The 69324-nt window shown below is 42.9% G+C and overlaps 3 protein-coding genes across 6 annotated transcripts in view; all 3 read right to left on the bottom strand.

Moving 5' to 3' along the window:
* Positions 1–9254: 9254 nt before the first annotated feature.
* On the bottom strand, positions 9255–12320 carry LOC133971765 (nuclear factor 7, ovary-like). The gene is made up of 2 exons (XM_062409088.1): positions 12030–12320; positions 9255–11097 (listed from the first exon to the last, which is right to left on the bottom strand). The coding sequence occupies exon 2, from the start codon at positions 11078–11080 to the stop codon at positions 9704–9706; it is 1377 nt and encodes a 458-aa protein (XP_062265072.1). The 5' UTR covers positions 11081–11097; positions 12030–12320; the 3' UTR covers positions 9255–9703.
* Positions 12321–13732: 1412 nt separating this feature from the next.
* Positions 13733–57115, bottom strand: mtss1 (MTSS I-BAR domain containing 1). 2 transcript variants are annotated; one of them, XM_062409080.1, is made up of 13 exons: positions 56283–57115; positions 43810–43871; positions 39931–40004; positions 32293–32377; positions 30962–31053; positions 30796–30870; positions 22701–22858; positions 22376–22581; positions 21837–21915; positions 19718–19840; positions 18873–19023; positions 18730–18756; positions 13733–17776 (listed from the first exon to the last, which is right to left on the bottom strand). In XM_062409080.1, exons 1-13 carry the CDS (start codon positions 56352–56354, stop codon positions 16569–16571), a joined length of 2412 nt encoding a protein of 803 aa, XP_062265064.1. In that variant the 5' UTR covers positions 56355–57115; the 3' UTR covers positions 13733–16568. The 2 variants fall into 2 exon arrangements, with proteins under 2 accessions (XP_062265064.1, XP_062265065.1); XM_062409081.1 differs by lacking the exon at positions 18730–18756 and having other exon boundaries at positions 56283–57113.
* A 3288-nt stretch (positions 57116–60403) lies between these two features.
* osgn1 (oxidative stress induced growth inhibitor 1) overlaps positions 60404–69324 on the bottom strand; it is an 11743-nt gene continuing 2822 nt past the window's right edge. For all 3 annotated transcript variants that reach the window (XM_062409082.1, XM_062409084.1, XM_062409083.1), the window contains exons 2-8: positions 67387–67449; positions 66109–66245; positions 65819–66010; positions 64920–65011; positions 64279–64478; positions 63843–64186; positions 60404–63516 (exon numbers count right to left, since the gene is read on the bottom strand). In XM_062409082.1, coding sequence (XP_062265066.1) covers positions 62947–63516; positions 63843–64186; positions 64279–64478; positions 64920–65011; positions 65819–66010; positions 66109–66245; positions 67387–67444 — 1593 coding nt within the window. In that variant the 5' untranslated portion in view covers positions 67445–67449 and the 3' untranslated portion in view covers positions 60404–62946. The remainder of the gene's footprint in view (positions 63517–63842; positions 64187–64278; positions 64479–64919; positions 65012–65818; positions 66011–66108; positions 66246–67386; positions 67450–69324) is intronic.

Raw genomic sequence — 69324 nt, 5'->3', positions numbered from 1 at the left:
AGGGTTTGATTTATCTGCTGAAATCTCCCAGAGCCTGAGCTGGAGTCGAGCAGGACACGGGTCCTCTTGACTGTCAGCAGCAGCCGGAGTTCCACTGAGAAAAATTACACATTTCCAATACATGTGTCAGAAGGCTCATGAAATCAGATCATGTCAGTGGGGTCGACTGACAGAGGATTGGAGCTTCTCAAAATACAGAAAGATCTGAGGATTCTGAGTATGAAGTTGTGATTTAAAGAGAAGAAAATCTAAAAAAAAGAGTTTTAAATGTACAATAAAAAAATTGTAATTTTACGGGAAATTGTTTCTTAAGTGGAGGAGGAATGTTTGTTGTTGGTTGACTGGTTCAAGATTATGTATCAGGAGGATTGAAACTTCTTCTTGCTGCTGTTTATTTCTAGATTTTCCTTTTTTGTACTCCCATAATACTACAACTGTTTTAAAATGTATATTTATAAAATACTGACCTTTTTATCATTATATTACACATTTATTCTTGCATATTAACAGAAACACCACGTTGTCAGCTCGGCTCTGCTTCTTGTTCATATCAATTTCACCAAGAATTAAACTTTGGTAAAGTTTTCTGCTCTAACAACAGACATGATTGAGCGTCACACTGGAGTAACAGACCACAGGTTTCACCACCAGCCTTCAGGGTGATTTCTCAAATCTTCTGCTGGAGATGCAACAAATGTGTGAAAATTGCTCCTGTGGTGCAAGAGCCTGCAACTTGTGGATTCCTCTCCAAACCCCAACTTGAGTCTTTGCCCTTTTCCCCAACCACAACCTGAGAGTGAGTTTCAAAACAGATGCACAGCTGCCAGAAGAAAATCCAACTGGTGCAGCTCGAACTGGAATTATCCGACATAATCAGGGATATAAACCCAGTATCATCTGTATCATCTCCAGACCACAGGCAGTTGTGTCTCAAACAATACGCTTTCCAGTTTAGTGTAATCCTCCTCCAGAGACTTCATGTGCCTGCTGAGCAGCGCTGTGTAATTATGAGCTCAACCAGACTCAAGTTGTCAATTGGGAAACACACATGATGAAATCTACAGTTATCTGAAGCAGAGGAATAAAATACACACGTTCCTCAATAGTTCATCTGAGGTTCCTTCACAACGTCAGAGGATGTGTTCTGTAGCAGGACTGGTCAAGTTCCCACATGACAGCTCTCCTTGATCATGACTGAACAGACCAGTAACATCAAAGACCAAATAACATCAGAAGCGCAGGATAGCAGTGCTCATGTGCAGGATATCTAAGTTGTTTGTATGAAAAGCGTTTGTGAATCAGATTTCAAAGGAAGTCGGTTCGGCAAGTTTTGCATAATCCAGCTAAAAAATAAACAAACACACAAAAACACACACAGGTGAAAATGTCCTTGGGCAGAAGGGATATATTCGTTGTGTTATGTAACCCGTGTTTGTAAATGTGTTGACTGTTGAGAGAGTTGTGTTGTGGAATCCTGCTGTGTGTCCGTCTGTGGCCTCACAGACAGATTCAGTGTCAGTGCTGCCGCCACAGGTTCGACCTTTGACCTCCCAGAGAGGGTGATGATCCTGAAGCCTCCTCCGTAACCAGAGATCACTATCAGCTGATCTCAGTGAGTTCACTGCTCAGCTCTTTTATGAAAGCATTGATTTCACATTTCATAGATTTATAGAATTGTTTTGTTGTGTCTTGCTTTGATGGTTTTTATTCTGGAGCCCCCCCCCCCCCCAAACACACACACACTCCCACACCCACAATGCACTGCTGCGACAAAAAAACTGAGTTGCAGTTAAGTCGTAAAGTTCTGGGAAACAGAAACAGACGTGCAGAAATAAAAAAGATTAATATATTTAAAGGTAAAGTTTGACACTATTGATCAATATTTACATCTGTAACGTGTGTTTAAGTTAGATGGAAATGTAATGTGAGTGTAGCTTTAAGCCAATTCATTGTATTGTACTTTGCAGTGTGTGTGTGCATGTGTGTGTGTGTGTGTGTGTGTATGTATGTGTGTGTGTGTGTGCGTGTGAACATGTGACGGATCAGCATGTGTCAGTGCTGAGAACACACCAGAGGTATTCTGTGTGTGGTGTAACTTTACAAGGACACACTCACACACACACACACACTGAGGGAAGGAAGGGGGGGGGGTGGTATGTACTTAAATGTTTAACATTTACCTTGTTTACAACGTTAACGTCAGTTTTTCCACTTTGATGATGTGGCTTTATTATATTTTTCTGTTTGAGGTTTTTCTCTGCCTGGTTTAACGTCAGCGTTCATTAGTGTGTGAGAGCGATGTGTGTGTGTGGGGGGGGGGGGGGGGGGGGGGTTGCAGGGGGCCGCGGCGTTTCTAGGAAAACTGTGTGTGACATGTGAAGTCCAAGTCACACCTCAGCTACAAGTAGGCTGAAACCTGAACTCACTCCACCCCCCTCCTACACACACACACACACACACACACACACACACACACACACCTGAGCCATGTGATACGATAGGATAATGCATTAGTGGTGTATTTAGTTGAAGTGTGTGTCGTTAAACGCTCCACACACATGAACTCAGTACATAAGTCACGATGGTGACGACAACATGAGTTTTATCTGTTTGTCATGTGATGACGATTCATTTACTCACTAGTTTTCTTCCTGTGGTGTAAAAATATCATAATTTCAGCCGCTTTCATTTTGCCACAAATGTCTGTGTATGTGGTGCACGTGATGTGAAGATGGACACACACACACACACACACACACATTTGTGACTGAAAGACTTTCTTTCTCTCTATCGCTCTCTAAGATGAATGTATTCCTGGCCGGATGCCAGAATTTTCTCAGTGGCGGGAAAAAAACACACACACACACACACACACTACCACACTAGAAAAAGTGGTGAGTGTACACAGCCTCAGTCTTCATGGTAAATTAAACCACCAGCAAAACATCGTCCAAAACAAAACCATCAAACCAGAGAGTTGATGGTTTTTATGAAACCAGGACAGAGGAGGGAGAGAAGCTTCTGGAATCTGTCAACAACAACAAGAAGTCAATATATCTAAAGAGGTTTTATCTCCTCTGCTTATGAAGCTTAATGTTGATCAACACACGAGATCTGAGTTATTCAGTCTTTTAGGAGAGAAGTGATGTTTGTTCAATGGGATATTCATGATTTTAGGAAAGAAATAATAAGAAAATGTGAATACAAATAAATACTAATACAGCAAAGAGGGAGAGTGAAATAAACAGAACTGTCATGTGTCCAGGTTACTGTGTGTTACAGTATAAGGCTACTGACAACTGAGAATTGTTTTTGTGTTAAAGAAAGTGTGTCATTTTTTGCAGTGTTTGACCACCCACACCCACACACACACACACACACACACACACAAACACACCCTCACTCCTGGCTGCTGTGTATTCCTGCTGTACACTCGGCCCCTCCCACCTCAGCTCCTGATTGGCTGCTGAGCCTTGGCGGGCCGGAGTCAACCAGGAACAAAAGTTCAGCAGGGTGGTCGTCCCGGCAACGCTTCCCAGAACACAACATGCTCCAGAACACTGGGAACCAGCAGCACCAGTAAGAGAGGCAGGAAGTTTATCTGAACACATGTTTGGAGAATCAGTCGTTGGTTTATTTCAAACATCTCCATGAGTCCAGTTCTGTGCACGTCTGTCTACACATCTCTTATTATAGCAGTAAAATGTATTTATAAAGTATGTGAATGAAAACAAACAAGAGTGTTGTCACTTTTAGCAATGAAACAAGAAAGATCATATTTATATATATATATTTGTTCGTCTGTACTTTCATCATGTCCATCTTTCAACTTTCATACTTTAATTCATAAAACTTTTTGATTTGAATGTCTTTTCGAACTTTAGCCTTGATGAGAGAAATGTTATGGTATCAGTTATCTGCTACGAGGCTGCAATTCACCTAGAGGGCAGTAGCGAGACAGAGCCCAATGAATTAAATAGCAAAAATAATATTTTTTATTACATTACTTCCTCCGCATAAGAAAGCTACGTTTTATTTTAATCTTGGTAAATTTAGGATAAAAATTTATCAGAATGGAATTGAATAATGTATAATGTCTCGTATCAAGTGATTTAGCTCGTATCAAGCTAGCATTCTGCTAATTCTAAATGCTAACGCTAGATGAATGCTGATTGTTCAGTTCAGGATTCACAACGGACGCTCTGAACGAAGTGAACGTGCGTCTGAATCAGAACCAGGAGGATCTCAATATGAATCAGGTGAATGTAGCAGATGCTAACTGTCATGGTGGCGTTAACAACTTTATTCTACTCGCTCACACAAAGACAAATTTAAAACATAAACGTATCTCATTCAAGTTACCTTCAGGGACTTTAGCTCCAAAGGATCCTGTCTATTCTGGACTACCTCAAGAGCGCCCCCTACACGAACTGGAGGTAAAGAGGGTTGAAGTTCCCCTTATGTTTTAAATTCCTTGATTTATGCCTTTTATAACTTCGCTACCATCAAACGTTTTTTTTCAACATGTAAAACCATCCCATAATAACAAGGGACGGCTCGTTGTTTAACTGGTCGCAATGCTAGCAGCTCTCTCTCTCTCTCTCCGAGGCTAACATGAGGCTAATGCTAACATCGGTGTACTGACATTTAGCACACGTAAAGTTAAGCTACTTTGCTCGCGATCTCATTGGCTGCATTTAGCTCTAAACACAACGTGGGCTCTAGCGGACGTTAATCACTTTGGTTCACGTTCTAATTTTCACCCGATAAATAAAACTTTTTCGGGTTTCGGAACTCTCTCCGGGGTCACAAAGGTTGTTTCACAGCCGACATTATTATTGTCTGTTAAAGTGCAGCATCATGATGTGAGCAGGTTATTTCAGAAGCAGGTCAGTCGAGACGCGGAATCAGATTCCACATCTATTAATACCTTGACCCAGAATCATCAGATACCACACAAAGCTTTAATATCAAATATCACTCGGCTCTTAGGTTTCTCTGAGCGAGAGGTCAGTCCTCCTCACATCTGGTCTTTTCTTTTTCAACTACAAGATGAATATTAAATAGGTTGGTGTTTAATTTAATGATTGTTGTGAATTGAAAACAAAATGCTGAAATATCAAAGTGAAATTCTGTCTCATCGGACTTTCTGCATAAAAACGGAATATTTACAGAATGGGGGGGTAGTGTAAGTTGTTTGGAGTTAAATAAAACAGTGAAGCTCTATGGTTCAGATCAATAACATCTGGATTTCACACATTGGATGCATCACACAATCTAATTTGAGGCCTTATTGATTGATTTCTGTTTATCTAACGAGATGTTGTTGTTTAAAAACCTGATGGCAGACGCTCATCAGGTTTGTCCTGGTTCCAAGTCAAACCAGCAGCTGGACGGGACCAACGCTCGGGGACATTTGTTCCCTGTGTCCTCCTGAAAGGACAGAAGAAGAAAAGAGGAGAAGAGGAACAGAAGCGTCAGATCACAGAGAGCAAACAGAGGGAGGTGAAACCTGGCAGAAAGTTTGGAACAGAATGACGTCTGTTTACTGGACGGATCAGAGGTTTTGTTTTCGGTCAACGGATCGGAGAGAGAGAGAGAGAGAGAGAGAAAAAGTGATAGAGAGGGATGGAGGGAGGGAGAGAGAGAGGGAGAGAAGAGGAGAGAGAGAGGGAGAGACAGAGAGAGAGAGAGGGAGAGAAGAGGAGAGAGAGAGTGAGGGAAAGAGCGATAAACGGAAAGAGAGATAGACGGGGGTGGAAAGAGAGAGAGAGAGAGAGCGAGAGAGAGAGAGAGAACCCTCCAAACTGACCCACTGAGGACCTCTAGTGGTGAAATGTGACTCTTCCTGACTCTACAGCTTTAATCTTCATATTTTGCTCGTTTGTTATTTGTACTGAACTGTTTTTATGTTTTTCTTTTAGTTTTTCATTTTCTCCTTTGAAGGTAACACGTTACTTTGATTACAACATGTGATAAACACTTCATTAAACAACAATAATTTTGAATATATAAGGTTCATGTGTTTCACCTCATAATAATCAACCAGAATGTTTATGAGAAAAGAAGTGTGTGTGTGTGTGTGTCCGGTGTGTGTGTGTGTGTGTGTGTGTGTGTGTGTGTGGGTGTGGGTTCAGCTGTGTTTTGGGTTTGTAGAGCGTCATCTGTCACGTGGCTTCATGAGACAATGATATTTCATCTCCATGGTAAGAGATGAAAGAGTTGATACTTTCTCCCGGGCATCACCGAGCTGAACGACAGGTTTGGTGGGAAATGTGTGTGTGTGTGTGTCTGTGTGTGTGTGTGTGTGTGTGTGTGTGTTTGGGAAAATGAGAAGTACCTGACAAAAAAACTGAAAAGTAAGTAAAGTACATGTACATGAAACACGTACTTAAGGACAGTGATGAATTAAATGTGCTGGAGCAGCCTTCTAGTTGGCAGGCACTTGTTTCACAGACAGACAGACAGACAGACAGACAGACAGACAGACACAGAGGGAGACAGACTATAAAGTAAGTAGGTAGATAAATGTTGTTTCTAACATTTGACAGAGACACTGGAGCCTCATGTTATCTTTAGATAAACAGTCCCTATCTGAGCCTTGACCTTCCTCTTGTTTCACTGTGACTCAGCAGCTCGTTCCTCAGGTGACCTCAGGTGACCTTTAGGTGACCTTTAGGGGACCTCAGGTAAGTCATCATTTGACCTGTTGAGTCGAAAAACACAAACAAACACTCATAAACACACACTCAGGGACTAACTCACCAGTTTCCTCTCTCTGGGGCGTTAACAGATGAAAAGTGGCTGAACAGAGAGAAGAAGAAGTTTCCATCATGAGTCTGTGCTGCAGGAGACGTCCGGAGGTCGAGTTGTCCACAGACAGGGAGACGGACGTTAGCCTCACGTTACTGAGACGGGAGGAAAAAGACACAGTAGAAGAAAAAACAGAAGAAGAATGAAAAGCATTTGAGGAGCGACACAAATCCTGTTCTGGATATTCACAACGTTTTATATTGAAGTGAAGCAGTAAAGCATCAATATTCTGTCAAAGTATTTTAGAATCTCTTTAAGCTGTAGAGGTCGTGTCTGAAGTATAAGATGCAGAAATACCTCGAAAAATATAAATGAATAATACATTATGATATTTTCTGACATCGTCCTGACGTCACTCATATAAATCATTTTCTGAGCTTTGTGATATTTGTGAGAATATCTTGACTGTTCATCTCTTTTCACTCTAACATTAAAAGCTCCGCCTCCGAACGTCAGCCTCAGTTATTTCAAAGTGAATGAGATTTATAAAAGAAATATATATAAATAAATACAAATATTAATAGTAAATAATAAAAACACTAAAAAGTAATACTCAACGAATGAAGACCTTTAAGTATTTAACCTTGTTGTATCGTTGCACAACATCTGAGTTCTTATGGTGAAGTAAATGATCTGAGAGCTTCTTCCTCTGCTGCAGATGAAACTAACAAACCATTACACTGACTTTTTCATTTCAGAAAATATCTTTTGTTTCTTCTGTTTGTTTTAATAAAGTCAAAGTTCACCCGTAAAGGGCAAAAAAAATAAAACTGTAAATTGGTCAAGACCAGAAGAGCTCTTTATAAATACAGAGTCCGATGGAGAACCAAGAAATAAACTGAAAGAGTTCATAAGAGTTTTCATGCAGTTCAAGTTCACTGACCAGTGGTGAAGCTGTGAGCTGCTGTTTCCCCCTGGGGGCGTTGAGTGGAACTGCAGCTGGTGCAACACTGGCGCAACACTGGTGCAACACTGGTGCAACAGACCTGAATCACTAACACACAAACAGATTTGTGCAGAGTCACTGTGAGTCGTTGAGCAGCTGATAAACAAATACAAACACACACACACACACTCTCTCCGTCTCTGAGAGAAAGTGGTAGAAAGAGAGAGAGAGAGAGAGAGAGAGAGAGAGAGAGAGAGACTCACCTAGAGGGTCAGTCTGACTCACTGTGACATGATCAGTGTGTTTGTAACAGTGACTAAGATCCTTTGATACCATCTCTCTGTGTGTTTGTGTTTGTGTGTGTGTGTGTGTGTGTGTGTGTGTGTGTTTGTGTTTGTGTGTGAATGAAACTGTGACAGATTACACTGAACATGAACCAATTTTATTTAAAGAAAGAAAAAAAAATAACACAATGTCATGTGATTTACCAGATGGAGGTGTGTGTTACTGTGTGTGTGTGTGTGTGTGTGTGTGTGTGTTTGTGTGTTTGTTTGTCCCTCGGCTCCCAGCTGCTGCCCCTGAGCGTCATGTGTCAAACAGCAGGTGATGCAAAGAAAGAACAGAGGATGAAAGAAGAGAAAGAAGATGCTCAATGAAAAGAAAGTCTGAGTCACTGAGGCGATGAAATGGAGAGACAGAATGAGAAAGAGAGAGAGATAAAAGAAACAAAGAGAAAGAGAGAGAGCGATAAAGAGATGAGTCACTGCTTCCTTCGTTCTGATATTGAATTTGTTCAACTTCCACCTTAATCCTGGAAAAACATTTTATTACCCGTTGCTCTTTAATATGATTATTATTATTATTTCCATCAAGGCAGGAAGACTTGGGAAATGAAAGACTGGGTATAAAAAACGTGTTCATGGGAAATAAAAATGACGGTTTCAATTCCATGACATTATTATTAGGCCCTATCTTATTTTGAAGGATTTTTGTTTCGGTTTCAGGGCAGAGACCAAATCCTCACCAAAGTTTGCAGGAAATATAAAACCCTAAAAGATATTTGTATTCAGGAGTTATTTGAAATGGGCATTGCAAACTGGCTCAACAGTGCCATCTAACGAAAAGCCCCTCAGTTAGCATTACACATGTGTATCATGAGCACACCCACAAAAAAGCCTGGAGGTCCATTGTGACAAATACAACAGGAAACCCGCCATCTTGGATTTTCCACATTTTCCACATTTGGTGTGACTGTTGCGTCAAAGTCAAAACACGAGGTTGTGTATCTCTGACATATTTTTTCTAATCTACTCCAAACTAGACAAGTAAGACAAAAGTCCCGAAATCAGGACTTAAATTCACAGCGCCCCCTGGTGGCAACAGGAAATGTCTGTTTTTTTGCATGACTTACACTTGGATGTCTTCCTCCTCATCCACTGACCTCCACCATGTCAAACTGTGTCAAGAGGATGTAATACAACATAGCCCTAGTGTTATATTTACATTTCAACTTAAAAAAAGGTCAAAACTCTTGTTTCTGTTTTATAGATTTTATTATTTTTTATCACATTATTTAAATCAGGTCATTCACTAGGCTGCTGATGAATAAACACTTTTACAAACAGAATCATTTTGGCTTCATCACATCAAACAGACAAATCTTCATATATGTTTGATTATTTCACAAGTGAACAGACTTTATGTGATTAAGTATGAATCATGTCTCATGTGTGAGTTTTAATAAAGTTTGTTGAATGTGAACACTGATCAGCTGTTATTGATAAATGTGTTTTTATGTGGATCATCATCAGTTTGCTCGACTTCATGGATCAACACAAAATCTGATCAGAAAATAATGAATCTTTTTACACACGTAGAAAAAACGACAAAAAAATGAATGAGAAGTAAAAGGAGAAATAAACAAAGCTTTAGAATAACGAGTTTAACATTAGATTCAGCAGATTTCTCTTGAAGAAATAAACATGATAAATAAAATCTTTATCTCTAACGGCTCTGATCCAGCGTCACAGAGACATTCACAGGTAACAGCTTCAAGTGATCTATATCGCTGAAGAATGGAAACATCTTCTGAGTGAAAGTGTGTGTGAAGGTTCGAATATGTGTGTTAGTATCAGGATCAGAGAACAACAGTTCTCCTCTGTTCCAGTCCAGTTTCACTCTGATCTTCTGGATCTTCTGCACAGAGGGAACAGATGATGCTGATAGTGACAATGGTTTGTATCTAATGAAGAATTTCCCCAAAACGTCCAACTTATTGATACCCTTCCTCTGGACAGACTCTGTTCTCACACCCAGTTTCCAGTTTGTACTGCCTCCAACCAGGACGTCCCAGCTGTGAGTCCCTGAGTTAAAACCCTCAGATCCCAGGACTGAGACTTGTTTATCAAACCTCTCTGGATTGTCAGGAAGCTTCTGTTTCTCTCCTCGTCTTAAACTGGCCAGATCTTCAGACAGGACGAGTTCTGGATGAGCAGAGTTTGGGTCCAGAACCACAGGACTGTAGGAGACCAGGTCCTTCATATTGTTCCAGATGTTGAAGCTCAGGTTGCCCAGATGTTTGGCCTCGTCTATCAAAGCTCCTGAGGCCAGCTGTGGATCATCCAGCAGGGGGCGCTGCTGGACTCGTTCCACTGCAGCCTTGTATTTGAGCAGGAACGAGACGTCTTCAGCTCTCAGCTCGTCCTCTGTGGTTCTGATTGTGTCTGAAAGAGACGTCATGTCTCTGCTCAGAGACTCAATCTTCTCCTTCATCATCCGACTTTTCTGCTCCTCTTCCTCTCTCAGGGCAGCCATCCTGGCCTCCTCTTCCTCCTCCAGAAACTGATGAAGCTTTTGAAACTGCTGCTTGATCTGTGTCCCTGTGCGTCCGGCCTGGACCTTAATGTGTTCTGCTGTTTGTTCACACTTTACTTTAACACGTTTAAAACACTTTAACTTCTTCTTCAAGGGCTCCAGAGTTTCCTGAAGCTGCTTCTTGTGTTGTTGTGCAGCTTCATCGATGGGTCTGATTGTGTGGTCAGTGTGTTTCTCTGAATCTCTGCAGACGAGACACACTGGCTGCTGATGGTCCAGACAGAAGAGTCTGAGTTTCTTTGAGTGCAGACTGCAGAGAGCAGGTGAAGAGCTCTGATCTCTCTCCTGTAAGAAGCTCTCACACAGGTTCTTCAACACCAGGTTACAAGGTGGTTCTGACTTTGAAGATCTTCTCTTACAAAGTGGACACTCTTTCACTACTTTGTCTTTCCACCAGCTCTTCACACAGTCTCTACAGAAGCTGTGGCTACATGACAGAAGAACAGGATCTCTGAAGACATCTTGGCAGACGGGACAGCAGAGATCTTCTTCTAATCTGGAAGCCATTGAGTCTCCAGGTGAAGCTGAAAAGAGACAGTCAGTCAGTCACAGCTCCAAGAACTTGTTGGGATTTAAATCAATGTTTGTTTGTGTTTGTGTGTCTGTGAAGATGTCAATGAAACATAACTCTAAAGAGATGCAGGAGGGTGGGCGCAGGAGCAGATTGGGCCAGATATATGGCCTTCACACAATAACTTATAATAACTTTGGCAGCTTGGTGTTAATCTTGAAGTTAGTTAGAGTGTGTCACAGTGCTGGTCAGTCTCACACCTGTCTTGATAAGAGGTCTGATAAGAGTGGCTGTCTGTTGTGGGAACTGTGACTCTGTGGCAGACGATACACTGTACTTTAACTTGTTCTTATACCTAACCTTTACTGTATGAAAGCATAACTCCTTTAGCTGTAGTCAACATCACACAGAGTTCAAGCAGCTGCCCAAGGTTCTGATGGTCAGATAGAAAGCGGTTGTGTTGTTTGGAGGATGCGCATGTTTACACAAACAGAGCATACAGCTGAGAGAGCAGGAACACAATATTCTTTACTCCAATAAACAACAACACTGACCCACAAGGCGTCAGCTGAGTCATGTCTTGTTTATGCGAGACTGGGAGTGGCTCCTCATCACTTCCGGATTCCATTGTCAAGAGGCTGGTATTACGCCTGCGTACCCCCCCTCCCCCCTGTTATCGATCAATCCTGTTTACCTACTGTAATAAATACTATAACCGTCATCCGTGCGGTGCGACTCTTTACTGCCTGGTGCTCCTAGAGGGCTGGGGCTGTTCTTTGGGTGCCCATTGCTTTGCTGTAACTTTTCATACCTTTTCATTGCTTCTTAATATATGCTTGATTGAACCAAACCGTGACCGGCTCTTCTCATATTTGGGATAAAAGAACACAACAAACTTCACTGAGGTTCACTTCCTCTCTGAGTCAAGGTGTTTGTTAAACTCACGGTCAGTGTGTGGAGCGTCGGCAGGTTGTAGCTTCACTCTTCTCTCCTGTAGCTGGACTCACTCAGGACGTTTGGTCTGGTTTGGTTCAGTTTGGTTTGGAAGGTGAATGTGATCGTCTGGTTTCCAGCCTGCGTCTCTTCAGGGAGGAACAGATGCTTCCTGGTTTCTCACGTGCATCAGGACACGATTGTAAAAAGTAATTCAAGCCTTGGATTTGATAACTGGTCAAAAGTCCTTTGGCAGCAACGAGCTCACACAGAGAAGAGACCTGGTTGTAAAATAGCTGCTTGAATATGATCGTGATCTGCTGAGTGAAAGTGAAAGTAAAATGTTATCAAGAAGTGCGGTGGAGGGGGGGGGGGGGTCTGTGACGTAACTGCAGAGCTGAAGCTTATTAAAGAGAAAGAATCAAAGTGCAAACAAATGGAAACGTCAGAAATTAAAAAAGGGTTTTATAAATTCGAATCAGCTCAAGTCTGCTCATTAATTTGTGTGAGTGAAGTAAAAAGTATGACATCATCAAATGATTATATGTGTTTTACATAAAATTAAAAGCACACACCTTTGTTGGTTTACAGCGAAGTCTCTGAATATCTTCAGCTCCTTCAAAGTAAAGGAATATAATCAGGCTCAAATAAAATTTCACTAAGTGACATTAAAAACGTCAAATCAAGTTTTTGATCGGTTTAAAAATCCCAAAACCCGCCTGTGAGTGTCAGCGAGGTCGTGAGTGTGTGAGTCATCGTCTCCCGGCTGCAGCAGCATGAGAGTCTCAGATGGGAAGTAACTCACTGAAATGATCATGAAGTGACAACACATGATAACAGAGGGGACAAATTACAGCTCTGAGTGTGTGTGTGTGTGTGTACGCCCCACCCTGACCTAAATTGCACCCTGAGGATGATGGGTAATCGCTGGGGACGTCCACCCACAGACTGTGACTCAGCTCTGAATCTGATGGGACATTCTGCAGGGACACATGACAGCATTTACAAGATGAGACAAAAATATAGAAAATGATCTTCTCGAATCGACATGAACTGATCTTTAATAATAAGAAAACAACGTGACAGTGAGACGAGTCGGTCCAGAAGTTCTCCGAGATTTTACTTGAGTAAAATTAGCAGCATCTTGAAGAAATACTTGAATGTTGGATTACTGATGCAGCACTTATGTAAAGCAGCGTGAGAAAGTACATGTATGTCAAACCTGTACCTGTTGCATGTTCAGCACCTGAGTAATTGTACTTCCACCACAAGGTCACCGTCTAAAATGAAAAGATGAAGAAACTGGAGTTTTCCAGACTCGTATTAAGTCACCATGACCTCTGGAGTATTCCAGACTCGTTTGAAGTCACCGTGACCTTTGACCTTTGTCCAACTGCAATCTAATCAGTTGGTCTTTGAGTCCACTCGTCAATATTTGAAAAGATTCCTGAAACATGATGTTCAAGAGGCCACTGTGACCTTTGACCTCCCAAATTTAACCAGTTGATCCTTAAGTCCAAGTGAATGTTTGACATTTGAAGATATTCTTGAGAAATCACAGTCACACAAAAATTCCATCTGCAGTTTTCGACCGTTTTAAATCTTCAAAATTCAAGAAGAAACTTACAATTTAAATTTTCTGCTTAAAAATAAAGATTCAAACAGGAAACAGGATCAGTTCCAGCAGTGGACACAGAGAAGAAAACCACCAGAAGTGATGAATCAGTTGTAATTATTATTATTGATCCCACAGTGAACGTGAAAAGATGAAGAACAACACATTTCTACATTCTGTTGGTTGTCGTCGTTTCTCCAGTCAATCGTCCAATCAGGCTTCAGATCCTCGAACCTCAGGAAGTTCACAGAGTTTCCTCCTTTAAAGCTTTTCTACAAAAATACGAACGATTAAGTCGTCAGATCATTAAATCAATAAAAATACAATCAGGATATGTTCACATACATTTTATATTTAGAATTCGGGCTCTGCCAGGAATGAAGCATTGATATATACACAACTGACGGTTCAATCAATCAATCAATCAATCAATAATCAGTCAAATGATTATCAGAAGCTCTGACTCTGATCAGAAGGCAACTTTCATAAAACTTACAACAAAATAAAACATTGGATTAAGCTGCAAAAAAAACATCCAAAAATAAACAGAAACCTTTCCTCTGAAGTCCGACCAGGACCAGAGACCGGACTGCATTTCCCAGCATGCAGCTGGTCTCTGGCAGGCAGCGTCCCAGCAGGGCCGGAGACGGGGTCACGGAGGTCAAACACTGACATTTCATTTCCATAACTGACTCATGTTGCTTGTAAATTAAATTTTCCAACATTATGGACTTTAAACCCGAAGGTATTTAACTCAGGAGGAAAATATGTTAGGTTTTCTGGTTAAAGAAATATCAGAAAATCAGAAACAGATCATGTGTCATGGTTTTTAAATCTGTAACAGAGCTGCAACAAATAGGCAAATATCTAAATAAGTTTTAATAAATAATTACTATATTCTTCTTTAGAAAAATGAAGCCAATTTTATTATTTGATTGTATTTCTTTGTGTTGCAACTTTCGCTAAAACCTTCAGATATTTAAATCTTTTGAATAGTTTTATAAGCTTTCGACTTAATAACATATTGACGTAAAAAAACATCAGAAAAACAGAAACAGACTTGAAACATGTTTTTTGAAAATGAAAAGTAGAGTTGAATCGAATAACCGACAAAAATAACTTGGCCACCGTTTTGATATTGTATTTATTGTTATATTAAGACAATTTTAAGGTGATTTTATGATTATTAACTGAAGATCAGACAAATAGTTTGAACATTTGAAGATGACACCTTTGGCTCTCTGGGGGCGGTCAGGCATTTCTTATTAATTTATCTTATATTACACACTAAATGATTTTAAGGAATAAAAAAATATGTTCATATTAATCCAATAGAAAACAATGACTCAGCAACTCTACTCAAACTCCTGCTAATGTGATTTAACCACCGAGTCGATCCAGTGACCGATGTCCTGACCCCGGTGCTTCATGGGATCTACGGCCTAGTTCTCCTGCTCAAACTGGTCCCAACGCCAGGTCCACGCTCCATAAGCAACTTGTAGAGGCAACGGATCAGATCTACAGGCCAGAACATAAACTGTGCATGTGAACTGAGAGGAGATCAGATTAAACCAACTTGTTTGGGAACAGGATCCAAATAGAACCAGCTACTGGAGCCAAACCAAACTCTGCAGATAAATACTGTTTTTAATGTAAAGTTAAAAGTCTAAGTTTAACAGAACCTCAGTGACGGAAGCTGAGGTCACATCTTTGAACACGTTTATTTAACCTGGCAGATCTCATAAGCTTATTGTTAATTCAGATTGTTTTTGAAGGAAAGTGATTTAAGATCTATCTTTGAAGGAAGAGACCAGATCTATAGATCTTGTCAAAAACAGAGCACTTCCTGTTATTGTTTATCATCAGCCTCACACATTGTATGTGGGTCAGACTTTAGTTATTAAACTGAGATCTAAAATGTTCTGTGGGAGCAGAGTGTTCGATCAGGTCCTTAAACACGTCTGCTCTTAAGACATTAGAGATCTGAACTCTACTTTTTCTTTATTCTAAGAGCGACTGTTTTCGTGTTGCCTCTAAAAGCTGCAAACAAACCGGAGCGTCTCCTTTCTTCAAACGATTACAACCGTTCCACATGTTAACCAGTTAATCACTTACACAGTAAACCAGACATTTGCCCTCAGTAACATTTTTAATCCTTTTCCACATATAGTGGCACCGTCTGTCATCCAGGAGCCAGAAACTGCTGCCACTCAAACGGGAGGAAGTCAAGAAATCAAGTTCAAGTCCGCCCCCCCGCCGCCCCCCCCCCCGCTGTTCCCTCAGCTTTCTTTGTTCTGATGTATTTTCAGTCTACAGACACATAGTTGATGATTTATTCAGGGAGAGTCTGGTCCTGAGTTCATCTCTTTGAGACGAATGAAACAATCTACGACAAATTAAAGCAAATTAAAAGCTCCACACGCCGCGGTTCAACCACGTGACACAGTGGAGCTACTGGACTGATGACTAAACCCCACCCTCCTACTTCGAGGAGGAGGAGGCAACCGGCGAATCAAACGCACAAAGGACTGAAAAGGATCTGAGACACTAACAGCTTAATTTTGGGCCAATTAACAAGCCGCAGAACAGTCACCTGACCGGGAGGTGAGCGCTAACTACAACAATCAGCTCTTGCGGCGAGACTGGGTCAAACAAAAAACTTTATGCACAATCAAAATGCAAACAAAAAGCAGAAAAAAGCAGAAAGATGGTTGCAACAGCAACAGGAAAAGACATCAACGTCTCAAAATGTTTTAAAACAGAAATCTAAAACGTCCTAAAAGGGAAGAAAATAAAACACGATACACGACAAGTACCAGCGATTATCAGTGTGTTTGCAAAGTCTGTGCTAACACCCTCAGGTGCCTCTTGTGGGCGTTGAACCCATCAAACGTAACGTTAACCCCCTGGGAAGCAAAACAGTCTGTCGCTCAGCCTCATTTGTGATTGGCTGGGGCCGGCAGAAAAGGGGCGGAGCGATCGTTGGTGAGGGTCCTTTTGAGCTTTACTCCTCTCATGAGGGTCAGCATGTCTCGCCCTCCTCCACCTCCACCGTCCTGGGTCAGCGGCTCCGGGTTCTGGTCCTGGCTGGAGGGCGGAGGAGAATGGGGCTGAGGGTGAGTGCTGTGGTCCGGCCAGGAGAGGTCTGCCTGGGGGGAGGAGGGCTGGGGCTGGTGCAGCTGCTGGAACAGCTTCTGTTTCTGCTCCTGCTGCTGATATTGATCCTGCTGCTGTTGCTGAAGCAGAGACTGCTGAAGATGGAACTGCTGCTGCTGAAGCTGCTCCTGCTGCTGATATTGATCCTGTTGCTGAAGCAGAGCCTGCTGCTGCTGGACCTGCTGCTGAAGCTGCTGAAGCTTCTGAAGCTGCTCCTGCTTCTGATCCTGTTGCTGAAGCAGAGCCTGCTGATGCTGGATCTGCTGCTGAAGCGGCTCCTGCTTCTGATATGGATCCTGTTGATGCTGGAACTGCTGCTGCTGAAGATGCAGCTGATGCTGCTGCTGATAATATTGCTGCTGCTGCTGAATCTGGAGTTGTTGGTTGTGCGGATGCGGATGCAGTTGCTGCTGGTACTGTCTCTGTTGCCTGGTGTTGCTGCCCTCTGCTGGCAGGGAAGGTACAGTGGGACCAGGCACTGGGATGGGCATGTGGCCTGGGACCAGCTGGTAGTACGGGGAGGAGGAGGAGGGCGGTAAGGCGCTGAGGCTCTGCGTGGACGTGCAGAGTTTGTTGTGACCTAAGCCTCCTGGTCCTACAGGAGGGGGCGCTATGAAAACATTGTCCTCGCTACCCCCGCTTCCTCCGATAGCTTTCATGGGGACCTTCGGAGTGCTGATGGGGATGGGCACCCCCCCGCTGATTGTCCCCCTGCGATACGTGGGCTTGGACGACGGCTTGCGCCTGATGGTCGCCGTGTGGGACGGCAGCTGGCGGACAGACCCGCCCATCAGCTCGGGGTCGGCCAACAGGCTGACGGTGGAGGCGGGGCGTTTGGACTGAGCGAACTTCCTGTACTGTAAACCGAGGTCAGAGTTCCTCGGCATGGTGGAGGACCTGTCGAAGTCGGACTGGCTGTTTCCGTGGGACAGGTGGTGTAAGGAGATGGAGTCGGCGTCTCCGTGGAGAGAGATGCACTCGTAGTCGACTGCAGAGGAAGAGGAAGACGAGCACGTTAGTCATCGGAGTCAAACTGGACTCTGGATCATTTCTGGATTGTCTCGATGACGGACAGACGACAGCAGGAACTCATAATTACATCAGTGACTCAATGTCTCTGTGACATGCAACTCGATTACTTTAGAACCACGCACAGACATGTTCAACATAATGTTCTGAATAATACAATTTAAAACAGACACAGACGTCACGTTGAGGATAAAACTGTCCTGCTGTTTAAAAGGGTCAAACACACACATGTTGGTCTGTCTATAGTTGTGAGGAAACTTATTGACATAATCAGACGCACACTATTTGTCCTCAGCCCAAAAATTATCCTTACAACCAGAAAGACATTCAGGGGGTCACATGTCCCTCTCGAGGACATTACATAGACATGCTATCACTTTCTTTTAACCACTGATCTAAAAATAAGCTTGTTCCCAACTGGGGACACAACTTTGGACAAGTTTGACAAGCTTATTTTGACAGACACACACACCCCTTAGTAATTACTACTTATGATTATGACTAATATCTCAGGAAGGAAAAGAGGAGGCATGCAACGAGGATAACAAGATCAGAGTGCAGGGATTTTCCACCTTTCCTTAAAACTACCAGGTACACACATTTTAGTACCAATACAAATAAGTATTGTATTTTATAGGTAGATATCAGAATTAAATGATGATGATTAGGGCTAAAAAACTTCTTTCATGATTTGGCAGCTATTTCAAACAAGTGTTTTCAAAGACGCTCTAATTGATCTCTGCAGATCACAAATAATTGAAGTTGTGAAAAATGAAAACTCAAAAGGTTCAATAGAGCGGTGCCATGCTGCATGCGGATGTTGAGGACATGCAGTCAGACCCTAGCTCGGAGACACGCAGGCAAGAAGGCAGACAGACAGACAGATGAAGGGACAGGTAGACAGAGACCTACCATAGAGGGGAGGATCTCTCTTTACAGCTGGAAGACAAGGAAGGAAGTTTAACCGAGAAAACCAGAGAGGAACTGACACACAGAAGCTTCATCCAAACAAAAACAGGAAATACGAGGACAACACCAGAGGAGAGCCAACGTACTGTGTGAGTGGATGGTGTCCTCGGAGCAGGACGGGGTGGTGGTCTGGGTGCTGTAGCCGCTGGAGCAGTGCAGAGAGTCCCGGCTGCTCCTCGGGGCGTCCGAATTCAACGCACCCAGGGTCAACGCCAGCTGATCCCGGGCCGAGCAAGACTGAGAGAACGAGACGGGTTTTATTTTATTAGTTTGTAATTAAAACTTTAGATTTACACTTTTCCTAAATATGATTCTATTTGGAGAGAGAAACACAGAAGGAGGAGAAGAAAACGAGACGTGGAAACAAGGAGAGAGTAAGCGAAAGGAAAGGAAACGTGGGGCAGAGGGGAAAGGAGAAGGAGGTGAAACAAGGACAGAAGGAGATGAGGAGGACTTGAATAGAGAGAGGAAAGAAGCAGATGAGTGTAAGAGTGAAAACAAGGAGAGGAGGAGATGAGACCAGAGGGCCAAAGGAAACAAGGAGAGGAGGAGATGAGACCAGAGGGCCATAGGAAACAAGGAGAGGAGGAGATGAGACCAGAGGACGAAAGGAAACAAGGAGAGGAGGAGATGAGACCAGAGGGCCAAAGGAAACAAGGAGAGGAGGAGATGAGACCAGAGGGCAAAGGAAACAAGGAGAGGAGATCAGAGGTTTTCTTCTTCTCTGGTCTCCTGCTGCCCTCAAGTGGCTGATATGCATTTCTAAATCAGGTGTATGAAATTTACTCTGGTCATTTTGGCAAAACCTTAAGACACTTCGTATAATCTCCTAATGTTTTATTCCTCACACCATTAACACCACTGCAGTGAGTGTGTGAGTCTGTGTGAGTCTGTGTGAGTCTGTGTGAGTCTGTGTGTGTGTGTGATTTACCCTCCCAGATGCAGACATGGCTCGTGTTCTCTCTCCGTAGACGCTGTGTGGTGGAGCCAACAGCCCGTTCTCCGGGCCTCTACTTCCCCCAGCAGCCAGCTGATTGTTGGATCCCAGTGTGTCCTGTAATAAAGAAACCAGTCAGTCAGTGAATCAACACAAACAGTCGGTGCAGACACTCAAGTCACGAGTCTCATAACATAGAGGCTTTACAGACGTCCCTCATTAAGTATCAAGTGTCTGATTATTTTTTATTAATTATTTAAGAGGTTAGCAGGTAAATTATCTTTAATTAATACATCTATTCAAACTTTAACCTATTTGCATCCCAGCTCTGCACTTAAAGTTAAAGTTAGGGGTTTTAAACAGCTGATAGAAACCATGGCTGCTTCCACACTAATAACAGAAAGTGCAGAACAGAGATGTTTCCTCCTGAAGAGAAAACTGCTGATGACAAACAACCAGATGTAACCCGAGGAGTTTGGATCCAAAGTGAAGCTTGAGTTTAAAAAAGGCTAAAATATATTTAGGGAAGTTAAGGACGGCCAACGTCTCTATTCTCTGAACTCTATGTTCTTCACAGATCTTTAAAACAACAGGTCACTTAAGTTTTTCCACCTGAGCTCTATGAAACAAATAAATATGATCTATTGGGTTTTGGAGATAAAGACAATAGTTCAATAGGAGCAATCATTGCTTCTCATTGTTTTTGTTTGTTAAAAAATAAACATAAAATACAAATTATCATTTCAAATCCCTGACTCAACAATATTGATGTGAGTTTTGAATCTTGATCTTAATTATTGAGTTGGATCTGAAAATAAACTCTTCAATTTAAAAGCACAATCAGATTTCCATCATCAAACAATCACGTTTTCTATCTCGGTTTGAAAAGGAAACTTTCAGTAATCACATGACCACTGACGAGACGCCACGACACCAACATGACACCAACATGACACCAACATGACACCACTGTAAAGGAGCACTACACCAAATCTCCACCACACAGAGGGTAACAGGAGAGGGCGACGTGACGAGGTATCTGGAGGTCAGGTCGGCAGGGGAAGATGAGGTGAACGCAAACAGGAAGTTGAATGTAGTGAAGAGCTTAAAAAAAATGGCGGCTACAGGTTTAAAACCTGAGACTTTGCTGCTTTGAGCTTTTTCCAAAAAGGAAGACAAGACTAAACCGTCAAACACAAAGACTCACGGGTACAGACGGTAGAATAAAACAAGTAAAGAGGTAAATTACCATTAATACATGTGCACTCACCAACAGCACCAATCACTGTACATGCACACAAACGTTCTGTGGAATGACTTCAAGGTGGAAGTTTCAAATAACAACACAGGATGAAGCTGGCGCTGGTATATATATATATATATATATAAATGTGGTTCAATCTCAGACATTTGGAATGGATGAAACAAAAAGTGGAATCAGAGAACGAGAATGAAATCTCTTCTCGTGTGAGCAGCTGGAAAACACCAGGGAACAGCTGGAGATGAGGTGAGGTGGAGGAAGATTCACACACAACACGGCAAGGACACAGGACGGCACTCCAGGTCGGGGGGGTAATAGTTGTAGTTTTTTTTCTCACTGTGGTCAAATCCCTGCGGCTAACGCGGCTCAGCGTGGCCTGATGGCCATGCCCAGCAGGGTAACCATATCGCCCACGGCTGCCCTGACGGCCGAGGTGAGAAGGGGAGTTCCCTTCGCTGAGGGACCGCCCACCTTCATCGCAGCCAATCCGCAGATAGGGGGAGGAGCATCGCTACACACAGGAGAGGTTAGAGCAGTGTGTGTGAGAGTGTGTTGTGTGTGTGTGTGTGTGTGTGTGTGTGTGTGTGTGTGTGTGTGTGTGTGTGTGTGTGTGTGTGTGTGTGTGTGTGTGTGTGTGTGTGTGTGTGGAGAAAACTCTTTCCCCCTTACGAGGACTTTGACCATTACATCTCTCTCCACTGGAACTGGGGCTGAACCGATGGAAAGAGCTAACAAGAACATTTCAGTATGTCCTGTACATTTACTGTAGCTTTGAGATCCTGACGAGGTCAGACACTGAACTGTAAATCAGTATATGGAGTGAGTGTGTGTGAGAGTGTGAGTGTGTGTTACCTGGATGTGTACTCCATCCACAGCACAGCTGATGGAGTCCAGTGAGGGAACGTGTCTCACCGATCCAGACTGGTAGTTACTGAAAACACACAAACATGAAAACACAAACATGAAACTTAATGAATTGACAGAAGCGCTGCAACAATTGGTCAGTTCCTCAATCAGTGACTGTTGTGATAATAAACTGAAGTAATCTTTCAACAATTCATAGATCAACCAAAAGGGAAAATAAGACAATGATGGCAGAATTATCAAAAGTAAAAAAATCTTTAGCTGCAGCTGTGAGTGAAAATACAGCCAGACTCTGACATGTCAATCAAATAAGAAGAAAGAAAGTGTTTTCAGTTTTTCATGACTGTCTTCATTCATTCGGTTTGCTTTAAAATTACTATTGTGAGACGTTTTTTGTTTTAAACTATATTTCCTTAATCTTCCTTTGCATTAGTCTGTCATTGTTTGAGTTTATATTTGTGTGTGTGTGTGTGTGTGTGTGTGTGTGTGTGTGTGTGTGTGTGTGTGTGTGTGTGTGCGCGCATTACCTGCTGATGCTGCTCTTCCTGGACAGTGTGCCACTGGGAGAAGCTGGAGGTGTCTGGTAGCTGTAGTTGAAGTCAGAACCTTTCAGGTCTGAGATGACCTGCTCGCTGGCTGGAGGAAGTTTATTGGGCTCAGCTGTCAGGTTCATCAGATCTCCCAGGATGGTCTGGAGGTGGGTCACCTCTCCCAGCATGTTGATCTCATGGTCCTACACACACACACAATGATGTTGATGATGACAGTTGAATAAAAGGCTTCAAAGGCTGCCTCAGACTTGTATTGGTGGATTTGAATCCACACACAGACAGACACACACACAGGACTGACCAGGACAGGTTTCAGCATGGTGACAAAGTTGCAGTAGCGGGCCCTCTCCTCTATCAGCGCCCTGCACACGGCTCGGTTCTCCGTTTCCTCCAGGACAGCGTAACGCTCGTTGACGTCCTGCAGAGCGCAGTCCAGCTGTCCCCGCGCCTGGTCCTTCCCTACAGAAACACAACACAAGAGGAACTGATGTTAGGAAGCTGACCGGGGGGGGGCTGAAGTGAAAACCCGTGAGTTGCATGTCCCTGAACTTCAAGATTCAGCAAGCGAGTGAGGTAGGTGTTACTGAACTCTTCTATGATCGATAGAAAAGACAAAATATGAAGTACTTACTCTGAATATTACCCAGATAAAAATGGATGAAAGTAAATATAAAGTTGGATAGTTGGAGATAATCCAGTTTCAACATGTACCACCCTGCTAAAAAGAGTACCTTGTAGGATTTGTCTTTTTTTACATATACACACATACAAACAATACATATACAATAGTGTCAGTCATCATCAACACACAGACTCAGACTGCCACACTGAGTTTCTACCAGCAGGGGTCAGAATACCTCCTCATGTATCAGAAGCATCAGCTGTTTGTCCCACATGTGCTGTCTGACCTCCTGTCTGAGTCTGAAGCATTTCTGTGATTTAACACCAAATCTCCTGCATATTCATATCTTGTTGATAATTTAAACGTAAGGAAAACTACCAGAGATTGGAAAGTAGGAAAGAAAGTTAGAATTTAGGAAAGAGAAGCAGAGATGAGACATTTTTACCGTGTCTGATGTGATTTACTACATTGTTTACTGGACTGGTGTAATCCTGACCTGAAACCCAGTTCACCGCTTCCTAAAACCTCCAGACTTTCTCAGACAGAAACCACTTTCACAAAAACAACCAGAGGACACTTCTGATTTCTAGACAAAGTATTTTGTGGCTCTTTCATCCCAAATTCAACACAGTCCTTGTGACTCCAGCTGGTCGTACAAGTTTATCTATCAAACGTTTTCAGTGTTAAAGACCAAGAACCTTGACTGTAACTAGCGGATTCAATCCTGAGATCAGTGGGATGAAGGTGGATTGGTAAGGTGGAAGAGAAGGTTGCTCCCTTTGCATCATTTTTCCGCTGCTTGTGTCGTATTGGAAGCTTCCCGGTGTGAATGTGTGTAACTGAGAGTGTGAACATGTTCCTGTAAAAGACCTTTTCTCTCCACAAACATCTTTACACGGCTGAATTTTGACAGAATATGTCAGGAAATAATCTGTGTGCAGATATTAAAAATCCTAAAGACACCAACCGACATCAGAACTATTATTCTATGGATCCTTAACTGCTGAACACAACTCTATTCTTTGTGTCTGTCCACTGGAGGCTTCGCTTTTCCACATCACACATGTCAAAGCTGCATATTGAAGCATGATTGGCTCCCAAACTAGTGATGTCACTAAATCCTGCTTCTGTGTCCACAACTCAAAACGGAGATTTAATATAATTCAGGGTTTCAACAAGTTGATAGGTTTTTTAAGAGTCATTTGTTTCTGAACCCTATTTTTTATATTTTTTTTTTTGAAATCCTCTTCACATCCAGGAGGCGTCAATAAATAAAGCTGTCTGACAAAAAGGGGAAAAATCTGGTGTCTGTGGCTCCAACAGGACTTTAGTAATAATCCCATTCTATACAGACTGGTTTAATACAACAGACGGAGTCGCTAAATGTGAGAAATCCTGTTTTCTAACCATCTGACAAAGCCAATGAGGAACCCGTGCGGTCGAGTGCTGATCCGACCTGAGCCTGGTGGGCGAGGATCTGCAGGTACAGAGCAGACACACACAGCTCCGACCTGAGGACCACCCGGCGGGGGGAAACGCCCACTGAATGTAAAAATAAGTCCAGAGGTGGTGGAGGGTGGGAGTGAGGGAGCAAAGATTTCCATCAATGCAGAGGAGTTGAAGAACAAAGCACAGAACCAGCTGCAGGGTTTATTTTCTATCATATTCAGTTTAATAATTAAATGAAGGGGTTTGTAGTGAATCTAATGCTAATTTATACTTTCAGTTCACTACATTTACTATAAGGAATACTGTAATCTTTATACATTTGACACCTTTAATATTTCACATGTGAGCAGTATATTCTCAAAGGTTTAGGTTGTTCTCATCAAGTGGTCGTGTTTCTAATAAGTTTGGTTTTAATTTGTTATTTGATGCTTTAAAAACAGGAGGAAACGTCATGATTGACAGCCGCCACTGACTTGTGATTGGTCGAGTGTGTGTATCAGTGGGACCTCGATATCATGGCTCCACCCCCTGGTTGCTACTGTGCAGATTCTGGTTTCAAATGCAAGATATGGCCGAAGTGATGTCGAGGATATTTTTGCTTCATTAACTGAACGGACTCACATTAAGCATCTGAAATCCCAGATTCTTCCAGAACTTTCTCCTGGTTTCACATTTGAGATACTTCTCCAGCCAACGTGAGAAACACAAATCTGTCTCTGTGAAAGTCACGAGAGCACAGAGCTGAAAAAGCCGCGGCTTCGGACAGTAAATCCTGTTCCAAACAGTGAGAAGCCGTTTCCACAACCACACACCCCCACACACACACACACACAGACACACACTACAGACGTTGTGTCATAAAGCTCAACCCAAACACAGCCTGTTCACTCAGGTGAGTGAGAGCACAGGGAGGACAGAGGGTTATTTCCACATCGGGAACAGAAGCTCAGTGTCGGCGAGCTGTGGGTTTGCCGGATGTCGGGCCGGTGTGGAAACACAGACGCGCTGTCAGACTGTTTCTTCAAGGCTCTGCCCTTCTGCCTGCCTGCCCCCCCCCCCCACGAAAACACAAGGACCTGAAGTCAGAAGCTCTGTCCTGCACGGACTCAACTCCCTCACTCTGTAAAAGGTGAAACACAGTTCACATGCAGCAGATTCTCACCAGCTGTAAAACTTTCTCGTGTTTGTTTCTAAACAGGATCTCCAGCTTTACCCGTCATTATATGGACGTTACCTTAATTATCACGCTCTGACTTGGAGACTGGGATCAGGGGGCGATTATGTCGGCCTTGTTCCCAAAGCTCAGATGCATCTGACTCTGCAGGAAATCATACAGAGGCAACGGAGAAGCCAACAGACGTGATGAGCAGTGTCAGCCCAAATCCAAGTTACTTAATCCTAATTTAATTCTATTTAATCAGACAAAAGTAACTGGGAGGAGTTAGTGTGGCGAGAGGAACCTTTTCCCATCGCTGAGGATGAAGACTGAACTTCAGGGAGAGAGTCTGTGAATCAAACAGCAGCTTCTGTATTTGTTTAGAAGATCATGTTTGTCATTTTCCAGCTCACAGTTCAAAATAATAACTTTGTCACAGGTTTTGTATTTATCCTAATGAGAAAATAAAATAAGTCTTATCATATTGTACACAACTGTTCACTGCTTTATCTGCCTCATCAGCCTCTCACTCACATGCTGCTGACACATCTATTAGGAGCCATTTGTTGTCTTAAACTTCGGCCCATTGACCGGACAAGCCTGGTATCGAACCGCTGACCCTCCAAATAGTGGGCGTTCCGCTCTACTTCTTGAGTCGATCATTATCTATTTCTCTAGAGCTCAATAGTGTAAAATCTATCAGGAACACATCTATGACACAAACTGACGTGTCGTCATCAACACACACACAGATTATCTTGGACTCAATCCCACATAATCTTAATAAACCTTCCTGCATCAAGAATATTCACTTCAGCACCAAATGAGTTTATGGGTTTATCCGCTGTGGAAAATAGTCCCTAATTCTTCCCATTTGATGGAAACTAAGTTAATCCAAAAACTAACCAGCACCACGAAATGATCCCGGGTGAGGGAACTGGAACATGTTCACCACAAATCATTTTCCTAATGGTTTAAAACCACCACAGAGCAGGTGCAGATAGACTGGAGGAATGAAGAGTGAAACCAGCAGTTACAACCGCTCATATAGTCGAGGGCCTCCGTAGCTGCATGTTCTGCAGCGATAAACCAGTTTGTTTACATTCCTCTGCACACAGGTACTGTAGCCTCGGGCTGAGTAAAATGAGGAATCACCGACACTGTTAACGAGCCGCTGAGAGAGGGAGAAGGATGAGGTTTGGTTTGCTGGGGCTGAGGATCCTGTACACGATGTGATGATTTTTCCAACATCTGGTTTCAGAGGGAATCTAACTGTCACTGTGTTCATGACGTGTTCAGCTACAGGGGTTAGGTTATCTGATTGGGACCAGTAGGTTCTGCAGACGATTAAATATCGATCTGTGAATCTATGAAGACGTAATGATAGAGCATGTGAAGAAGTAATAAGGACATAAGAATAACTAGAGCGGTGTTTGGAGGATGCTAACAGCCTCCCCCAATGTTATCCTAACAAACAATCCTAATTTCATAATTTATCCTTGTGTCTACAACATTTTATGGATATTGGTGTTTACGTGTTTGAGTAATTCTGCTGACAAACAGACAAACGGCAACATGAACTCATTAGCAGAGGTAATTAAACTTAATCCAAATGTGTTCGGCTCAAACAAAGAAAGAACAACAAGACCCAATGACTCAAGTGCAGGGATGGAACCCAGTGGGTCCCTGACCACATCTACCAGTGATGACTTTAAGTGATGATCTACGTTATGTTCCAGAGGATCACAAACAGCTGTCATGGATTGTTGACTTTCTGCTGACGCCTGTGGTTCATCACCGTGACTAACTTCCTCAAATAGCCGAGCTCTCACAGTCTCTGTGTCGAGCTGCTGTCGCTGAAAAGTCTTATTCATGCAGCAGTCTAGACCGTGTGTGTCACACACTGATGATGTCATCAACAGGAGGCCAGGTAGCTGGGTTCAGGTGTTCCATGTGACCCGGCTCTCGCTCTCTGAGGCAGGTCGAGACTCGAGGCAGCTGTATGCAAAAACTGCTTCCAGATTCAAATGAGATCATTTTACAAGCTTCACCTCCTCCGCCTGCTCCTCACTCTCATCTTCACTCCTCATTTAAAGGAGACATGTGTTTTTCAAGTGTTTCCTTTCCTCCAGTCCAGTGAGTTGTTCTGAGTTATTGTAGATGTAAAATGTCTGGAACATTGAAAAGCTTAAGATCTGATGACGTCTTGTCAATCGTCCGGCTGGTACACGTCTCGTGTTGGAATCCTCATCAACACATTCCTCTTGGTGTTAATTCCTCGGACATTTTCCCGCTGTATTCTCACATGTGTCCACTTGGACGTTTTCTGGAGTTCACTGATGTCTGAAAGCAGCTCATGTGTTTATTCCTCCCTCGTTCCACAGTCTTGTTTTAGTCCTTTTAGTTTCAAAATGAGCTTAAAACACTTGTTAATTCCTCTTTTATATATCGAATGTGTTTTGATTAGAGCTTCTTTGTTTAGACTTTGCACAAAACCGTGACAATCATCGTGAGATCAGCCTGTTCCTCTCGGTGTCATCCCAGGACAGAGCTTCCTATACATGAACCCTTCAAAGCGTGACAGCGTCTCGTTTCACATCCCGACAAAAGACGGGATAACCAGCAGCACCTTTACGTCTGCCTTTCATTTGCCTCTCCTCGGTTCATCCGTCTCTGACTCTGTATCTGAGCGGTTAGAGATTCCCTATCTGAAGTGGTTACGCACCACATAATGACAGAGCAGGCACACATGCACACACAGAGAAAATCATATGGGATGATTAGTGAAGGAGCAGATGTTTAGGGTTACAGCGTTTCTCTTTCCATTCCAGTAGATTATATTTTTGCAGCAGTCGACAGAAGGAGAAAGAATTGAATGAAGTGAACTGAGAAAAGAAAGACAGGAAGATTATTTCAGTGCTGCGGCCAAAACCTGAGTTTCCAGGAAATACCTTCATCCAAACAACTGATAAAGTTCAGTCTATTTTGTTGTAAGTGAGACTGTGATACCACAACATCATGTGTGTAATATGTGTCTGCACACAAAAAGTTGTAGGTTGAAAATAACCAGACGTTTGCGAGGAGTAGTTTCCTTTTACCAGCAGCAGTTTGGTCCGTCTGTCTGTCCTTACTTATTATATGCAGCGCACACACACACACGCACACCACTGTACAACAGGGATAATTATACTGTGAGTGTACAGAAACGGTTTTAGTACACTGCAGGAGAAGGTTCTCATGGTTGTGTGTTTGTGAAGTCGTGGCTGTGTCTTTCTTTGCATCTATTTTGTTTGCTTCCTCACCGTCCTGTGGCACACGGGTTCTAATTCTGCAGATTTGAACCCCACGTATTAAATGTTGCTCACCAAGTCAACACCTGAGCTTCAATGGGACAGACTTAAAGAGAATGTGCAGTAAACATCCATCACAGTTCACAGACCAATGTTGTGCTCTAACCTTCACTCGTTGTGTAATCGTCTTCCTACAGTTGTCGTGTGCGACGAGGGAGGACTGCTAACCCTTCAGATGTCCTCGCCCTCAGGCCGACCTCCAGATATGAGTGTTTTAAATCAACTGGATTCATTTACTTGTTTATAGCCTGTTCAACCTCGTCCCATATGTCCTGTCAGATTTATGGTGGTGCGTCTATATTCCCACATCTCAGAAGATGACTTTACTGAAAACATGATACACAACCAAGAACAAATTCAGATGGTTGGTATCCTGATCCTCTGGATGCTGTGGTTTTTATTCCCTCATGAGTTTAATATACTGTGAATTTAAACTTAACATGCTAAAGATCTGGTTGAATGCTTAAAATGTATGATTATATTTTGAGTAGCTTCATAATAACTAATACTAAACATGGTAGAAACTTTGAAAACGAGAGATCCAAGTTGTTGAACAAACATTTCAATCAATTTCTGAATTATTTTATGCTGGTGGACTGAAGGAGAGAAAAGAGAGTGAAAAGGAGAAAAGAAGAAGGAGACTGGAGGAAGGAAAAAGAGGCACACAGCAGAAAACATGTTCGGAGATGTTAAGCCCACATCAGACATCTCTGTTTACCATGGGCGGGTCTGAAATGAGACTGTGTGTTAGACTGTGTGTGTGTGCGTATGGTCTATTTCTGTGTCTGTGCACTTGTGTGTTGGTTTTGTTGAGATGGACGACAGTGAGGAGATTTGTATAAAGACGTGAAGGTATCATTTTGATTTGTGTGTGTTTGTTTGTACACGTTTTCAGGCGTTTCCATGCTATGCCATGGAATGATTCAAAGACATTATACATAAAAAATAAGCTTCTGTTAAAAAGAACAACTTATATTATCTAGTTTTTAAATTGAGAAAAGTCAGAGATGTAGTATTTCATCTTCTTCCCTATCTTGTAAACCCTTCAGATATATTCTCTTACACCTTCATTTCGTTATCCAAGCAGGAAGCCACTGTTCTCATGAATGAATTTTAACCTCCATTGTTTCCTTGAGGAGAGCCCTGTCACCGTATCTGAAAACATCCTGTTACTCATGTTTGTAAAATGGCTTCATCAGTTTACACTAACACAACATTAGACAAATCTGTATCGAGAGGGAGTGAAGTGTGGAATATTTACCACTACATGCATGAAGCAGATGAATAAAATCTATTCTTTCACGATATCAGGAGGGTGAACTCAGGCTTTGATCTTTAAAGTGCAGATAAAGTGTTAAACCAAGCAGTATGAAGTTACCAACTCTCATGATGAAGAAAACTACATAAAACCTGGAGCTGTGGCAGTGAAGTTAGGGAGGACGCATGTTCCAGGGGGATTGTTTCTCCCCTCTGGGTGTTGGGTGACAGACAGGAGGCAGAGCATGGCGTAACACAGAGGAGATCTGAAAACACTTATCTCAGCACAGTGAGGACAGGATCAATCACACGCCTTGTGTCTGCTGAGGAGGATTATCTCACTCTGTGGAAGGGGGTTTTTATATTCAGCAGGTGGCTTCCTCCTCTGAAGTAAACTAGCTCAGAGTTCTTCAGCTGAGCAGATAATCTACTCTCCTCTTCATTCTGTTTGCTTTTGACTAATACAATAAGTGGAGTGAGGATTTTGTGTTGCGTTGTGCAGCGGACAAGCTCGTGATTGTGAGATGAAGCAAAGGCTGGAGGAGACCGACGTTCTTCTTACCCTTTTTCACCTTCTTCTGCAGCTTGATGGTGTCTGACGACTTCTTCTTGATGTCTGCCCGGGCTTTTTTATACTCTTAAATAAAAAGAAAAACGTGCAGAGAGTGAGGAGAGTGTGTTTGTCTCTGCAGGTTTTCTGCGTGAGCATGTGTAAGCATGTTTCATACCTTTGCCGTGATCTTTGTCCAGCTGACTGGCCGCTTTCTTCCACTCCTCCATCTTCAACTCCAGCGGAGTGATGAGACTTTCTGAGAGAGCCCTGAGAGAAAAGATAAAGAGATGAAGAGTCTCAGTCATTAAAGTTAAGCCCTTTGTGTTTAATTAATCCTATAAACCTGAGTTTGAGTAGAATATGAGCTCATTATTCCCTGGCAGGTCGAGTAAGAATCTGATGTCATTCGTTATCCCCGTCAAGGAGGTTACATTCTCTTCCCCCCCACCCCCCGTCTGTTTGTTTGTTTGCTTGTAATAAAGATTAAAGTCGAGTCAGGAAGAGCCCATTAAATGTTGGTGTGGATCTTTCTTTTAGAGGAGATAAGTTGAGACCTTTTCACTGATTTCTCAGATAAAAATTCATGGATGTTGATGGAAAACAAGGCATTTTTTACAGAACTGCTTTATATGAGTGTATAAATTAGTGCATTGTGAAATTTAAGAGCCATAAGCTGAGGTATGTGCTCTACTAGTAACTCAGGTAGTGTAATCATTTGCAGTAATTTCTGTCACAACTGTACAATGCACCTGTGTAACACATTTGATCTAATGTGTTTCCACAGTGTCCCCATAAGTCAGCATGTGCTGACTTGCATGTGTGAATAAAGTTGAGAGCAGAGGAGGACAAAGTTGAGGAGAGGACTCGGCAGTGGAATCTACAACAACACAGTTTGGATAATAACTATAATTTACACTGTTTGACAACAAATCAGTGATTCAGGTTAACGGGATTAGACTGTGGACGTCTGGAAACCACGACGTGTTTATGGTTCTTCGTCCGACTTATTGACGAGAGGGAGGCAGAAAACCAGACGCACAATATGAAGCTGTTCAGTTTAAAAAGTAAGTTCATCCAACACAACACAACACAACTGATGATCTCAATGCTAACACATATAAAACATGTTCAACTGAAGCAGATGTTGTAGACATCAAGTCTGTGACAGAGCTGTTGTTCAAGTGACCCAATTAAATGTGTATGTGTGTTTCTCTAATGACAGACAGTACTGACAAGTGAATTCAGGACAACCTGCGACTCCTGCACACTCTTCCCTGTGTGTGTGTGTGTGTGTGTCTGTCTCCCACACACACTCTGTCACTGTCATGTATAATGAGCGTACGTTACTTATGGGTAATTGTGGAGTCAAGTTCCCACAGTGTGATGAGTTGTCAACACGCAATCATTCTCACCTTCACCTGCTTCGCTTACAGATAACAAATGCATTGCTACTGTGTCTGTGTCTGTGTCTGTGTGTGTGTGTGTGTGTGTGTGTGTGTGTCTTACGTAGTGAACAGTTTGAGTTTGGACTCGATGCTGCGGTGTCTCATACACATCCTGGTCAGGGCCGAGCCGATCTCCTTCGTGGCACCTGGAAAAACAACACAACATTCAGATGATGAGTTTTACTTTGAAAAGAACCCACAATTGGTGTTGAAAACAATATATTTTTCAACATACAACTCACTTTGAAGTAATGAAACTACAAATTAAAATGTATTTTGAGATAACTGGGTCTAATAGGTGTTTGCATCGTCAAGAAATATTTGCTTGTGAACACATTCGGGCTGAAACAATTACTGCGTTTGTTTGTGTGGGTGGGTGGGGGGGGGGGGGGTGTGTGTGTGTGTGTGTGTGTGGGCTATCATTGCTTCATAAAGTGGTATTATTGAGAAAATCAATCTGATTAAGATCTATGAGTGTTGTAATGTGTTTGGAAACAATGTGTGTGTGTGTGTACATGTCTCAATACTTTAATGATTGATGTAAGAGATCAGTTCATTTCATAACAAGCCCCAGTTAATAAGATGCCACAACATTTTCACACACACACACACTGATACACTTCTTGGGACAATAATAAGTATTGTGATAGCGTGCAAGCAAGCACACAAACAACTCCTAATATGTTCTAATCAAACACATTATGACATAACAAACACACAAACCAATGGATGAGCAGCGTACTTTCAGATGTTTTAAGCATTAAAGTAGCAGGATTCACTTTAAATTGAGTGTATATCTTTTGTGTGAAACAAATGTACACACACACACACACATTCTGTTCTGTGAAGGAACAAAGTGACACAGCAGATTTACACTGAACAGTCTGAGTTCACACTGACTCACTTAGCGTCACTTGAATATCTCAATCTGAGAGCTGCATGGGGAGAGAACACAAGCATGCGCACACACACACGCATGCGCACACACAAAGACACACACAGACACACACAGGCTGCAGTGCTGACTCACGGCTGAGTTATATAAAGTAAGCAACAAGCAGTGAACGATCAGGTGTGTGTTCATCCGCCATCTCCAGTGATGTCAGAGTGAAACCTGGACTGACTTTAAACACCGACTCATTTTATACATTCACTCCTTCCTTCCCTCCCTGCTCCCCTCTCTGTCAACGTAGCAGGAGTTCTCTCTCTTTTTCCTTCCTCCCTCCCTCTCTCCATCTGCATCTGTACCTCCTCTCCTCCCTCTCTCATTCCCTCTATGTCCTCTAACCGTCCTCTCCCCCCCCCCCCCTCTCTCTCTCTGCATTTTAATCCATCCCCTTTTCCTTTCCTCTTCCATCATGTTGGGACTCCTCAGATAACAAAACAGTAATTATCAGCTACAGCCACACGAACATGTGCAGATATGTGGACACACTCCCACACACACTCTCACACACACTCAGGTATGCAGCTTGGGTAAATCGTTAAGGTGTGGCGAGGTGTGTTTGCTGTATTTGCCTTTCCCTCCCCTTTGCACTTAAAACTCTGAGCACAGAGAATGTTTAAAGTCTTTAATGCTGCGTCCTCAGAGACTTCTAAATCAGGATGGAGGAGATGTTCCAAAAGTCTCTCGTGCAACGTTTGGAGAGACTGTTTCAAAACCCTGTCTGGTTTGATCTGAAGTCATTAGTGTGTCTGTGGATGTCAGGTTTGACTGAGACTTGGTCGAGACTGCCTAGCGAGTGGGTTTATAAGAGAGACATCAACACAGAGGGTCCAGGTCCATACCCCCCCCTCCCTCAGCACCAGAGTCTTACAAGACATCTACACTCTGGATCAGTCTCGGAGTTTCTCTCTGGGTTCAAAGTTGAAGCAGTAAACTGTGATGGACGTTTACAACAGGGAGGGTAATAAAGAGACTCTTCACTGTCTTGCGCTTTTGTTTCTTTCCGTCAGAGATGGGGACAAGGCGTCACTAAACTATTCCATGATTGCAGAAATGTCAGTCAGTCTATCGGTGGCTCACATTTCTAAAGAACCATTCAGCAGCTTCACGCTCGCCATGCGTGTTGCCAAAGGCCCAAGGACGGGCCGTGATAAGTTGAGTGTGATTAGGACACATGGTGCGTTCAATTTCCTTAAACTTTGAATCTTTAATCCAGTTTGAGTTTCTGCAAACTGAGCTGAGCTTCACTGAACTTTGAATAAACAGATGAACAGCTCCTCTTGCAGCAGGAGGTCAAACAGCTTCAGGTTCTGTGGACTGAGTCCAGCAAGAGGGTTGTATTAGCTGCTGCTTAATAACTACAGGTCACTTCTACAGTTTCAGTAAGAAAAGGTGATACCAGGCCAAGAAAACATCCCATCCCCAACAGGCAGGTTCAGAACAGACACTATAACAGCTGCACTAAACCAGAATGATCCTTTACTCTCAAATAATATTTACATCAGTGTTGTTGACTTCAGCATAAAACCAAAACAACATCTTTGTGATTATAGTGCCCAGCCCTGTCCTATAGGATATAGATTAGTCATTCTTCATTTGGCAGCACATGAATCACAACATATGTGACAGTCAGAGTGTGTAGGGTTGTGTAGATGTGTTGTGTACCCAGGTTCTGAGCACTGTGAGCGTTTGTCGTATTTGTGTTCAGACATGTTCAATGGATTTCAGAGTCGAGTGGAGATGACTTCGGAGAAAAATGTAACCTGACAAGATCAGACACACTCTGTACGGGTGGCAGTTTGTTTTCGATTCTCCGATTTGGTTTCGATCTGGTTTTAATGTGATGTTCATCTGCAAACTATTTCTACACGATCAAAAAGAGACGTGGGACAGTTGATCTTTGGTTTCCTGCCGAGTCTCTTCTGACTACACTGCACGATCAAAAGATTGTGGACGACCGACACAGACAGGAATATCTCTCGACTGCAAACACTTCCTCATAAAACAGTTGGCAAAGCAGATCTTTTATGTCTTTCTATGGGGAACTGCATTGTTTCACTCCACGTTCTCCCACTTGATTCCTGTTTCACTGCTTCACCTGGCAACGCTTCCTGTTGACGAAGCCACTGGCAGGAACATGAGTCAGGTCTCACGCGTGATTGTGCACCGGCTTCCACAGCACTTGCATCAAACACAAACGTTGCCACACAGCGCTACTAGAGTTCAAACAGGCCACAGGGCTCCTGAAACCTGCCGCCATGAAAATACTCTGCTGCCACTCGAGAGCTTTAGTGACACGTACTGATGAAGAAACTGCTTTCACAGATACACACAGAAAACATGTTAAAGATATGAATAATTGATAATATGAATAAGATTACCCACAAACGTCTCTGGACGGAAGGAGAATGAAAAGTCCTTCCACTCGTTTATCATTAACCTCCCTTTTCCAACAACACAAGGGCCGATGGACAGAGAGAGAACTGTTCCCTCTCCTCCTGAACCCAAACTTTCCAGCTTCCACCTCCTCCTCACCGTTCATAATGTGGCCCTTTCAGAAACGCTTGTGAGTGTGTGTCTGTCTGCTTGTGTGTGTTCATTTGTCGTTTTCTCTGCTCCCAGGTTGTTCCTGTGTTTACTTTTCCTCTGAGTCGACTCCCTGGCGTCTCCCTGAATGTGAACATCTGCAAATGAGCGTCTGTTCACTGCAAGAATACTTTTTCCCTAATGTGGAGTTCATGTGCAGGTACAGTTTTCTCCTCAAAGACTAGCAACACATTTTTTTTTTTTTTTATGAAATTATGAAAAGCCGAGCACTCGCTGCCCTAGTTCCAGTTTGTGCCTCTCACACACGTAGCTGGTGGGGGCATCATGGCATTAGTGAGCCTAATAGGCAGTAGTTTGTGAAACGATCCCGAACTCATGGACTTGATTTATTCCTCTGCAGTAGAAGTAAAAACAACACACACACAGCAAATCTCTCAAAGGGCTCGGACGGTAGCTTCTCGATGTTACTTCTGATCACCACCTTCTGATCACTGTAGAGTCAGTCTGAGGGATTCCTTGTGGACTTCAAGGGTGAAGGTGCCCTTAAAAACCATTATAGAATTCTTATTGTGCATAAAAACCAAACTGACTTCCAGTCTGCGACAAAACCAGCCCCCAACCCCCTCTCTCTCTCTTTATATTGATTAAGTGACCAGCAGACCAGTCAATCAGTCGGTCAGGAGGGAGCAAACAGATTCCAGGATCCTCGTTTCTGCACATTCTGCAGCAAACTGACACATGGAGCTGACCTTAGGAAACTAGATAAAGTCAGCACCCAGTGAGCCGTCTTGTGATCTGTGTCTGTGTGTGTTTGCGTGTCTGTGTGTGTTTGCGTGTCTGCTTTGAAAGCCACATGATGCACAAGACGTCAACAGTTCCTCGGCTGCCGGGGAAACCGGTCATGAGGAATCACCAGAGAGGAGACAAAGTGGACCCTGCTTTCACAATCAGCTGATTGCGACAGGATTTATTGAAGATTTAATTTTAGATCTGGTTCTGTTCCAACTATCACTGACGTCTACAGTTTCCTTCACTGGTCACATATCTGGTTTTGAGTGTTGCGGATACATAAAGTCACATACGGTCAGTGTATCATCAGGATTATAATCCACACTCTTTATTAGTCTGCTATTTCACCACTACTCTTTTATTTCACAACCTGAAGCTACGATGCTAAGCAGCTAACCCTGAGCAGATAACCTGCTCTGGATGTTTTTAGGGGCCTTGTTGCTCTCGCTGTGATCACACACTTGCCCACACAGCCACAGCATGAGAGCAGAGTCGGTCTCTGAGGCTTAAGAACAGAGATAAACTGCAGTGGAACACGTTTTGACACATGGTGACAGGGAGACGCTCTTGAGTGATCTGTACAAACCCACCGACGTGCCCAACCTCTCTCCGGTCGGTCGGTCTTTCCTGAGAAACAAACTTCAAACTTGACGTGTTTTCCAGAAAGATGAGAACGCGACTTTAACCATGGCAACCAACCACAGAACCCAGAGAGACCCACCAGACCGGTTCCAACACACAGAGACACATGCATGCACCCATATGTGCACACACTGAGTCTCCCTGTGGGTGTTTGTGAGAGGCTGAAGAAAACAATTAAGGGTTTTCTATGCTGAAAGGATTTATCAACACAAAGAGTGTAACAGTGTGTGTAGGTGTGTGTGTCCTTTCTTAAATCCAGTTCTTCTTTTGTCTTTGTCACACACTCAGCAGCTGACAGACTGAAGAAGCTGGAGGGAGAGAATAGTGCACGAGGAGGCAGCTGTCAAAACACAGGTGCACGTGAACACACACATGCACTCTCTCACACACACACATACACACACTAGTGGAATGTGCTTGGTCAACAAATGGTCTGCAAAGGCTGTGATATCGGTGCACTGAGCAAACTGCTAACAGATGATAACAGTCCTGTGTCCACCACAGGGCCAAGCAAGGTTACACCAGTTGCTTTTATAGATTAATCTGCAAATTATTAATTATCAAATTAAGGAAAAGTGTGAAAAACACCCGGCATCTTCACATGCCTGTTTTTTCCAGCCAACATCCCAGAACTGAGGAATCTCAGTTCAAAATGAACAATGATGCATTTAAGCAGAACACTGTCTTGTTTGGTTAAAACTGAAGATACTGGTTGAAATTAGATATTGATTGGCATGTTGCTTAATAGGACTTCTATAATTCAAGATCCATATATTTCTTGTCTATCATTTATATTCATTGAAAGGTTATGGTTTAAACCGTAAAACATTGAACCCCACTTACATTTCTTTATCATAAGGGTTTGATAATGTCCTCTTAGGAATCATTGACATTTTCTATGTATATATCAGAAATTCTTAACTCCCTAATATTGGCATCAGCCCCCAAAGACCCATATTTTTGGGCTCTAGTATGATAAAGTGTGCGTGTGAGTCAGAAGTAAACGTGTTGCACGTGCTGACTGGTCACTGTCATGTGATGCTAGATAACATCTTATGATGCGGTGGCAGTGAAACTTGACTCTTTATGCTTCAGATGATGTGACGAGCTGCAGAACGGCACCAAAACGTTCCTATAACCGTTTATTTGACGTTAACTTTCTGTATCTATAAAGATCTGTACTGTTAAATTCCTGGATCTGTCAACCTGCTTATGTTCTCTGCTCCCGTTTCTTAAATGTGAGTTCCCTCTGGTTCGATAAACCAACATTGACACAAGACGTGACAGGTCTGCTGAGGCTTCCACGGAGGGGAGCGGCCATGATTCACCTCCCGCACACACACACGCCCACACGTTACTGGATTTCCTTTAAATACCAAACTGAATTCTGGGTTACATAATCATACCAGCAGCTGACTGTCTTAACGAAGCACCAGCACACAGGGTCTGGTTGTCTCTGCAGCCCCTGTGTATTTACACCCAGCCTCACTACAGATAACATTATGCACATGAGGGAGGATGTTTTCTGAATTTCCGAAGCCTCCCAAACCATAAAAATGTTTTATGTCTTTGTCGGGTCATAAGTCTACGAGACTGAAAATGAAAGCATCTGCTTGTCTCGAGCAAGTGAGGGAGAGGAGTGAGCTTATCAGACGGCTGGGGCCTGCTCTTCATCCCTGAATGACACTAGAGCCTCCAGGCTACATTAGCAGCTACTAGCAAACCACAACCAACTCCCAGACGTCGTCTTCTTCTTCTTCTTCTTCTTCTTCTTCTTCTTCATCATTTATGGTGACTTCCATTACTAACAATGCATTTCAACTTCTTTCAGTTGTATAATAACAAACCCAAATTATCCCAGAAAGAGGTGCCACCATTTTGCACTTGTGATGTCATTTGGAGCTACAAGCTGTGTCCTAATTCAGAGGATGCATCCTTCAGAGGACTTGGCCTACGAAAGCATGGCCTCTATAAAATTATCTCCTTATGTCTTGTTGTTTTGCCAGATCGCCCCTCTCTTTAAATTACAGCATTAGCTCTCATTACCTTGCCTTTATAACGATCCGACGGTGAGACTGGAGAAGCTTTATCTGTAGAGCATTGTTTTAACATTGAAACGTCCCATGCATGAATAATATGAGTCAAGGACATGACCTCGATACTCATACAGTGAAACTGATTGTTGTATCCAATTCAGAATACAAACGCAAACAAGAGCACGTCAGATTACTTCAGGTCTGAAGAGCTGAGGCCGACCTGCATTTTAAAGTGTCTGTGTGTGGATGTCAGTGTGTGAAACCGAATCCGGGGCCAAACAAAGACAGATGAACATGAGGTGTCACTTCACAGCGCGAGAGAAAGACAGTTATACATTAGAAGAGACGTGACAACTGACCAGCAACAGAAAGGCACAAAAGATGAAAAGGAAAAAGAGAAATGTGTTGAAAACATCAGAGCCATTTTCCTGGCACTTTTCATTCTCCAGTAGCACCAACCTTAAATGGTTTGGCTGCATTATATAATAACAGACACACACACCCATATACACAACGCCTGTTCTCCAGAGAGTAACTGGAGTTAATTAGTTCCCTCATGATCTCACCATTTATAATGAAAAGCGAGACAGTGAAAGATCACACTGTGAGAAGGAACTTTTCTCCTGGGTCACTTGTATGATGTTGCTCATAAACAACTCAAATGATTTTCCTGACTTGTAGGGTACAGTGTATATCTGTGTGTCTCTATGAGAGTGTGTGTGAGTAGTTGTGTGTTTACCTCTGGTCCCGGTTGCCATATCTGCCACCTTCTGAAAAGCATCCAGGAAGGCTCCAGTTACCACGATGGTCGTCCTGAATCAAAGACAAACACCAAACACATATAAATCGAATTGAACACAGAGGTATGTTGTATAAATAAATAATACAAATTACAAATGTGGGCATGTGGGCGAGATGTATACATTTGCCTCATTAAGACACAGTTCAAAGAGGACTGGGAACCAGTTCTTTGAAAGGCAGAAGCTGCTTTCAGACATGAACTGAAGTCTGGATATTTTTCCAGAATATTTCCAAAGTTCCAGTTGCTCCAAATATATGCGTTCAGAAAATATCTGCAGTAGTGTGGACGAGGCCTGATTGTCCTTAAGTTGAACCCTATGAACACACATCCAATATGACAAAGTGGCTTATATGAACTAAATAGGACCGGCTAGCCGTATTGCTGCAGGACAAACGGCAGATAACAATGTGATTATCTAACCTCTATTTGCTTCGTGAACCACGACAGATAACAAAGACTTTCTTCCCTCGTTCAGATCAAATGAGCGCAGCAGGAGTCGGACCACAGTCCGCAGCCGAGGACACATCACAAACAAACCTCCGCTTGGTTTTTAAAAAGAAAAATAAAGGACTTTTATTTTGGTAGCTGGATTGGTGCAGCCACATGAGAGGCCCGCCACCCTCAAAGGCCAAAGTTAGGAGTGTAACTGGATCCCTCCTGACACACACATCATCCTCATCAATGGACGTATTGTTTCTGTGTGTGTCCCATTACCAGTCAGGTCCATGTTTCTATAGCTGCACCATGCACACGCACGCGGGCGCACACACACACAGTCATTATCCCTGCAAACCTAACTAAGAGGATCAGGTGACAGTGCTGTCAATGGGTTGTGTGTGCACATCTATGCTCAAACACACACAAGAAATGCATTAGCTTCACAGTCAAGGTCTGCATTGTGAGCAGTGAAATCTAAACTACGTCTGAACTACAAAATGATTGAGAAAAGCACCAATTTCCTTGATGTGCACCAACAGCTGCAGAGAGAACCATGAGCTACAGAACCCCCTGGTTTTAAATATCTGGGTTTAAACACAACGTTGGGTCTTCAACCCAAAAACTCCAATGGGTTGTGACAGAGGCTCTGGTTTGTCTTTTTTCCAGATGATACCCACTGTTGTATAGTTCAGATACTGGATTACAAGTCAGGGTGGAGCTGTAATGTTGTGAAATCGTACACCAGACTTCTTGAGCAAAATTTGTAATAATTAAACAGGTCTGCCAGAGCCTCGGAACTAACTGTCTGCCAGGGACTGTCGTTAGGTGACCAGAGGAGAAGGTGTGGTTTTAAAGCCAAAGTGCAGTCGCAGCAAAGACTGAAGCTGCTTTCAGACACGCACTGAAGTCTAGACATTCCCCTGAAGGTTTGCAGAGGGGCTGGATGTGACAATGCAAACGTTCAAGTAGGCCAAGCTTTTGAGATGTTGGTAAAATGATGGAACGAGCCACCGGGAAAGAAAACAAGAGTTGAGATCTTTTGCAGATAAGGTTTGGCGCTGGTCTTTCTAAGCAAAATCATGGGATGTCTGAAACCACCGCTCGTCTGAATACTTCAGACATTTTCCTGTTGTTGTGAACGTGTCTGATCTGGATAAGTTTCTGCTGTGTTCTTAAAACGTTAGAGATAACTTCAGGAAGATTTCCAGACCCAATTTTTGATTTGATTTTTTTTTTCTTGTTTGGTGCACTTTTGAAGTTACCTGAGGGCAACTTGAAAAAAAAAATATTCATGGCATTCTCCCTTTACCTTTTGTGCATCCAACTTCTGCAAAGTACTGTAACATTTGTATTTTCAGAATAAGAGCCTGATGAGTTAATGAGAGCAACAGTTTAGCTGTTATGAATATTTATAACAGTGCCTAAAACCTTTGCACAGGACTGTCAATGATTTAATCTGCACAACAATAAACACCACAGCCTCGAGATTTGTGTTGGGTGCAGCAAGATCCCAGCTCCCCACCCGCGTGACTCCAGCCCATAGTTCCCATTCTAACCACCACTACTGTTTGTCATTTCTAACCACGTCTGCTGTGTCTACATGTGTTTCTGTCGGAGGCCTTCAGACTCGTCTGCAGACAAACTCATGTGAATCATGTGAAGACTTCTTCTCGACTGAGCCACAACCGCTCTTTGACAATAATCTACTTAACTGTTCGCTGCGTCAAATCGGTTTAGACTTCGTTAAACTATGAAAAGTTATCTGATGAAGAGTTGAGTTCAAGGAAGCTGGGGACTTTGGATTCAAGTCGAGAAGATCCTGCCTAATTATCCAGGAAATGTTCACCGACGTAAGGTCAAGTTAATGTCTTTGTGTTTATGCATCAGACTTTAAAATCGTTTTTATTAAATATATTTTTATGGTGGTTTAATGAACAAACACAACAGTGGGTGTGGAGCCCTATTTGTGCCTACATCTGTGCGTGTGCAGCCGGCTAATGGCCTATAACTGGCTCCAGCAGGCACAGAGATGCTTATCAAAGTAAACTCGCCCACTGGGAAGCAAAGCCATTACGCTGTCATTAGACTGAGCTGACTCCTGGGTCACTGTGTGGGTGACAGTCAGAGTCAGAACACAAGCAGCCTTCATGTTAAGCACCGAATACAACAATCACATTATGTTTAGGACGATTTGCAGGGTCACTGGAGATCAAACACAGAACTGGGACCAGAAGAAAACTGTGTTCAGTTACTGCCTGCGCCAAGGAGGTTATTTTAACTTAGCCAATTGTGTGTTGGCAGAATTACATAAACACTACTGACATTTCCATGACATTTGGTGGAGGGCTGAGGTTCGAGCCAGGGAGGAACCCTTTGAATTGATTTTCTTTAACAGTGTGAGATTGGGCTTCAGCCTGGGCGGGGGGGATGTTCTCTTCCAGTGCCCTCTACTTGTTTCAATGTGTTTTAATAAAGCTGCAGATAACATACCTGGATTTTAAGACTAATTATAAAACATCCTACCATTCGTGAGTCATGTTATAATAAAACTAAAAGATTTTCCTAAGATTTAGATCAGGCAAAATCAGATTTAAGGAAACCTGTCAGTTTCACTTGTTGGATGATGATGATTCTTAGTGGGCGTTTAAACCAAAAACCGCCTTCAGTGAAAATAGAACACGATGCTGGAATAACCAAACATTTTCATCTCAAGGATCCCAAGGTAAACGGCAGGTGAAGCATCAGCATTGCCATGAAAAGGTAATCCAACAGGAAGGTGCACTTCCATTGACCAGGAGAGCCTTTTAGAAAAATAAAATCACTCTAAACTAAGCCAGATTAATCTCTTCTTTTTTTTACTGAACATCACTATGCTATTTTCCAGGGATGAGTGTTGTTCAACAAAGTTCTAATGACGACCTGTGCATGACCCCCCCCCCCCACACGCAGCTTTTAGACCAAACCTACAAAGATTTGTGAGACAAGCCATAATGTCCAACAGAGAGATCAGCTCTGTTCTCTCTATCGCGTCAGCAGGCCAGTTGTCTTCAACCAGGCTGCACAGTGAGTCAAAGTAAACAGAACTTCAACCCCAAATATATTGATCCCCAAACCGTCTGTCCAATGGGATTCTGGCATGGACAGGAGGCAGGTGTTGTGTCAGCAGCAGTTTAACACAAGAGAAGAGTGCACACATCTAGGTTTGACTCCTGGCAGGACTTGAATAAAGGAACGTATACAAAATGTAGTATAAAGTATTTAAACATCAAGCTGTTAAGTTAATAATGTGAGTGTTTGTCTGTAGCATCATGGTGAGCTTTTTGATAGTACATCACTAATGACGCATTGAATTTAAATGTGAATGAGTGTGTGCCTTACCTGAGCTGTGACTGCAGTTTGGCTCCTTTGGTCACAAAGTCCTCCCATGTCGGATAACTGGCCTGCAGCAAACACACAGAGAGAACACCAAAGACATTAAATACACAATAGCATCACAAGGGTGTGACTACAAGAGGACTTACCAAGTTTATTATTAGACTTGGCTCTTTAACTATTTGTATTGCATAACCGTAAACCTAAGACAATTGTGTGTGTAAGCAGACAAAGGGAGCGATATCTGAATATCTCGTCACTTTCCCACACAGCTGCAGTACGAGTGTTTAAAACTGAGGATTACTGGATTTGACTGAATTAGAGATCAGATCTAAATGAAAATCAGATTATATGAAATCCACTAAGTGCAGTATTTTTAAAAAGACATGAAGACAGGGCACAGAGGAAATCACTGACGTAATGCGGAGAAAAGAAGGAGCAAGGTAGAAGGAACAAAAGAAGAATGACTGAAGGTACTTTGACAGGAAGACATTACACTTCAAGTTAATGAGTATTATGTCGCGGAATCAGTATTTGTGTATACTTAGTATCCTACACAACAAACTGATGATCAAAATGTTTGCTTCACTGTTCTGTTGACCGCAGCTCTAGGTGTCAGTGAACACCACATTCCTTTGACAGTTTTCATTTCACCAGCAGCTCAGAACCGTGTAAAAGAAATCAACAGTCGACAGCCTTGTGTTAGCTTTGGCTTCACTGGGTTTCACGTGAACACAGATGCTGCCAACAACATACACAACCTATTACAGGCTGAACAGTGCTGCTGTCATCCAGCTGTGATCGATCTCCCCATGAAATCACCTTTTTATGTTCAAAGTCATCTCAGGTAATAGATGCAGCCCCATTCACCGACTTGGTGTATAAACTAAAAACCACTGCCTTGACTGCTGTATGCTTCCACAAACCAGTGACTCATAAGTAGCTTTCAGAAAGCAAAATGTCCAGATCCCAGACATTTTCTGCAGTTTCCCTTTCAGGACACTGTCTGCTGCAACTCTCGCTCGTCTTCCCGAGTTGACATCTTTGTTGCCGTCTTGCATGCAGTTGAGTCAGGATATAAAATGCCATGACGTGATTATTTTCTCCCGATAGACGTTAGAAAGAAAACGTGTTTGTGAGGTCACAGTCACCTTTGACCTTTGACCACAGAATACTAATGAATTCCTCCATGTGCGCCAGATGAAATTCCCACCAGTCACTCTTGACTTTACAAAATCGCGACAATCACTGTAACTTTGACTTGAAGCCAAAACTTGCCGTATGTTCATGAGGCTCAGTATCACAATCACAAGAGTGGGACAGACGGATGGACAGACGGACTGATGACCCAAAAACAATACACCCCTGGGGGGGGGAGAGAGATGAACTGAAATGTCAGAATAAAGCAAGTATGTGAGGGAATATACAATTTGACTACATTGCCCCCCTTGTAATATCATTAAAGATCTCTATCAACTTTTGTACACTCTGCATGAGCTGTCAAATTCTGACCCACAAATACATCCATAACATTTTTACTGTCCTTGGCATGAAGGCATTACGCTGTATATTTTCATTAAATGACTATGTTGATGAAACATCTGTTGAAAAGCTATTACAGTCTCGAACAGAAATTAGAATATCTTAACCTGTAGGGGGCAAAATGCTAATCTGTCTTCTCTGTAACAGCAGCTGATTGATTATGTAATCTAAGGCTGCTTCAGGCTCCGGGGTCTGACCTTGGGTGACATCTGCGCCCAACAGCTGCTGGTGCTGCGTTCTGGTAGCTGAATGTAAAATGGTTGGAAACAAACGGTGAATCCAACTTCCTCTAGCTTTATCTTCCTGAACCCAGTCACCCTGTCTGTCCTCTGTCTCTGCTGGTCCCACCAGAGAGAGAGGATAATACCGATTTAACCCTCAACGCCACACCATTAGCCTCTTAGCTAAACAGCGCTAAAGCTGTTAGCTTCCCAGCTTCCCAGCTAGCCAGGCGAGCACACGGCATGGGGCTGACAGGTTTACTAGCTGCAGGGATTTAGCAGTGCATGATGAAATACTGCAGGTGACTGACTGAATGCCTCTGTGAACAACTAACAGTAACCCTGCAATAAATGGAAGAGGAAGGAAATGAAACTGTCTAAAAACCTAATCGATCCCTGCAGAGAGGGAAATAAGTTATGGCTAGAACAAAATTTGTAGTGAAACTAGATCCAAGATGAAGCACATTTAGAACTTGGAAGTAGCTTTACAGCATTGGTACGATAAATTAAGCTTTTGTCATTGAAATCATCACTGAACTGATAGAACTGAGTAAATAAAGCATTTCTGACGGCAGGACACTTGTATAGATATGAGAATATAGCGTTTGGTTTTATTTTCGTAGAGACCGGAGGAGTTTTCAATCTGTATTTCAGTTTAATCTTCAATTCAAACTCTTATGATCAAGTTGATTGGAAAAAAAATAAAATAATAATTGATCGTTGCAGCTCTAATTTGCTGAAATATTTTGTAATCTATTACTCTTAAACCAATGTGGATTTTTGAGTAAAAACAGTATCATACCATTATATTTGCCAAAGTATTAAACAACAATCAGATCCAAATTATATTTGACTGTTTTAACTATAGAGTTTGTTAATTCTGTAAAATAAACGTTTTTATTTGAGTGCATATATGCAAACAAACACTGATATTGATGATTGCAGGTCAGGCTCTATTATCTATGATGTTATAAAAGATCTCAAGGGCTAAAAACCAAGATCACACAATATAAAATGTCTCTGCTGCTTGGATTTCAGCTCTCGCAATGCCGCCCTTGTTCCCTGAACCACTTCTCGCCTGAACCTTAAATTCTGCCAGGATTTGTTGTGACTGCCAGGAATGTCACACTCAGTCGGAGACAAAATATACCAGCCCTGGCTTTCCAGCAGGCCGGGGCTGGGAACACCACAGAGAAGGCTCTCAGGGTCCAGCCTGATATGGAGAGCTTTAAAAGCAGCGGTTGCTAAATCAGGGTCCCAGGCCCCAGAAAAGGTCACTGACGGCGTCCGCGGGGTTCCCAGAGACAGCTGCAAACAAAACAGCTGTCGGCCATCATTGGGCTGGACAGATACACTTACATCTTTACTCTGCTGTGGTTCTAGAGACAGGGGGGGGGGGGGGGGGATCTCTTTAGTCTGAGACAACAATTGGGTGCTTGAGTGGATTCTGATTTTGAAGGAGGCAAAAGACTGACCCTGCCTCAATTATGTCAAAAGTCAAAAATCAAAAGTTCCCACTGGTTAAAATGGTTTCTCCCGTGTCCAGGTGAAAGCCCTTGCAGGTAATCTTTTTCTTTGGAACTTGTGAAGGACACTTGTCTTACACACACACACACAGTACTTTAGTCATAAACTGAACCAGCTTTTGGTGCATGATCACCATACAGCCGACTGGAAAAAACAGTCTGCTCTACTGGCACTGACACAGTAAACCCATTCACACAGCCATGGCTCTCCGTGTATAGAAGATATACAGCTCTGTTATCTTATCTGCCTGGTCAACCAGACAGCATGACCAGGTATACGGTTACTTGAGTCAGTGTGAGTCGTCTATTCCTGCCCTGATAATCCTGACTTGCTCTACTGACCAACAAAAGGACAGAGATGAAGACAGAACATTGTGGAGGGACTGACGAGACAAGAGGACTTTCCTGTTGACCTTCACCGAGTCCAGACTGACTCGACAAAGACCAAAGACAATAGTCAGTCAGAGAGTGAGCTGCCACGGTTGGAGATTGACGTAGAAGGGGAGTAGAGCTGAAAACAACAAATATTGTTCTTCTCGATATATTTGCTTGGTTCATTGATTTAAAGTTTGGTCATTTGATCATATACCTCCACCATGTAACAATTCTTTTAAGTCAAATCAAACCGCACCACACTGAAAACATGCATAGATATCAATTCCCTGAATGTGCCTGATGTTTTTCATCAAGGTCAAACAGTTGATTCTGTTAAAAAGGTCAGAACCATAACTTTGATCCAGCCTCAGAGACACTACACATGCAGTGGCTGTAAGTTAACATGTACACAATGTCTCTAACAACAGTTAACAGTCAGCAAACCCGCATAAGAATGAGCTGCCTTTTTAAGAACACATTTGGAACTTTTGATGTGTGTGAAGTGTGTGTGTGTGTGTGCATGCTCCAGCTTCCTCTGCATGTGCAGCCAGGCGTGCTGCTAAGTAAATGCACTTAATTTACATATTGGTTTGCCGTTGCACTGATAATAGATTATACATGTTTGGTATATTTCAGAGAGGGGTTGCTATTTTTTATTGGTAACACGTTTAAAGCTAATTCCAGGGAACTGGTTTTTGGGTTCAACTTTGGTAAACATGTACATGTCTAGGAAACATGCAAAGATGTCCTTCAGGGATTTATTCTTTATATAAAAGATGCACAATGAGTCTCAAACTCCTCACGTTGTCCTCAAATTATGCTAAAATATCCTGCATGCAAGTGCCACCATCTTCCCCTTTAGCCAGGGTCTGCGCAGGAGGGATCAAAACCTGGAGCTCCGGTCTCAAGGTTAGCAGATGGATTATAGGTTCATATTTTGAGAGAGTTGTATATAAATAATCTACTATTGATTCTTAAAATACAAATATCAGTCTTTGCATGGATGCCTTTCATTTAACATGCATTATTCCTGAATGTGATGTCATTTGATCTGTGAGGACTGCATTATCTGTTGAATTATCTGTGAACAAAACAGTGAATAACTAACTTGATAACTTTGTGGATGGCTGTCTACAGTGGCCACCTACTGACAATGGTCTTGAAAGCTGTGACTTGAATATGTGAACCCGCTGCAGCTCCTGGGCAAAGAGTTGAGATATGAGGTGTGTGTGTGTACAAGCTCCTCGGCAGCCTACCTTCACCTGTGCTACTGTTAAAGATAAGCGTTTAAGTTAAGATAAGCAAAGTATAATCCCCACATAACCTCACCTGCCATTTTCCCTGTGTAGCAGTTAAACACATGATACTAATAAGCCAGGATTACAAAAACTGCTGTTTCCCTTCTTTGCCAGAAACAAAACAAATCTCTTTCACCACGGCCACCAGAGGTTATTTCTAAATCTGTTATTCATGCAACAGAACTAAAGTTGGGTTCAAGTGACAACAGACACTACTGACCGGGACGTCTGTCATCGAGCATGTTACCTTACACTTCTCTCTATATTGTTGTTGGACGGGAACTCTCCTGGTTTGTAGTGCAGTGAATATTTATCACCCTCTTATCATAAATCACAGAGTGGAGAAGTATTTGCTTGAAGAATGTGACGGTGCAAATTCCTCAGAAACCAGTTTGAGAGTGAAACCGGACAATTACACAAGACAGAGGATCATTACAAAACCATATCCAGGTTATGGGCATTTTGGCCATAAAATCATAAAGTTTAGAATAAACCCTCATGGATATAAATATATTGATACCTTGCATCAGCCCCACGAATTGGTCCCATACGTTTTCAGTAAACTTTACTAGAACCGGAGGGAAGTAGTTCATGTGTTGGGGACTATTTTCAGCTGCGGATTAATACACTAATTTGGTGCTTAGGGGGGCTTTCACACGTTGCTTGTTTGGTCCAGACATTCTGACCTTTCAGTTTAGCCTAATCCAAAATAAGGGGTATGAATGGTAACTCAAACCATGGTGTGTACCAGAGGACCAGAAATCAGTCCAACCACAAGAGGTGGTCTCTGCCCGCATTAAACTAAACCCCTGCTCTGGGTTGGGATCTTGCCCATGGACACTTGTAAAATGGGAATGACTGGAATTGAACCGCCGACAGATTAGTGGATGGCCCAGTCCACCTCCTGAGCCACAACCGCCCCCAAAACTGACCGAATACTACTACATATCAAAAACATGAACCAGACAATGATCGGGACTTTAACTACAGCAATAAGAAAGAACTTCACCTGAATTATGGTTTATTATTAAGCATTATTTTTGGTTGGAGGTATGTTTGTTGCCCGGCAGACCTGATTGACTTTCCGAGATGTGCTTCTGACTCTCTGACAGTCGTTGAGTTGAAGTAACTGAGCTGAGGCCACAGAGAGCGAGGGACAGCGAGAGGTTGAGACTGTTCAAACAGCAGGATTATGGGTTTGTTTAACGTTGTGTTTGAGCAACACTGGTTAACGCAAAGAGAGACAGACAAAAACGGAGAGAGTGAGTGAGTGAGTGGAGAGGAGACAGGGAGGGCGAGTCAACAGCAGGTTAATGGTTTGTTCAGTGCAGTCGACTGCTTGGTCCTTTATCTGAGAAGTAATGAGGTTTTCATTCAGTCAGACAAACAAATGGAGGTGAACATGAACTTTCCATTCCTCCTCTCTTTACATAACTCAGTGTTTCAGCTCGGGGTCTGCGTGTAATTCTTTACATACCAAAGCTCGTGATGAAGTTCAGATGAATCGAGGTGGAAAGTCAGCTGGTTACTAACGGACATGAAGTCTGACTGGAACGTTCCTCAGTTACTCTCATATAAATACAATTAAAAATTATCCCACCGATTCATTAAATATTGATTAATTGTTCACTCACTTTTTCAGCAGCCTCTATTAAATCAAGTGCACCAGAGATTAGAGAAGATGATTTTGGGACTCCGCTTTTGAAAGCTGGTGATTAATCAGCGGCTGAAAAGTCGTTATGTTTCCCTTATAGATGATGTGTATTATCATGATTGAAGTTCTTTCCTCGGTTATTTAGAAGTTCTGAAAGTTAACAGGGACACAGAAGCTCCTAAAATACCTTGTAGATAGTCTGCCCTGTACTTCTGGGATGTAACTTGACAACATGGCAGCAAGCAGCTTGTCTGAACCTTCATACAAAACCATGAGAAGCAAGAAACCCCCCCCCAGTCCATAGTCCCACTCATTTAAAGAGCCTGTGTCTGTAGAGCATGTTAAAGAACGCTGGCTTCCAGGAGAGAGGCTGTTCTCCATTGGTGAAGACGTAACACTACGTTGAGTAAACAGACGAACCATAATAATGTTTGTCAGGATAATGAAAATGTACCTGCTGTTCATTGAACTTGCCCGTTACTGGGATTAATCATTGCCTGCTCTGCACTGGAATGTGTTTTCTCTTGTAATTCAACATCTGACTGTGACTCAGAGACTTGAATGTTTTATGAGTCCAGTGAGTCCAGCTGTCATTAAGCAGCATGTCTCCCTGCTCACTCTTTTTCCCTGTGTGTGTCTCGCTTGTCTTTTACTCAGAGGGCCCTCGGTTCCTGTCGGTGCAGGAGACGAGGAAGTAGGTGGCAGCTGATCTCCATGTGACTTGACTATTTCTGTTATTTTGCATCCTATTTGTGTGTCTCTTTGTCATCGCTGTTTCCATTTGATGAAACGCAGACACTACAATGCTACAAAATCTTTCAAAACAAAGCCAACGTGATAAAAATCCCAGTTTTGGGAGGAAATTGCCTGAAATAAAACGACCCAACACCAGTTCCTTTAAGAACCTCAATAAAGAAAAACAACAATGAAAGCATTCACTTGTGATCCAAACACTTAACTCCTAATGAGACGATTCCAAACCTCCATCAATAAAAACCCTCACAATGCCCAGATAGCTGTGGAGATATCTCAGTTATAAAACCACAGCCTCTATGGAAATTCACTCATCCTTGATGCTTCCCCACCTCCTGCTCCCAGTTGACTCATGTCCATCCACCCCTTTCCCAGTCCATGATTCAACACGTCAGAATGGATCGGCCCAGAGGTAAGAGGGCCGATCAAACCTTGTTGAGTAATGCAGCGTTCTTCGACTAAATTTAAAGTATATATATATATATAAAATGTATGAATATATATATATATATATATATATATATATATATATATATATATATATATATATATTCATACATTTTTAAAGATATACACTGTATTTTGTCATAATTATCTTTTATCTTAAGTTTTACAATTTAACCAAACTCTTTTTAAATACATATTTTTATTTATAACAGTATTATACTTGTAAATCAATTTATCGGGGTATGGGTGATGTGTGATGCTGCTGATATATTTGCGGTCATGCTCCAAAAATTGCTGCAAGGGGGTTTCATTGAGTGAGTTACTGGGACGTCACTGTTTTTTATGACAATTAAGTTGTTGAATCAGCCGCTCCCGTCAATCCCTTTAGTCATCGCCCCTTATGATAAGATCATGTCTTAGTTTTATGTGGCACTTAAAACTAAAAGCAACAGGCGACTCTATCAAACAATGTGTGTAGCATAACACGGCCTCTTTGATATTGTGTTAACTTGTGTAATGTGTTGCCTCATTGAGGTGTTACACGTTCTACCAAGTTACGGGTATCGAACACACCCATATTCACCTGAGGCTGGTTATTTCCCCATCAGCACAGACTTCTCTTAAAGCTCCAACACACACATACACACACACACACCTATCAGGAACTATAAAGCATATCAGTGACGTCACATCACATTGTGGTTTGTTGCATGGCGTGTTTCTGTTTGTACCCTAACCCTGTGTGTGTGTGTGTTTGTCTTATTGTGAAAAGCCGGAAAACACGAACACATGCGTATGCACCCCCACCACACACACACAGTTAATCATATAGAAAGGTCTGATTAAAAAACCCAGTAACCCATCCATAACCATCACTTAAAACTGTGTGTGTGTGTGTGTGTGTGTGTGTTGCTGAATGCATACGACACTGAGCACATCTGTAACTCGCTTCTTAAAGCCATTTACTATTCAGCAAAAAAACACACACACAGTTTTGAGTGACATTATCCTTTAAAGTTAACAGCTAATAAGGAAAAGAAATGTAATATTCAAACACTAATCGAATCCTCGTGAAGCTGCAAATTACACTGGGCAGTGCTGGTGGGGGCAGAGAGGGACAACTACCAGGAGGGAGAAGAGGGGGGAGCAGATGGAGAGACACAGAGCAGGCGAGGAAGGAAGGATGAACATGACAAAAAGACAAGAGTGAGGGCATGACAGAGAGTGAAGCTATGTACTGAGCATGTCAGGATGGAGGGATGGATGCGAGCGGGGGGGTGGAAGGTCGATGGCTCATAATGTCAACCCTGATATAGCCGAGACAGATCAATAAGTCGTCTGTCTCTGTCCAGAGGAACTTTAAAAAAGGTCTGATGAAGCTTCTGCAGGACGACAACTTTATAATGAAATGTTTTCCTATTTCTTTAAACGACTGTTGACTCACAACATGACCTATAATCTACATTAAGACTCACTGTGGCCTCACTGCCTGAGGGTTATGATGCCCTGAGGAGAGATTTATCTGAACAGCAACTCCCTGCTTAATTAGACATGAGCGTGTGTGTGTGTGTGTGTGTGTGTGTGTGTGTGTGTGTGTGTGTGTGTGTGTGTGTGTGTGTGTGTGTGTGTGTGTGTGTGTGTGTTATTGATTCAGAGCTTGTGGCATCATATCCTGGTAGTTTACCAACATGGCACAGAACCAATGGGGGCACTCCTGCCATCTGCCACACACACACACACACACCACCCCTCTTCCTTGTTATCTGACATCAGAAGTGACTCGCGTGCTGCTCACTGTTCTCACCACAGGAGGTCTGCATGTTCCATCATGTTCCATCCAGAACGTTCTAACAAAATGAGACCTGCGCCGCCGCCGTCACGTTCTGTCGTCTCACACCGATCGAGCCTGTCGGCTCTCAGGCAGCGTGCGGTCGCAGACATGTGACTCCACCGGCTGCTCCAATCAGGATTGAGATAAGAGTCACGTGTACTTTCCAAAGAGAAGAAATCGAACCATAAACAAGCAGAAGTGCAGCACACGCGTCGTAATCCCTCTAGTTCCTACTGAACCGCCACTTCTCCATAACGCCGTCAGGACACCGCTACCTGCAGCGATGGCCGGTCTCTCAGAGCCAATCAGCTGCCTTCTAAAAACGAAACCCTGCCTAATATAGTCGGACGTCAGGTGTAGACATCGTCCATCTTCTGTTCACGATCCAACTACTTTCTTTTATCACGTGAGTCGAACGTTTCCTCACATAAAACACAAAGCGTGAATATTTCCCGTAGGTGTTTAGAGATCCAGATAACATTCTGGCTGATCTCTATTAACAGCTATCTGCATATGAAAGAAGATAAATTAATAAAAAACGACTTTGTCCCTGCAGGCGAACAAAGAGCTTCTCAAAACGTGATTCGTCAAACTAGAAACAGAAACAAGAAGACTTCCCCAAAATCGTGTCCCTCGCCTACAGATATACATTCACATGCAGAATCTGTTTACAGAGAGTAAAAGAGCAGTGATGGGAAACGGAATTTCACAACACAGCAGGGCGAGGAGTTGTGTGATTCATCTGAAGATCCACACTTACACAATAATCCTGCATGTTGCACGAATCCTGAACTTTGGTTTCATGACACACATGGATGTTAAAAGGGCAATAACCACTCTTTGGAAATATCAATTAAAATCAACAAAAATAGAATGTGTATCTTAAAATAAAAAAACATTTTATCGATTCATAATCTTCCACAGACGGTCGTCCTCATTGATACATTAAAACGTCACATTCCCAGCGAGTGAGCAGGCGTGATGGTGACACACAAAAAAAACACACAACTGTCCAGAAACAGGAAGAACACAAATATCTCCGGGTGGAAAAGAGGAACCATGCAAGTGCCCCACCCCGGTTTCTGGACATCTTTCCTGCTGCATCAGGGGCCGATGCAAATTTAGCAGCTGACTTGGAGATTTGAGCTCTCAACAAAAATCCCCTGCAGAACATAAGCAGCAGACTGAGGAGCTGCCATACCAAACCAGTAGCAGGGTATACATGTGGGATGTGAAGTCTGCTGGGAGGTCGGCTTTGCTCCGGCTGCTTCAGAGCAGAAGTCGGGTTGGAAATAGAGGCCGATAACGACGACCATCTGAGAGCAGTGAAACACCGACAGACAGCAAAGGGCAGCCTGCTTAACAAACATCAAAGAGCCCACAGCTGGTAGAATCCTCCCCCATCCAGCCTCTCACCCGCTCACATGGCCCACTTCCAGCCCTAACCTCTGCTCACTCATTACCCAATCAACATCGGACCCTGCCTCCAACAGGCACTCATTAATAACACACATTTAAAAAAGGCCTTTTTAAAGTACGTTAAGCTCAAGCCAGTTTTCTGAAGTAGACCATTTTTCTGATGTTAGCCGAGGAGTTTAGCCCCCCCCCCCCCCCCCCTTGGATGTTTGTTTGTTTGTCAGCAGGATTACGCAAAAAAGAGATCTGAACAGATTTCCAGGAAACTCCAGAGGAAGGATGCGGGATGGATCCAGGAAGAGCCCATTAAATGTCTTCACTGTATTTAACATAGCGAGAGATAAGACGTCAACGACTGAGATCCATGAATGTGAGAAATGTGGCACAGCTTGATTTCATTTATGGGGATTGAAGGTAGGAGTCTCCTGGGTTCCATTGAAATGTTCTAATCTCTTTATAGTGTTGACTCAACCAGTCTAAAGGGCAGAGAAGTGGTTTATTGGCTTTGTTTTTAAAAATGTGGTCGATTTAATTTCCCAATCCCCAAGATGGTGCACTTTCAAACTAAGTGTTTTTTAAACAGCCATCAGTCCAAAACAAGGAGATGTCACAATTTTAGCAGATTACAACATTTCAGAAAAGCTTGTTTGAATGATTCACATGATTAATCCATTATTTAATGATTGACCAATCAATTACTCAACGAACAGGAAGCGCTGACATGGCTGTTATGTTTGAGGAAGTGAAGCAACGCAGGAGGATCTCCATAGAGGATGAATGGAGCAGCCAACCCGGGCCCCCAGTGTTTAGATCAAAATGTATTCTTTAAATCCAATCAACTGTTTTATATCACTTTTAAAAACACATGATTTTTATAATGACAATATACAGATATTGCATTGCCTTAATTAACTCTCAGTATATAGATATATAAGTGTCAATGTATGATGTGTAATGACGATAAAGATCTTCTAAGTTTCATGCTCAGTGTGTGGTTTATACAAGAGGAAACTAAAAAGATAAAATATGACACAACTATTGTGAAATGGAAAGTTAGAGATGAGATGATATGAAATGAATTACAGGCTTTTATAGATGAAACGAAAAGCAGGTGATATCACTCAGTGTGGAGGTCAGTTGTTATTCGGATGCTTTTACTAGTTTTTATTTACCTTGCTTATATATTTTTACCACTTTTACTTATTAAGTTTAAAGACGAACCCAGTTCCATGTGTTGAATGTGTTTTTTTACAGGAGGAAGCTCCAAGAAGTCACATTATCAATCAGTATGAAAAGGAAAGTTGGAGAAGACGTGGAAGAAAAAGAGATAAATGGTTTTAAATAAATGGTAATGAAATGAAACATGAATAGAAGACATGTTGAAGTGTGTTTTAGTAGAACTGGAGGGTTCCTCACCTTCATGTCCGTCATGATGAGCTGGAAGAGCCCTCCCAAGGCGCTGCATTCCTTCTCTATACCCGCATCCATTTTTCCACAGGCTCGGAAAAATCCTCAACTTCTCCCAAACTTTTTTTTCTTTCCCCTCTTCCTCTCTTTACCTCCTCCTCCTCCTCCCGAAAAAAATAAAAACACGCACAGAGAAAAGGACCCAGGCGGGATTTAGTGAAACACTCGTCCGACAGAATGCGATTAAACCCGGGGAGGACTGCGGCTTAAAACGGCCCGAGCGCAAAGTCCAGCTTTAGAGAGAGAGGTAGAACCCGGGAGGAGAATCCATGTCCGCGGAGCAGGCTCCGGTCAGCCGAGGCTAGCAGCCGGCCAGCGGGACACACGCCCCGAAAAACACCACATCGTGACCCGGTGCGTGGAGCGGCCCGTGCGGGGAGGGTTCGGCCGCCTCGGCGAACGTTAACTCCGGCTGCGGCGGGTTGTTTGGTCCCGGTGGTGGTGGTTGGGAAAAAGGTGGAGGACACGGCTAGCTGCGGGAAGCTAACGTGGCTAGCTCGGTTAGCGTCAACTCCGCTAGCAACCTGTGACTATGTGAGAGAGAGTGTGTGTGTGTTTCCAAACGAAAACACACACGCGCATACACACACAACCCGAGGGTATCGATCAGTGGTCCTCTGACCCGCTTTGCCTCAGCTCTCCTCCGGCTCGGATTCAAACCCGCTGCTGGTGCTTGTTTCCCCCGCAGAGTGTCCCGGCGGTACCGCGGTGTTTTCCAGTGACTTGATCCGACAGGAGGACGCTTCCCTCCGGATACTTCCAACAGGAGTCTCGACCTGGAGCGAGTGAGTGAGGGTTCGATCCCCGCGACAAGTTACACACACTGATCCACTCTACATCCGGTCCACTGGGTTTCAAAATAAAAGCCCTTTAAAGCAACCATATCAAATACTTCTTCTTCTTCTTCTTCTTCTTCTTCTTCTTCTTCTTCTTCTTCTTCTTCTTCTTCTTCTTCTTCTTCTTCTTCTTCTTCTTCTTCTTCTCCTTCTTCTAATTATTGTATTTTTAATTATTTTATATTTTTAGTATTACAAAATTACATTATTATTATTATTATCATCATTAATTTATTATTGAAACATTTCTCCTGACTCCAGACTTTGACTAACTAATTTGTATTTCTTTATATTTAATTTAATCTATCTCTTTTTTATTTCCTTTGACCTTTAAATGTAATTTTAATGTGTTTTGTATTGTATGAAAGGTGATATACAAATAAAGTTTATGATTAACTTTAATGTGTTAGGGGCTGGAACTAATCCAACTATTGTAAATTAGCATTGTTTCAACAATGGATAGCTGAAATAATTATCTTATAGTAATTTAAAGTAGTTCATAATTTGTGACATACAAAAATATCCTGAAGAACATAAAGTTTTGAGTTACTGTAGAACCTTGGTTCCCAGCACGTGGACGACTGAACAGAACAGATCCTCAGAACGCTACAAGTGAACGATATCATTTGGGGGGAAAGTTGAAGGATGTGTGTGTAACGTTACACCCTGTATTTGCTGTAATTACCTTGAACTCTGCACAGATCGTCTCTGTTGAATTTCCCCTGATGTTGGAGCCCGAGCGTGAGCAGGCGTCCTCTCACATCACAGTTTGGAGGATGTGGTTCGAACAGCTCGTCGTCAGAGATGGAAGAGTCCAGACCTGATCCTCACAAGAGTCAAAAGCCTCTGAGCCGCAGGATCTGAGGTCACTGGACCAAAATGTGGGATGAGGGGAAAGGTCAGGGGAGTCAGAAACCTCTGATGAACGCATCATGATAACACTTTATGTTGTTTACATGTGAATATGAGAGTTGAGACGGATGTTTTTAACTGATAAGGAATGACAGCGATGTGGTTAAACAGTTGTAATGTTGAGCTGTTTTCCAGATGTGAGCTCCTGAGAATGTCCAAAAATCTGCAGGAGTTTGTCTTTCACATCTGTAGAATCAGCAGGAGATTGTCCGGGTCAGACTCGTTCACAACAACAGGAAAATATCCGTTATGTTCAGACGAGGGTGTGGGGGGGGGGGGGGGGGGGGGGGGGGGGCCTGGGTAGACCATAGTGACGTATAAATGCTGCTGCAGAGTTCACGTGATTTTGTTTACAGATTATCAACACCGGTTTCGGCCTTCATCACTAAAAGCTCCCGAGTCTCATCGTCTTTCTAAGTTGACGTCTCTGTCTGCGTCTTCTACACTGAAAAAAAGGAAATGGTCGGGCCAACTCAAGAAATTGCTTAAATTAAGTTTGTATGAATAAAATCGATGGGTAACTTTAATTTGAAAGAACTTAATTTACCTGTGTGTTATCGACTGAGGTCATTTCTTTACAGGTGGACACAAATGTCTCCATTGGAAGAATTATGTGGTAAATGCTGACATATACTGGACGTTAATTAAATCTTCAATATATGCTTACACTCTGTTATAATGGGTCATAATTCTTAGAGTGTGTGGCGCAGAGGGGGGGGGGGGTCAATCAACCACATTTAGTATGTTGTTGTTCTTGTGTGAACTTTCCATTGGCTTCTGGTCAGCCTGTAACTATTAAAAGGTCCAACTGTTACAGTTTATAAGAGACAGGAAACCTCTGGGACATGAGTCACTGATGATAACGAACAATTGTAACTGAAACTCTCGTTATCACTCGTTCAGGCTGTTCCTCTCGTTATCACTCGTTCAGGCTGTTCCTCTTGTTATCACGGTGTATCTGGCTGATTCACCACCAGGCAACGAGCTGAGTCACAGGAACCAGTGACCATCATGCCACAAGGCTGTACATCTGTGGGTGTTTGCCAGTATATCAGTGGTTCAGTGTATGTGTTTGTATGTGTGTGTGTGTTTGTGTGTGTATGTATGTGTGTGTGTGTATGTGTGTGTCAGGCACGGACCATTGCCATCAACACTCCAAACACCAACATGGTTTCTATGGAGACAAAGCATCAGTGTTTGTGCACTTCAAGAGTAAAACCACACTTTTATTTTCATAACTCCTGTTCTATATTAAAAACTGATTAGATTATGTATACGTATATTACTTGTAGTTATTTATATATTCATATACAACACCAGTGGGCGGATCCACTTCCTATTGGGCCTCGGGGCAGGGATTAGTCATGGGTCCCACCGACCAGTGCTTAAGAGATGAACTGAGCAGTTGATTGACAGAGAATCTAATGGGAACTCTTTTGTTAAAGGATCAACAGGCTGTGATTGAAATGTCACAGAACATGTCCACAAGTCTGAGTCTCACCTGCAGAGGGAGGAGCAGCAGTGAAAACCAAGAACAACAACAACAACACGAACAGATTCAGTTTCCCAAAGTAAAATAAAAGAGATTCTATGAATTTCAACCTAAAGAGTTTTTTAACCAGCTGAGTCACAACTCGTGTGTCTGAGCTGTATTTGTATTAGTGCAACAGTGACACCTGCTGGCCAGAGGGAGAACTGACATGGCGTCTTTATGCTGATTTCTTTGGAATTATTTTGTTCTGTTCCAGTAGAAAACTTTAGATCAATTTGAATCTCTCTTGAAGACAAATTTTTACAGATGTGGATTTTTCATTTCTGGATCTGTGCTCTTTTCGTCTGTGATCTTCAAATTGAAGATTCTTTATTTTAAATAAAATAAGATTGTTTCCCACTGTTTGCTTTATAACTGTCTTAAATGGTTTAATTTTTCCCTTTTTAACCTGTAACTCTTGGTTTGAAAGGTTCTATATAAATACTTTTTGTTATTATCTCCTATTATTTGTGAAATGTGGGGGAAACAAGGTCTAGAATCTGATGGAAGTAATGTTTTGTGATGAAGCTTATTTCTCAGCTCACTCCAACATGTCCCTCCGTCATTCTGGAGCGGAAGAAGAGAGGGAATCTGTTGTTCAATTCCTTCAGTATCTTATAAACAGTAACCTAAGCTTAGTGAGTGGATAATGGTAGAGATACTATTGTTGTGATGTTATTGTAACACTAGAAGACAGATTTTGTGGCTGTTAAAGCACAATATGTCAAATTAAACCCTACAGATCTGTGTCGGTCAATGAAAAGCTATCGACCAAAAAGACAAACACAACATTTGATGGATCTTTCTGTTTAATAGAAACTCAGTTGTATATTGAGACAAGTAGATTATTGTCAGTATAAATCAGACCATTCATACAAACAAGGCGTTTACAAACAAGTCGTGTCAATAAAGATGGACATGAGTTTGACCTGATAACATCAGAGACATGGAGGACGCTCCGAGGCAGCTGAGAGACGTAAGGCACCTCAGGCTCCTCCGGGTCAGAGGTCACCATCAGTGTTCAGGCATCAGGAGCCGTCAGGAGGAAAGAAAAGGCCCAAGACGAGTGTTAACTCTTCAAATGACCAGTGGCAGGAGTGTGAGAGATGTTCATGTGGGATTAATGGAAACTGCAACTCTGACTGAAGTTAAACCAAAACGATATTTGATGTCTGATGTAAAAATAAGCTGAATATTTTTATTATTTTTGTGAAAAATGCAAAATATCGTGTATCTACAGGTGTTGTGAATGATATAAAAAAGAAAATGATCAGCTGACTAATTCATAATTAAGCAATAGTTAGTTGCATCTTTAGTTCTCTGTATAATTTACATAGTTTTACAGTAGAGGACAAAATATAAGAATGAATCTTTTGTTTTAAAATTTTTACTTTTAACTTCTGTAGCCTATACTGAAGGTGTTTTTGTATATACATGTTTGTATATTGTGTTATATTGAAGTTTGTATTCTCTTCATTGTAGTGAGTGGCACACACAGGGTCTGGAAGTAGAATAAGAGCTGGACCCACAAACATGATAATAAAACTTGGTCCATCGACTCATCACAAGTTGTCATTACAGCGTCGAGCGCTTCAACTCGTCTCCTTCGCCGAATCTTTTTATTTCAATCAAAATTATTGAGAACGATAAAAAAAAAAAGGGGAATCTCATTAGCTCAGCATTTCATGAGCCTTTTTTTTTTTTTTTTACCGGATCATCTAAACTTGAATAAACACAGTGGAAGGCGCATGTTGAGGAAGCAAAGTAAAAATAATGATAAAAATCATCTTTCTTTATGGGACCTCTTTAAAAACCCTCCTGTTGTCATTTCAAGTTACAGAAGTGGTTTTATGCCTCATGAGGAAATAACATTAAAGTCCACAGGGCGACAGAAACAGTGCTGGTTGTTATCTGGTCTTTCTCTCACTTAACAGCTGCAGATTCAACAATTTGAGTGAATAAAAAAAAAAAATATATATATATATATATATATATATCTATCTATGTATATATACGTATATTTCTCTTTTGTTAAGTATAAAATATTTGTTATGGAGATTTACAAAGATATCAGGTAGAATTTCAGGCTGAGTTACATGATCAAATGACGCATGGAAAAATAGAACAGTTCAGATTCACTACACAGAAAATCCATAATATACAAACATTCACATAATAACTATGATATAAAGACGCAGGAATTCATTATTAGTCGGTTCGTGAGGACACAAGCTGATGATGATGAAACTTGTTAAATAAAAAAGAAGTTTGGCTGAACGGTTCAACTTCGACCTGGAAGTAGCTGCAGTGATCAAGGACATTTCAGAGATAAGAAGCTGATATGTTAAAAGATCATTTCTACTTGGTTTCTTTTCTCTTTTCTTCTTCTCTTCTACCTTTTCTCTCCATTTCCATTCCCCCCCTCCGTCTTGTTACTATCTCTCATTTTCTCTGCCACAGGATCAACCTGTAAATAAAGATGGACGACACCTCTCTGCATCCTCCCAGAGATATAGTTCACATATCCCAGGTACAGGGGGCGCCATATTGCGCTTTTGATGTCATTTGGGGGCCTCAGCTTGATGGTGGTGTAGACCCACGATTACACGCGTGCTCGACCAATCACGAGTCAGCCTCAGCTGTCAATCAAGACTTACACTAACTATGCACTGGAGGAGGTGTGAGTTTATGACCTACACTGCATCCAGCCACTAGGGGGTGATCAAGATGTTTGGGGTTTATAGTTTGAGAGCTGTCATGTCATCCATCTGTATAAACAGCCTATGATTTAAACCATGAGTAATCCACGGCTATGGAAGCTTTAAATCCTAACAGTGAGATATTTAGTCATGATTTTAAGGAAGTTTCTCATTAGAATAACTTGCTGTTAACCCTCAGGAGCAGAAATGTGTTTAAAACACAGAACAGATATAAATAACAGAAGCCAGGAAGAATCTCGGCTGTTTGTTTACACAGGATTAAACATGTCTAAGAGTCATTTTAAGGCAAAATCCTGATTAATAACCAAATAACCAAATCCTCCCACATGTGATGTGTCTCCCCTCCGTCACGTCTTCATTACAGTGTCTCCGTCTCGCTGCCCTTTCACCGCTCCAGCCTTCTGTGTGATTATAACCTTCAGGATTCCTCAGGTTTGGCGGTTTTTCTTTTAGCCAAACCAGATCTACAGTAGATCTGAGGGGATGCCAGAGTCCAGCTGCAGAGTCTCTTGTCTGGCAGCTTATCGATGTCCCTACTCTGTGATTAGTGGAAGATGTGACCTGTGTCTTTAGTTTGCTTCGGTCCATTTCTCCGCTCGGCCCTTGGCATCCTGCTACGAGTCCACAGCACAGGCCCTAGCCTCTATCTGCGTGGTCGTCTGTCTGTCCAGCCATTTGTCCATCAATGTGTCTGTGGCCAAGTCCCCACCCTCCCCCACCTCCTTGTGTCTCTTGGCGAGGTCGCTAGCGATAGCCAGCGCTCCTCCCTTCAGGAACCTCACAAAGTTCTCTCCAACCAGCGGCCCCATGGCGTACATGCCGGGCCCCTCGGCTGCGACCACCTTGCTCGTGAACGGGTCCACCTCGATCGGGTTCCTCCGGCAGGTGATCGGCTCTTTGGTGTTGACGCCGAGTTGACGCCCGTTGTCTTCCAGAAAGGAGAGGTTGGGATGGGCGCCGATAAGAACCAGAGCCTTGGAGACCTGGACCACTGTCCGCTGGCCGGACTCGGACTCCAGGATGCACTTTCGGTCGGGTCTGAACGCCACGACCCGGTGACACGGGAAGCTCAGGTATCCCGAGTAGGAGGAGGGGGGCGAGGAAGGGGTGGAGTCGGTGTTCTGGGCGTGGTCCTGTGGGGGAGGAGTCGGCTGGTGCTGCTGCTGAGTCATCATCTGGTGAACCTGGACGCCAAAGGACACAAAAGCAGAGTTTTCATCCGAATCATCCCTCAAATGAATTAGTCAGCAGGTTAATTAAAAACTATTATTTGGATTATAAATTCACTTTTTATGTAATTTACAAGCTCGTGGCTTCTCTGAGGGATTTATAAAAACAGGTTGGGTTCCATGACTTTATGATTTTTAATATTTTGTTTTGTACTACACCCAAAAGTATTCACTTTACTGTCACATACCGAAAAGAAAGGCTTTAAATACACACATGGAAACAGCAGACGTTTCACAGAAATCACAAAACCCTCCTCAGCTTCAGGGTTCTCTCTCCTCACCTTGTGGTATTCTGGGTAGAGGACTTTGGGCAGCTGGTTGAAGATGAGACCCGGGTCCGTGACCGAGCGCCTGAAGGCGTGGTAGACGGGCGTGTTGAGATGGTGAGTGGCCAGCACAGCGTCAGCCGCCGTGAGACCCGCCCCCACCACCAGCACGGCGTCCGACGTCTGGTCCAGCTCGCCACTCGAGATGGCCGCCTCCAGCTCCCAGAAGGAGTGGCAGACAAACGGCAGGGACTCGCCCTCCACCCCCAGTCGGGCCGGTATGTCGTGGGTCCCCGTCGCCAGAACCACGTTGTGGGCCAAGAGCGAGAAAGGAACCTCGTCCGAAACAGAGGAACCGTCTAACAGGAGGAGACAGACGAAGGTGGGACTGTAGCTTTTTCTTTCACTTTCACACTTTGACATGAATCAGCAGAGATCGAACTCAGCGTACCTCCCAGCTCCTCCCCCTCGCGGCGCTGCAGTCCCGTCACTCTCCAGTAGGACGGCGCCCCCTCCTGGCTGCTGAGCTGCCTGGTCACCGAGCTGACGGTGGTCCCGCAGGCGAAGCTCTGCTCCAGGGACATCTGGGAAACGTAGTGTTGATAGTAGGAGGCGATCTCTGCTGGGGTGGCGCGGTCGTTACGAACGTTTCTGGAATAAAAGGAACCGAAAAGACAGTTTTGTTTAAATACAACACAGGAAAACGTTATTTATTATCATTGTTTCCAAAATAACACAAATTATATAAGAACTTAAAGAGTGTGTAGTAAAACTACTAATTGAAAATAAGAAGTGAACAGGAAGAGTCTGATTTAATCACTCCTTGTCATTGTATGTAAATCAAAGGTGTTTCACCCTGTTGTAAATAATGAAATACTAATTAAGACCAAACTTTGCAGCTCAGTGTGACGAGAGCTTCCTTAAATGATGGAAACCATTTTTTGGGAGAACCTATTAGCCGTGTGACTCGGGGCCGCAAGCCCAAACGAGGAAGTGGAAGTGAAAACAATCTTCTCTGATTAAAGGTGACGAGGCTGTGAGGTCACATGGGCCGAGGGAACAGAGCTCCACGTTGTTCGTGGACGGACCAACCTGCGCTTCTCTCTCATCCAGTCCTTCAGCTTGAGTCCGGGAAGCTCCATCCAGTTAGCCAGGCTCAGAGTTAGCATGGAGCCCTCCATCGCCTGGGAACAACACACACACACACACACAGTGTTAGGCTTAATGACAGACACCTTGTGCACTCTGCATTCACCTGAGAAAGAAAAACAGAGCTTGTTGAACACATTAGCATCAGGGTGTGGATCACAAGGCCTCACGGGACTTGTTATCGTGACTTCAGACGTAACGTGTGAGTCTAAGCTCAGGCTGCAGTGTCGCACTGAAGAGAAGAGAGTTCAATGAGAGCTCAACCTGGTGAGTCGGCAAGGCATTGGAAACCAGTGGAATCACTGAACTGGGTGGCATGTGTTTTCCGCAGCCGTCCCAAAGACTGTGAAGTTCTCCGGGGCTTTTAAATGCATTTTTATTCCATTTCATTAAATTATGATCAATATAATTTTATTCCTTTTCTGTATTTCGCGTTGGTTAACTGCAGTTTTAAAATATTTTATATAATCAAACTTGACTTCACCACAACGTCTATATATATATATATATATATATATAAATAATACAAACAAAATTGTGGAATAAAATATTTGATATATTTGAAATATTAAAATAAAGAAATATAATGTTGAGTTCCAGCATAATGAGCTGATTGTATTCCAGCTCTGTGCTGTCATCTGATCATTTGTGTGTTTTTACAAGTGCAAAGTTCCATCTATGTGATGCTCTAATCTGATTGGATGACCCAAAAATACATCAATAAGTTATTTAGTTAAAAAACCTCTCTGCCGACCTGATCTCATTGGTTTTCACTTGCATCCCAGCAGATGACATAAGAATCATCAATAATCTGTGTACAATCTAGAATTCCAGCTACGTACATGCCAGGCTCCACCAGGTGGACCCTTCCCCAGCACCAGGTGAGGGATGGCCCGCTCGGGCTCGAACCTCCACTCCAGAGGAGACGTGTAGTCCAGGCCGAAGTCGCTGTCCGGCAGCAGCAGCGAATCAAAGAGCACGGCCATGGGATTGGTCGACCGGCCCTCCAACCCCTCACACAGGTACTCCAGGTCCTAGAGGAAGAGACGGTGAGATGCACTGTTGTACTTTCACTCTTATAGAATGACCGGCTGCATGTGTGTGTGTGTGTGTGTGTGTGTGTGTGTGTTACCTGCTCCAGCAGCGACAGGTGAGGCTGCTCTCCCAGCTTGCTGTGCAGCAGGGGGTTGGGGTGCGATGCCCCAGGCGACAGGTAGGGGGTGTAACCCGACAGCAGGTATGACAGACAGATGCCTGACGGACCATTACCTGGGAAACACAGACAAACAGACAGGGGGGGTGAGTGCAGCCGAGCAATTTCCTTTGGTTTCTAAGTGCACTGATAATCCACATAATGCTGTGACGGTGGAGTCATTGTGTGCGTATTGTGCGTCTCTAATTGGTTGCTATGCTTCCAAGTGGCGTTTGTTTGTCGTCCGTCTTATCAATGTATTTAAAGCTGTCAAACCGTCAAAGAGAAGAAAGCCCAGCGACTGTCATCACAGACTCACACAGGTTTAAAACCCGCTGGACAACCAGACAATGACTCGGCAAGAACACACTCACACACACACAGACACACAGCACAGTAAAATATCTCATTTGCCTAAAATATCTCATTTGCCTGCAAGTGATGAGTAATGTTTTCAAACAAAGCCTCGTCTTCACAGAGCAGAGAACTCACACCGTGCTGTTGCGTCTATAAGAAAACAGGAACTCTTAAAAGAAGCAGATTTATTCTAATAAAGTAAAAAGGCCTAACAAACACTTTCTGCCTCGCTCCAAAGTCCCTTCACAGGTTTTGCCCTGAAAAGACAGAACGAATAGAGAGAGAGAGTCGTGACTGCACCTTTAACAAATCACCGGGGAACAGAAATATGTTGCTTTTTTTTTTAATCTTTGTATATCTGTGGCTGGCGATAAGGATCTGATAACATCCCTGACTCCTGCACTTCCTGCCGAGGCTGGAGAACAACTCTTTCTAAAGTCCTGGTCGGAACATGTCTGGAGGTTCTGACTCTAACGTTTGTGTTCTCACATTAACACAAACATCCAGACTTCAGTGAGCGTCTGAAAGCAGCAGAAGTAGAAATTGTGTTTTGCTGCTCAGATCCTACAACACTGTAAAAAGACGATTCTGGGATGTAACTTAATAAACAAGCCTCCTGCTTGATTCACAGTTTCCTGACCGAGCATGTGAGTTCAGGTGCTCGTGAGAAAACAGGAAAAACGGACTTGAAAAGAGTCTTGTGCCGTTTCACCGTGAAGTAATCATAACACACGTTACATGGCAACAGCAATAAGCACAGCTGCGCCTCTGAGGTTTCCTGTGACATCACCAACGTTGTGAAGTGTGTGTGTGCGTGTGTGTGTGTGTCTGTGTGTGTGTGTGTGTGTGTGTGTGTCTTACCAATTATCACCACAGGCACAATCTCTCCGGAGAGAACTTCTTTATCATCGAGATCCATTTTGACTGAAAAGAGAAAAACTTCATTATTATTTTAACTCTGCAACATCTGAGTCGGCTCTATAATCAGCACTTTTAACTAAAGGCCAAATTATACTCGTGTTGCACGGACGCACGCATGCACGCAAGACACGCAAGACACGCAACACGCCCCTTTCGAGCCCTCTGGCGGCTTGCGTGCCTCCGCCAATTCTTGTAACTATACGACAAAACGACGCGAGCCTCACGCAGCCCGCAAGGCTTGTGATTGGTCGGCTTACTACATCCCGTCCGGAGTCTAGTTTCCGGTTTCATGCCCCACAATACGCGGAAATCACGGAAGATTTAGAAGAACGAATATGGACCAAATAGAAGAGCACTTGGCAGAAGAGATCCGAAAGTATGACCACTTGTATAACCTGTCACTGACTGGCCGATTTGTCCGCGAGAAATAAGCTATGAGGAGCCGGAGTGGCGATGTAAATAAACATTCGACGAAGAAGAAGACGTCTCTTCTTTGTGTGTTTTGTTTTCGAAAAAAAAAGTTACTCCGCCTAGTGTTCTGGCGGTGGATTGCGTTGCGACACGCGCAACCCGTTTAGGAAGCATAAACCAAAACGGATCCGTCGATGCAGCTGCGTGGCCTTCCGAGGTTGCAGTCGCAGGACTATAATTAGGCCTTAAGAATGAGAGTCAAGGTGATTTAGTTAATCATTGCCGAGTCATGTCAGTGGTCACAATGGTCAGTCAGTATATTTCCACTGTAGCACACACACACACACACACACACACACACACACACACACACACACACACACACAGATACACACTTCCTCTTGGCCTGAAAGCTCAACAAAGCAAAGCAACATGACCTTAAACAGACACACAGATACGTTGGTAACACACACACGCACACGCATGCACACACGCACACAGGAAGAATTGAAAGAGGAAGATCTTTTTAAAAATTCACAGATATAGAAAAATATAGTTTTTCATATTGAATTTCTTCTTGACTCCTTCATTTTCACCGACTGTGGTAGATGATTAACTTCAGTTTATTTAAAGACTGCGAACAACACCGAGTGTGTTCAAGAGTCAGTTATGTCACATGGGGAATATGTGTAAGTTGAGGATTTGCTGAGTCATTCCTCACAGGACAGGACACGGGTGTTGAAAGATTTCTGTTTCAGCAACAAATTACTTTCAGATAAATGTCTTGATACTTTAACCGACTGCAGCTTTTCTTAATCTGACGTCTTTTGAAAATAACTTGGTTTTGACCTCGACTCAACAAACAGACTGTGTGACAGCCGAGGAGTCTGATCTGCAGTAACCCGGCTCTGCCACACAATACAGGTTCTCTCAGATGATCACAGGACGCCGGCGGCCGTCAGATCATATTTCACAGGCTGCATGTGTACAAACAAACACCAGTGCTCTCCTACAGTCACGAAACCGATGCATCTGCACAGTCACACAACATCAGCAGCTGGATTCAACATCTGGAGGTGGACGGAGCTCCAGGATGTGAAAGCTTCACAGAGAGACATGCACGACTAGTACAACTTTTATCATACAGAATAAACTGTTTAATATATGTATATGTTTTATTTCTACATTCGTGTTCCACATGCTCGGTTGTATTTGTGTTTTGTTTATATTTATAGTTATTTCTAATAGTTTTAAAGGTTAAACTTTGACACCTCGGCCGAAATGCAGCAACTAGTGAAAGTGTTGGAGGCGGCAGGCGGTTTGAACTCATTCACAAGTTCAAGGGCGGTGCTGAGAAGCTGGGAGCGGTGGACAACCTGCACAGTCATGCTTACACAGGAAGAAGGGGATAGGGACTGAGAGGACAAAAGGAGGAGAAGGAGGAGAAGAGGGAGAAGAGGGAGTGTT

This window comes from Platichthys flesus, chromosome 2 (assembly GCF_949316205.1).
Source record: "Platichthys flesus chromosome 2, fPlaFle2.1, whole genome shotgun sequence".
In the NCBI taxonomy this organism is placed as follows: Eukaryota; Metazoa; Chordata; class Actinopteri; order Pleuronectiformes; family Pleuronectidae; genus Platichthys; species Platichthys flesus.
This window is presented reverse-complemented; position numbering and strand designations above follow the sequence as displayed.

Coding starts and splice junctions, on each gene's coding strand:
- mtss1 (XM_062409080.1), bottom strand. CDS start 56,354: ATGGATGCGGGTATAGAGAAGGAATGCAGCGCCTTGGGAGGGCTCTTC. Junction 31,054..32,292: donor AAACTCAAACTGTTCACTAC/GTAAGACACACA, acceptor CTTTTCTCTCAG/GGCTCTCTCAGAAAGTCTCA. Junction 19,024..19,717: donor CCATGTCTGCATCTGGGAGG/GTAAATCACACA, acceptor TCGTTCTCTCAG/TCTTGCTCGGCCCGGGATCA.
- LOC133971765 (XM_062409088.1), bottom strand. CDS start 11,080: ATGGCTTCCAGATTAGAAGAAGATCTCTGCTGTCCCGTCTGCCAAGAT.